The following is a 72,089-nucleotide window of genomic DNA, read 5'->3' as shown; positions in this document are numbered from 1 at the left end:
CAGGCCTTCATCCCCAGCTAGGAGGCAGAGCAGAGACCCAGACCCCTGGGCACCTTCCCCAGCAGAGGAGTGTTAGCCTAGAGGGAGGACTCTGACCCAAGGAATCAGGAGGGGATCTGAGCTCCAGACTTCTGTGCACCTTCCCTGCAAGAGGAGAGCTTTCCTGCATAGAGTGCTCTGACCACTGGGACTCAGGAGAGAGTTGAACTCCCAGGAGTGCTGACAGATGCTAACAGAATCACAGGAGGAACAAGCTCCAGCCAGAGACAGCTAGGACATCTAACATGAGAGATTACGAGATAGAGAAAGGCAAACATAAGAATATTACTAACAGACACCAAGACCACTCGGCATCATCAGAATCCAGTATGCCCACCACAGCTAGTCCTGGATATCCCAATAAACCCGAAAAGTAAGAATCCGGTTTAAAATCATATCTCATGATGCAAGTAGATGATTTTAAGAAGGGCATAAATAACTCACTTAAAGAAATAAAGGAGAACACAGCAAAACAGGTAGAACTTTTTTTTTTTTAAAGTTCAGGAAAACACTGCTAAACAGGTACAAGTCCTTAAAGAGGAAACACAAAAAACCCTTAAAGAATTAGAGGAAAACACAACCAAGCAGGTGGTGGAATTCAACAACATCATCCAAGATCATCCAAGATCTAAAAATAAAGAAATCACAAAGGGAGACAACTCTGGAGATAGAAATCCTAGGAAAGAAAACAGGAGCCATAGATGTGAGCATCAGCAACAGAATACAAGAGATGGAAGAGAGAATCTCAGGTGCAGAAGATTCCATACAAAACATGGACACAACAATCAAAGAAAATACAAAATGCAAAAAGACCCTAACTCAAAACATGCAGGAACTCCAGGACACAATGAGAAGAACAAACCTTTGGATAAAAGGTATAGATAAGAATGAAGATTTTCAACTTAAAGGGCCAGCAAATATCTACAACAAAATTACAGAAGTAAACTTCCATAGCCTAAAGAAAGAGATGCCGATGAACATACAAGAAGCCCACAGAACTCCAAATACACTGGACCAGAAAAGAAGTTATGAAACAAATGGATTTAACAGATATCTACAGAACATGTTATACTAAAAGAAAAGAATATACCTTCTACTCAGTACCTCATGGTACCTTCTCCAAAGTTGATCATATAATTGGTCATAAAATATTACTCAACAGATACAAAAATATTGAAATTGTCCCATGCATCCTATAAGATCAACATGAACTAAGGCTGATCTTCAATAACAACATAAATAATAGAAAGTCAACATTCATGTGGAAACTGAACAACACTCTTCTCAATGATACCTCAGTCAAGGAAGGAATAAAGAAAGAAATTAAGGACTTTTGGGAGTTTAATGAAAATGAAGCCACAACATACCCAAACTTATGGGACACAATGAAAGCAGTCCTAAGAGGAAAACTCATAGCTCTGAGTGTCTCAAAAGAAACTACAGAGAGCATACACTAGCAGCCTGACAGCACACCTAAAAGCTCTAGAACAAAAGTAATCAAATTCTCCCAAGAGGAGTAGACAGCAGGAAATAATCAAACTTGGGCTGAAATCAACCAAGTGGAAACAAAAAGAACTATACAAAGAATCAACCAAATGAGGAGATGGTTCTTTGAGATAATCAGCAAGATAGATAAACCCTTAGACAAACTAACTAGAGGGCACAGGGACAGCATCCTAATTAACAAAATCAGAAATGAAAAGGGGGACATATAAACAGAAACCAAGGAAATCCAAAAATCATCAAATCCTACTACAAAAGGCTAGACACAGCAAAAAAGGAAAACCTGGATGAAATGAACAATTTCCTAGACAAATACCATGTACCAAAGTTAAATCAGGATCAGATTAATGATCTAAGTAGTCATTAATAGTCTCACAACCAAAAAAAAGCCCAGGACCAGATGGGTTCAGTGCAGAGTTCTATCAGACCTTCAAAGAAGACCTAATTCCAATTCTACTCAAACTATTCCACAAAATAGAAACAGAAGGTACTCTACCCAATTCATTCTATGAAGCCACAATTACTCTGACACCTAAACCACACAAAATTCCAACAAAGAAAACTTCAAACCAATTTCCCTTATGAATATTGATGCAAAAATACTTAATAAAATCCTGCAAACCCAATACAAGAACACATCAAAATGATCATCCATCATGATCAAGTAGGCTTCATTCCAGGGATGTAGGGATGGATTAATATATGGAAATCCATCAATGTAATCCACTATATAAACAAACTCAAAGACAAAATCTTTATGATCGTCTCTTTAGATGCTGAGAAAGCATTTGACAAAATCAAACACCCATTCATGATAAAAGTCTTGGAAATATCAGGAATTCATGGCCCATACCTAAACATAATAAAAGCAATATATAGCAAACCAGTAGCCAACATCAAACTAAATGGAGAGAAACTTGAAGCAATCCCACTAAAATCAGGGACTAGACAAGACTGTCCACTTTATCCCTACCTATTCAATATAGTACTAGAAGTTCTAGCCAGAGCAATTTGAAAACAAAAGGAGATCAAGGGGATACCATTTGGAAAGGAAGAAGTCAAAAAGTCAAAATATCACTATTTGCAGATGATATGATAGTATATATAAGTGACCCCCAAAATTCCACCAGAGAACTGCTAAACCTGATAAATAGCTTCAGTGCAGTAGCTGGAGATAAAATTAACTTGAACAAATCAGTGGACTTTCTGTACACAAAGGATAAACAGACTAAGAAAGAAATTATGGAAACTGCATGGTCCTGGTACAACGACAGACAGAGAGTTAGATCAATGGAATAGAATTGAAAACCCAGAAATGAACCCACACACCTATAGTCACTTGATCTTTGACAAAAGAGCTAAAACCATCCCATGGAAAAAAGACAGCATTTTCAACAAATGGTGCTGGTACAACTGGCAGTTATCATGTACAAGAATGCGAATTGATCCATTCTTATCTCCTTGTACAAAGCTCAAGTCTAAGTAGATCAAAGACCTCCAGATAAAACCAGAGACACTGAGATTAATAGAAGAGCAAGTGGGGAAAAGCCTCGAAGATATGGGCACAGAGGAAAGTTTCCTGAGCAGAACACCAATGGCTTGTGCTGTAAAATCTAGAATCAACAATGGGACCTCATAAAATTGCAAAGCTTCTGTAAGGCAAAAGACATTGTCAACAAGTCAAAAAGGCCTCCAAAAGATTGAAAAAGGATTTTTATCAATCTTAAATCCAATAGGCAACTAATATCTAATATATACAAACAACTTAAGAAGCTGTACTCCAGAAACATAAAATAACCCTGTTAAAATATGGGGTGCAGAGCTAAACAAAGAATTCTCAACTGAGGAATACCAAATGGCTGAGAAGCACTTGAAAAAATGTTCAACATTCTTAGTCATCAGGGAAATGCAAATCAAAACAACCCTGATATTCCACCTCACATCAGTCAGAATGGCTAAGTTCAAAAATTCAGGTGACAGCAGATGCTGGGAAGGATATGGAGAAAGAGGAACACTCTTCCATTGTTGCTGGGATTGCAAGCTTGTGCAACCACTCTGGAAATCAGTATGGTGGTTCCTCTGAAAATTGGACATAGTACTACCAGAAGATCCAGTAATACCTCTCCTGTGCATATACCTGGAAGATGTTCCAACGTGTAATAAGGACACATGCTCCACTATGTTCATAGCAGCCTCATTTATAATAGTCAGAAGCTAGAAACAACCCATATGTCCCTCAATAGAGGAAATGATATAGAAAATGTGGTACATTTACACAATGGAGTACTACTCAGCTATTAAAACAATGAATTTATGAAATTCTTGGGCAAATGGATGGATCTGGAGGATATCATCCTGAGTGAGGTAACCCAATCACAAAAGTACTCATATGATATGCACTCACTGATGACTGTATATTAACCCAGAAATTTAGAATACCCAAGAAACAATTTGAAAAACACATGAAACTCAAGAACGACCAAAGTGTGGATACTTTGTTCCTGCTTAGAATGGGGACCAAAATACCCATTGAAGGAGTTACAGAGACAAGATTTGGAGCTGAGATGGAAGGAAGGACCATCCAGAGACTGCCCTACCCAAGGGTCCATCCCATAATCAGCCATCAAATGCAGACACTATTGCATATGCCAACAAGATTTTGCTGAAAGGACCCTGATATAGCTGTCTCTTATGAGGCTAGGCCAGAGCCTGGCAAATACAGAAGTGGATGCTCACAGTCATCTATTGGATGGCACACAGGTCCCCCAATGGAGGAGGTAGACAACATACCAAAGGAGCTGAAAGGTTCTGCAACCCTGTAGGATGAACATCAATATGAACTAACCAGTACCCCCTGTCCCATCCAGCAGGACCTAGTTATTCCGCCGGTCGAGGAGGATCAAGGCCTGCAAGAGAAGTGGGCAGAGAAAGGGGAGCAAGACTAAGCAAAGAGTTGTCAAGGTCTGTTTAATGAAGTCTAGGAGCCTGATTATAAGCACACAGTGAGAGAAAATAGGGAGGGGTTGAGGGGGGCATAATAAAATACAGAGAAAGGGATGGACATATGGGGCAGATGCTGATTATAGGCTTCTTGCAGCTTATCTTGGAATGTGATCCCTAAAACTGTCCCCGGCAGCCTTCAAACATTCTGCAGTTTATCTTGGAGTTCCACTCCTGACTAAACAGTCCCGGGAAGCCATCAAACATCTTGTAGGTATCTTGGAGTGCCATAAACAGTCCCAGGCACCAAACAGAGACATGGAGGAAGAGGTGAAGCTGCCTTAATCTAAGCAGTTCTAGGTGCCAAGTGAAGGAGGGAGTGAAGCTGGCAGTCTCAGGTGCCAGGTGGAGGCAATGAAGGAGGGGGTGACATAATTCCCTTCAAAAGGTCAGCGGATCTTTAGGGTGAGAGTTATTGTGGGACCTAGTTTCCCACAGTTTGGTCTCTCACATCTCCCCCTTTTTTCTTTATTAAAGGTGGGGGGTGGACACAAAAAAGAGGGTCGGTGAAGCACCTGTCTTAGGCCTTTTCCGTGGTCCATGTCCAACTACTGCAATAGCTAGGCCTTTTCAGGTCCTAGGTGGGCAAGGCCCCTATCTTAGGCCATGTGAGTTGCTCCCACTCCCAGTACCACGTCTTATTCCAATGACTTGATCAGGCCACTGGTAGTCGTGGTGGGCACCCAGACAGTGGACTCACAATAATCCTGTCATTGGGTAACCTTGCAGCCAATAGGCAGTGTGCATCTAGCTTGTGGCACCACAAGATCCCCTCATTTGTAACTCCACAGCTTATGGCCCTCAGACACTATAAGACCTGGAGGTCATCCCATCCATCATTGTCGTTTCTACAGCTTATGGAACCAAGAAGGGTCCATTTCTGCAGCAAGGGTGGAGAACTGAAGGACAAAGGCTGCCCTCTCTGCATCGTTGGAAGAGAGGTCTTCACCTGAGTCTCGGATGTCTACTCGATGGTAGTGTAGTTAGTGCAACTGTTTTGTTTAAGGCAGAATCAATCTGTAACTTAACAAAACTGGTGAATCTGTTGAAAGTCCAAGGGCCAAATGCAAAAGCAACAGAATGTCCACGAAGGGTCCCAAAAGGCTGGGAAGCAAGGTTGAAAGCCAGGGTTTGATTACACACTTCAAACAGGGGTGAGGGTGGAAGCATCTGGGGTCCTAAAAGACAGAGACCAATACCAGATATTTGGCCAAGAGTCAGCCCTTCTTTAGACTCCAGATGCCATCTCAGAAAGAAAGTATCATTGGTGGCAATCACCTCTCCAAAAAGGGCTATTCCTTCATAAAAAGGATGCTAGGATAAATAACAAATCCAACAATCCCTAGCAAGGGTAGAATTGGCCTCATGAGTGGCATGTAGTGAGGCATTAACCATAATAGCAATAAGTTCTGCCATACATAACTATAAGAATTCTAAACTTACGTTGTTAAGCTTGCCCTGAGATGTCTAACTCTATGTAGTAGATAGTAAAGCCTGATTTCTTTCACCATCTCTCTTATAATACTAGAGGCAATTCTGAATGTCACCAAATAAGCAACATTCTTCTGATATCTGAAATTTCTGTCTTTGAAGCCTTAATATCTGCTATATCCTGCCTTATTGCTGAGACTACTACTTCTAAGACATTAACCTTTGCCTCCAATTTTTTATCTACAATAAGTTGCTCTGACAAAGCTTTGGAAATATTCTTATGCATATCATTAACAAAATGAGCAGTATGCAGCTGCTGATCTAAAGCTGTGGTGGATATTGAAGTTAAAGTTGCAATTAAAGCAGTAGATCCTAAAATTGCCCATTTGACCTTTTCCAGTTTGCATTCTCGGATTTTTAAACCAAGGATCAGTTCCTAACTCTAACAGACAGCAAAACATAAGGAGGTCTCTTTAACAAAATCATAACAGCAGATTCCTTATCTAAATTAGGATTTACATAATTACTTAACTGACAAGAATTACAAAGAATATGAAAAGATTTGTCAAGATTGGTGATCTTAACTCTTAAAATTATCTAACAATAGAGCATATAGGTAAGGTACACAAGCTTTAACAGCTATAGGAGAGTTGGCCTGAATGGCCAAAAACTGTCTCTGATGAAATCTTGTCAAATACACTGTAGCAGTCTCTACGCAACACAGGTCATCATTTTTAGTTGTCCCCAAGTTGACACCAGGTCGGCTCTCCTTGCTGTAGCCCATGGCAGAGATAGGAAGTTTCTTCATCTTATTTGCAAGTGGCTGCTCTCCCTGATTCCTCTTTCTCTGTGCGCTCAACACAGCTTTCTTATCACCAGTTTCAGGGCACTCAGGAACTCACAGGTCAGTCTTTCACACAAATCTGCAGCATTCTGTGGAAAAAAGAGAAACACTGCCCCCTTTTCCCCATATTAAATATCTGAACAAGTTCATGCCATGTGCCAATAAATGGATCCTTTTCATCTCACCTAGACATGATTATGTCTAGTTTTAAGATACTATAAGGCATTTATTAAGTTCTTTGACATCCAAATTTCAAAATTCTTAAAAATAAAAGTATGGTTTAAATAATGTGCATAGAGGTATAATTTCTCCCCTTCTTTGTTTTTAAGAAGATAGAGTTTTTAAAGTTCCACATCTTAAATACTTGACTGTTGTAGTCAGTTTTAATATAACATGGGCAGTGACTAATTACAATTTCAAATATTTCTCTTGAAGAGTGGTTGTAACTAGAATGCTTGAAAAGTTATTATAGTCACATGTGTATAATTTATTTATTTATTAATCAGAAAAAAAAGAGCATTCATTTGCAGCAATTGATTAAGTATAGGTCCTCAAGAATTAACACCATTATGTGGAAACAGGTAGGAACTGAGGACAGCAAGAACAAATTTTTTACAATTTGACATGCACATTCTCTAAAAATACGAAAATATTATCTTAAACAATTACTATTTTGAATACATAAAAAATTATATTGAATATATAAAGAGATTATATAGCCAATTTTTTAAAGTACAATGAGCACATTCAACTATTCCTTGTCCCATGGGGTTATAAGGAATTCCAATTTCATGTTTGATGTCAAATTCTTTTTTATTTTTTTTAAAATTTTTAATGTTTTTTATTACGTATTTTCCTCAATTACATTTCCAATGCTATCCCAAAAGTCCTCCATACCCCCCCACTTCCCTACCCACCCATTCCACTTCTTTTGGCCCTGGCATTCCCCTGTATTGGGGCATATAAACTTTGCAAGTCCAATGGGCCTCTCTTTCCAGTGATGGCCGACTAGGCCATCTTTTGATACAAATGCAGCTAAAGTCAAGAGCTCTGGGGTACTGGTTAGTTCATAATAATGTTCCACCTATGGGGTTGCAGTTCCCTTTAGCTCCTTGGGTACTTTCTATAGCTCCTCCATTGGGGGCCCTGTGATCCATCCAATAGCTGACTGTGAGCATCCACTTCTGTGTTTGCTAGGCCCCGGCTTTGTCTCACAAGAGACAGCTATATCTGGGTCCTTTCAGCAAAATCTTGTTAGTGTATGCAATGGTGTCAGCGTTTGGAAGCTGATTATGGGATGGATCCATGGATATGGCAGTCTATAGATGGTCCATCCTTTCATCACAGCTCCAAACTTTGTCTCTGTAACTATTTCCATGGGTGTTTTGTTCCCAATTCTAAGAAGGGGCATATTGTCCACACTTTGGTCTTCATTCTTCTTGAGTTTCATGCGTTTAGCAAATTATATCTTATATCTTGGGTATCCTAAGTTTTGGGCTAATATCCACTTATCAGTGAATACATATTGTGTAAGTTCCTTTGGGATTGTGTTACCTCACTCAAGATGATGCCCTCCAGGTCCATCCATTTGGCTAGGAATTTCATAAATTCATTCTTTTTAATAGCTGAGTAGTACTCCATTGTGTAAATGTACCATAATTTCTGTATCCATTCCTCTGTTGAGGGGCATCTGGGTTCTTTCCAGCTACTGGCTATTATAAATAAGGCTGCTATGAACATAGTGGAGCATGAGTCCTTCTTACCGGTTGGGACATTTTCTGGATATATGCCCAGGGAGGTATTGCGGGATCCTTCTGTAGTACTATGTCCAATTTTCTGAGGAACCGCCAGACTGATTTCCAGAGTGGTTGTACAAGCTTGCAATCCCACCAACAATGGAGGAGTGTTCCCCATTCTCCACATCCTCGCCAGCATCTGCTGTCACCTGAATTTTTGATCTTAGCCATTCTGACTGGTGTGAGGTGGAATCTCAGGGTTGTTTTGATTTGCATTTCCCTGATGATTAAGGATGTTGAACATTTTTTCAGGTGCTTCTCTGCCATTCAGTATTCCTCAGGTGAGAATTCTTTGTTCAGTTCTGAGCCCCATTTTTAATGGGGTTATTTGATTTTCTGGAGTCTACCTTCTTGAGTTATATATATATATATATATATATATATATATATATATATATATTTAGGGTTACTTATACATACTATCATGTCATCTGCAAAAAGTGATATTTTGACTTCATCTTTTCCAATTTGTATCCCTTTGATCTCCTTTTGTTTTCGAATTGCTCTGGCTAGGACTTCAAGTGCAATGTTGAATAGGTAGGGAGTAAGTGGACAGCCTTGTCTAGTCCCTGATTTTAGAGGGATTGCTTCAAGCTTCTCACCATTTACTTTGATGTTGGCTACGGGTTTGCTGTTGATTGCTTTTATCATGTTTAGGTATGGGCCTTGAATTCCTGATCTTTCCAAGACTTTTATCATGAATGGGTGTTGGATCTTGTCAAATGCTTTTTCCGCATCTAACGAGATGATCATGTGGCTTTTGTCTTTGAGTTTGTTTATATACTGGATTACGTTGGTGGATTTCCATATATTGAACCATCCCTGCATCACTGGGATGAAACCTACTTGGTCGGGATGGATGATTGTTTTGATGTGTTCTTGGATTCAGTTAGCAAGAACTTTATTGAGGATTTTTGCATCAATATTAATAAGGGATATTGGTCTAAAGTTTTCTATTTTTGTTGGGTCTTTTTGTGGTTTAGGTATCAGAGTAATTGGGGCTTCATAGGATGAGTTGGGTAGAGTATCTTCTATTTCTATTTTGTGGAATAGTTTGTGAAAACTGGGATTAGATCTTCTTTGAAGGTCTGATAGAACTCTGCACTAAACCCATCTGGTCCTAGGCTTTTTTTGGTTGGGAAATTATTAATGACTGCTTCTTATTCTTTGGGGGATATAGGGCTGTTTAGATCATTAACCTGATCTTGATTCAACTTTGGTACCTGGTATCTGTCTAGAAACTTCTCCATTTCATCCAGGTTTTCCAGTTTTGTTGAGTATAGCCTTTTGTAGAAGGATCTGATGGTATTTTGGATGTCTTCAGGATCTGTTGTTATGTCTCCTTTTTCATTTCTGATTTTGTTAATTAGAATGCTTTCCCAGTGCCCTCTAGTGAGTCTGGCTAAGGGTTTATCTATCTTGTTGATTTTCTCAAAGAACCAGCTCCTTGATTGGTTGATTCTTGTTTCCACTTGGTTGATTTCGGCCCTGAGTTTGATTATTTCCTGTCGTCTACTCCTCTTGGGTGAATTTGCCTCCTTTTGTTCTAGTGCTTTTAGGTGTGTTGTCAAGCCTCTAATGTGTGCTCTCTCTAGTTTCTTTTTCGAGGCACTCAGAGCTATGAGTTTTCCTCTTAGAAATGCTTTCATTGTGTCCCATAAGTTTGGGTATGTTGTGGCTTCATTTTCATTGAACTCTAAAAAGTCCTTAATTTCTTTCTTTATTCCTTCTTTAACCAAGGAATCATTGAGAACAGTGTTGTTCAGTTTCCACGTGAATGTTGGTTTTCTATTATTTATTTTGTTATTGAAGATCAGCCTTAGTCCATGGTGATCTGATAGGATACATGGGACAATTTCAATATTTTTGTATCTGTTGAGGCCTATTTTGTGACCAATTATGTGGTCAGTTTTGGAGAAGGTACCATGAGGTGCTGAGAAGAAGGTATATCCTTTTGTTTTAGGATACAATGTTCTGTAGATATCTGCCAGATCCATTTGATTCATAACTGCTGTTGGTTTCACTGTGTCCCTGTTTAATTTCTGTTTCCATGATCTGTCCATTGGTGAAAGTGGTGTATTGAAGTCTCCCACTATTATTGTGTTATATGTGCGTTGAGCTTTACTAAAGTTTCTTTAATGAATGAGGCTGCCTGTGTATTTGGAGCATAGATATTCAGAATTGATAGTTCCTCTTGGAGGATTTTAACTTGGATGAGTATGAGGTGCCCCTCCCTGTCTTTTTTGATGACTTTGGGTTTGAAGTCAATCTTATCAGATATTAGAATGGCTACTCCAGCTTGTTTCTTCATAACATTTGCTTGGAAGATTGTTTTCCAGCCTTTCATTCTGAGGTAGTGTCTATCTTTTTCTCTGAGATGAGTTTCCTGTAAGCAGCAAAATGTTGGGTCTTGTTTGTGTAGCCAGTTTGTTAGTCTATGTCTTTTTATTGGGGAGTTGAATCCATTGATATTAAGAGATATTAAGGAAAAGTAATTGTTGCTTCCTGTTATTTTTGTTGTTAAAGGTGGTATTCTGTTCTTGTGGCTGTCTTCTTTTAGGTTTGTTGAGGGATTAACTTCTTGTTTTTTCTAGGGCATGGTTCCCATCCTTGTATTTTTTTTTCTGTTATTATCCTTTGAAGGGCTGGATTCGTGGAGAGATAATGTGTGAATTTGGTTTTGTCGTGGAATACTTTGGTTTCTCCATCTATGTTAATTGAGAGTTTGGCTGGGTATAGTAGCCTGGGCTGGAATTTGTGATCTTTTAGTGTCTGTATAACATCTGTCCAGGATCTTCTGGCTTTCATATTCTCTAGTGAAAAATCTGGTGTAATTCTGATAGGCTTGCCTTTATATGTTACTTGGCCTTTTTCTCTTACTGCTTTTAGTATTCTATCTTTATTTAGTGCATTTGTTGTTCTGATTATTATGTATCGGGAGGTATTTCTTTTCTGGTCCAGTCTATTTGTAGTTCTGTAGGCTTCTTGTATGTTCATGGGCATCTCTTTCTTTAGATTTGGGAAGTTTTCTTCTATAATTTTGTTGAAGATGTTTGCTGGTCTTTTGAGTTGAAAATCTCCATTCTCATCCACTCCTATTATCCGTTGGTTTGGTCTTCTCATTGTGTCCTGGATATCCTGGATGTTTTGAGTTAGGATGATTTTTGCATTTTCCATTTTCTTTGATTGTTGTGCCGATGTTCTCTATGGAATCTTCTGCACCTGAGATTCTCTCTTCCATCTCTTGTATTCTGTTGCTGATGCTCGTATCTATGGTTCCAGATTTCTTTCCTAGGGTTTCTATCTCCAGCGTTGCCTCACTTTGGGTTTTCTTTATTGTGTCTACTTCCATTTTTAGGTCTTGGATGGTTTTATTCAATACCATCACCTGTTTGGTTGTGTTTTCCTGCAATTCTTTAAGGGATTTTTGTGCTTCCTCTTTAATGTCTTCTAGTTGTTTAGCAGTGTTCTCCTGTATTTCTTTAAGTGAGTTATTAAAGTCCTTCTTGATGTCCTCTACCATCATCATGAGATATGCTTTTAAATCCAGGTCTAGCTTTTCGAGTGTGTTGGGGTGCCCTGGACTGGGCGAAGTGGGAGTGCTGGGTTCTGATGATGGTGAGTGGTCTTTGTAGTGAGTGGTCTTGGTTTCTCTTAGTAAGATTCTTACGTTTACCTTTCACCATCTGGTAATCTCTGGAGTTGTTATAGTTGTCTCTGTTTAGAGATTGTTCTTCTGGTGATTCTGATTACCGTCTATCAGCAGACCTGGGAGAGAGGCTCTCTCTTCTGAGTTTCAGTGGTTAGAGTACTCTCTGCTGACAAGCTCTCCTCTTAAAGGGAAGGTGCACAGATATCTGGTGTTTGGACCTCCTCCTGGCCGAAGAAGAAGGCCCAAAACAGGACCTTTCCCAGATGCTGTGTTGCTTTGGCAGGTCACAGAAGCTGTCAGCTTCTGTGGTGCACACTCTCACCTGTGCAGACTAAGTTCCTAAGTTCGGCGGAGTCCTGGATCCAAGATGGCGCTCCCTGCTCCTGAGGCAGAGGGCTCCCGTGCAGGGCGGACCACTGTCCTCCGGCTGGGAGGGTGCCGGATGTCTGTGGCCCGAAAAGGGTGCTGCCTCAGCGGCTCTGTAGCTCCTGCCTGTCCCAGAAGCTGTCTGCCTCTGTGGTGCACACTCTCACCTGTGCAGACTAAGTTCCTAAGTTCGGCGGAGTCCCTTGATGTCAAATTCTTTACAAAATGAAGTAAAATTTTTGCTAGAATAGGATGCCCCATTATCTGTCTTAATGAGTTTAGGCAATCCATGGCATTAAAGGCTTGTAGGCAATGATCAATTACATTTTTAGAGGCCTCTTCTGTATGTAGAGAAGCAAAAGGAAATCCTGAACAAGTGTCAATACAAACATGTATATACTTTAATTTTCCAGATTCTGCATAATGAATTACATTCATTTGCCAAATATGATTAGCCATAAGACCTCGTGGATTAACTCCTAAATATGGCACTGGAGATAACGTAATACATTTAGAACATTGTTTTACAATATCTGGCTCATTGCCAAAATAAGTTAGTGCCTGCTTCTTTCCAAGGATAGCCATCTGAACTACTGCTTCATAATATGGCAAGATATTATTTTTAGGAGAAATCCTCGAATGTATCTACATTAGAGGAGACTTTTGCCATAATAATCCTGTAGGCATATGAATCGTATTAAAAATTAACAGATATAAAAGCAAAGAGTAATCTATATAAGTGACAAATTGCTCTTCAATAGCTTTTCCTACTTGTTGTAAGGCCAGCAATCCTTCTGAGGTTAAAGATCTAGGGGAAGTTGGATCAGAACTCCCCTTAAGACTATCAAACAAAGGTTTCAACTCCCTTGTAGTATGCTTTAAATAGGGGCAAAGTCAATTAATATCATCTAACAATTTTTGAAAATCATTCAAAGTCCTTAAGTTTTCTCTGTGAATAACTATCTTCTAGGGAAAAACAGCTTGATTGGTAAGTCTAAAACCCAAATAATTATAAGGATCCTGAGTTTGTATCCTTTCAGGAGCTATCGATAATCCTTATCAGTTAAAGCTTTATGTAAACCTCTATAACACAAAAGCAAATCCTGGGGGTCTTTTCCAGGCAACCCAGGACAATTTCTAAACTTTCCAAAAACAGTCTTCTTAAAGGAAGAGTATTTTTTTCTTATAAGTTGCATAAGCAATTGCAAGCTTGATAATTAATAGCATTTGAGGGATGAACAATTTTAAGCAATTGTAAGCTCTGAGATATAATATTGACTATTAATATACAACTTAAAGTTTGATTGTTCAACATTTTAAAACACCATCTACAGCACACAATTTAATTATCTGTGCTGAAGCAGGAGAAAACTCAAAAGAATAAGTGTGTGATACAATTCACATATACTTTTCTCCCATAGAAGGGCTGTTTTTTAAACACAGTAAATGGGATGCATGCATGCATGAATTTATAGAAGGTACAGAAGCATGCATAAAAACAATTTTTAACTATCTTAGGATAATGATTATCAATTTTATTTAAAATGATGGTATGCAATAGATCAAATATCAATATTCTGTAATAACCAAATTAATGGCTGTTTGGAACAGGGAACAGACACTTAGTCAGGTTCTTAAGACACAATTTTTGTTATAGTTTTTCTAAAATATATTAATTTATCTTACAATTCTTTATTAGCACCACAGTGGCCTAATAGGATGCTAAAACTTTACTTTGAGGTGAAGAAGGGTGATTTAGAACAATGTTTTCTCTTGCTAAAGATCTGTTGTGGGCACATAAATAAAATGAACAGGTAATATTTATTTTCCATTGGTTATAATTGATAACAATTGATCACAGAAGTTTCCTCTGCTTTCTGTGAAACCTTTTTGTTTCTCACCAGTAATTTTGAATCTCACTAGATAGCACCTAACAAAGGTTTAAGTTGCTTTAAGGCCTCAAGGTGAGGTCTTAGCCAATTAACATCTGGAAGCTTTTGAAAATAAAATTTTGAAGCAAATCAATTTTCCTTCTTAGATTTTCTGTACCATGATTTTCTAATATAGCTAAAAACCCTAAGTATTAAAAGAGATTGCCTCTGAATCTTATCTGGAGCAACAGCTACTCCCCAGAACTTAAAAGCTCATTGTGTGAGAGCAAGGATTTAAAGTAAAATTCACCTTAAAAGCATTAGTTACTAAAATACTTTTCACTTAGGAAACCATATACATATACATATACATATACATATACATATACATATACATATACATATACATATACATATACATATACATATACATATACATATACATATACATATACATACAAGCAAACTCTGTACACTATAACTTTATATAAAGTAGACAAGTCAAATAGCAAGTCCTGATAAATTCCACAGCCTGATTGATCTTTTAGAAAATTTGAATTTAAACTATATTTAGAACAAATTCTGTCTAGGTTTGCAACAAGGCTCTTTTAGCTAAAAGGGATTTTTCCCTAAAGGCAGGGGGAGGTCCCAGGAACTTCCCTAGTCATGTTTTTTCGAAACAAAAGAAATGCCACACAAGCCTCACTGAGGCTGCTCCTGAGCTAAGCTCCATGTCAACACAAAAGCAAACATTTCTCAATCTGAGCACCCTGACAGAGTCATGGCCCAAAGATTATCCCTATTTTGAAGTATCTTTAAAGACCTGTTTTTCGGTCCCTTCTGGTCGGCGCCAGACCAGGTCACCTTGGGAACAGAGTCGGCGGACACCGCCAAGGTCTTGAGAGGACTCTCCACTCGATCTTAGAACCACCGGTGCGTGGAACACATCTTCTGTTCCATTCCAATCACGCAGGACCAGCATTAGAGAAGTAGAAAACCCGGCATGACCAGGGACACAAGTCCCTTCCAGTTGGCACCAGCACCAGGTCAGCTTGGGCTCAGAGTCGGCCGACACCCCTGAAGTCAAGAAAGGACACTCCACCCGATCTTAGAAACACAAGTGAGTGGAACACATCTTCTGTTCCGTTCCAATCGCAGGGGACCAGCATAAGGGAAGCAGAAAACCCGGACTGACCAGGGTCACAAGTCCCTTCCGGTCAGCGCCAATACCAGGTAACCTTGGGCGCAGAGTCGGCAGACACCCCCAAGGTCCCAAGATCTCCATATGATCTTAGGACTACCAGTGAATGGAACACATCTTCTGTTCCATTCCAATCGTGCAGGACCTGACACAGCATTAGGGAATCACCTTGGGAGTGACACTTCATACTCATAAAAGGTTAAATCCTCCAAGAAGAACTCTCAATTCTAAATACCTATGCTCCAAATGCAAGGGCAGCCACATTCATTAAAGAAACTTTAGTAAACCTCAAAGCACACATTCCACCTCACACAAAAATAGTGGGAGACTTCAACACACCACTTTCATCAATGGACAGATCGTGGAAACAGAAACTAAACAGGGACACAGTGAAACTAACAGAAGTTATGAAGCAAATGGATTTAACAGATATCTACAGAACATTTTATCCTAAAACAAAAGGATATACCTTCTTCTCAGAACCTCATGGTAAGTTCTCCAAAACTGAACATATAATTGGTCACAAAACAGGCCTCCCTTCTTGGAATTGGGAACAAAACACCAATGGAAGGAGTTACAGAGACAAAGTTTGGAGCTGTGACAAAAGGATGGACCATCTATAGACTGCCATATCCGGGGATCCATCAAATAATCAGCTTCCAAACGCTGACACCATGGAATACACTAGCAAGATTTTGCTGAAAGGACCCTGATATAGCTGTCTCTTGTTAGGCTAGGCCAAGGCCTATCAAACACAGAAGTGGATGTTCACAGTCATCTATTGGATGGATCACAGGGTCCCCAATGGAGGAGCTAGAGAAAATACCCAAGGAGCTAAAGGGATCTGCAACCCTATAGGTGGAACAACAATATGAACTAACCAGTAATCTCCTAGAGCTCATTTCTCTAGCTGCATATGAATCAGAAAATGGCCTAGTCGGCCATCAGTGGAAAGAGAGGCCCATTGGTGGTGTAAACTTTATATGTGTCAGTGCAGGGGAACAACGGGGCCAAGAAGTGGGAGTGGGTGGGTGGGGGAGTGGGTGGGGGAGTGTGTGGGGGACTTTTGGGATAACATTGGAAATGTAAATGAAATAAATACCCAATTAAAAAACTAAGGAAAAACAAAAAAAACCAAACAAAACAAAACAGGCCTCAACATATACAAAAATATTGAAATTGCCCCATGCATCCTATCAGATCAAAATGGATTAAGCTGATCTTCAATAACAACATAAATAATAGAAACCCAATATTCACATGGAAACTAAACAACACTCTTCTCAATGATACCTTGGCCAAGGCAGGAATAAAGAAAGTAATTAAAGACTTTTTAGAGTTTAATGAAAATGAAGTCACAATACACCCAAACTTATGGGAAACAATGAAAGCATTTCTAAGAGGAAAACCCATAGCTCTGAGTGCCTCCAAAAGGAAAGTAGAGAGAGCACATACTTGCAGCTTGACAACACACCTAAAAGATCTAGAATAAAAGGAAGTAAATTCACCCAAGAGTAGTAGAGTAGAAATAATCAAACTCAGGGGCAAAATCAACCATGTGGAAACAAGAAGAACTATTCAAAGAATCAACCAAACCAGGAGCTGGTTCTTTGAGAAAATCAACAAGATAAATTAAACCCTTAGCCAGACTCACTAGAGGGTACAGGGAAAGCATCCTAATTAACAAAATCAGAAATGAAAAGGGAGACATAACAACAGATTCTGAAGAAATCCAAAACAACATTAGGTCCTTCTACAAAAGGCTATACTCAGCAAAACTGGAAAACCTGAATGAAATGGACAAATTTCTAGAAAGATAGCAAGTACTAAAGTTAAATCAGTATCAGGTTAATGATCTAAACAGTCCTATATCCCCTAAAGAAATAGAAGCAGTCATTAATAGTCTCCCAACCAAGAAAAACCCAGGACCAGATGGGTTTAATGCAGAGTTCTATCAGACCTTCAAAGAAGATCTAATTCCTGTTCTTTAGAAACTATTCCACAAAATAGAAGTAGAAGGTACTCTACCCAGTTCATTCAATGAAACCACAATTACTCTGATACCTAAACCCAGAAAGACCCAACAAAGATAGAGAACTTCAGACCAATTTCCCTTATAAATATCAATTCAAAAATACTCAAAAGATTCTTGCTAACCGAACACAAGAACAACACATCAAAACAATCATCCATCCTGACCAAGTAGGTTTCATTCCAGGGATGCAGGGATGGTTTAATATACAGAAATCCATCAACATAATCCATTATATAAACAAACTCAAAGACAAAAATCACATTATTCTGAGAATGCATTTGAAAAAATCCAACAACCATTCATGAAAAAAGTCTTGGAAAGATCAGGAATTCAAGGTCCATACCTAAACATGATAAAAGCAATCTACAGCAAACCCGTAGCCAACATCAAAGTAAATGGTGAAAAAGTGGAAGCATTCTCACAAAAATCAGGGACTAGAAAAGGCTGCCCTCTTTCTCCCTACCTATTCAACATTGTACTTGAAGTCCTAGCCAGAGCAATTCGACAACAGAAAAAGATCAAAGGGATACAAAGTGGAAAGGAAGAAGTCAAAATATCACTTTTTGCAAATGATATGATTATATATATATATATATATATATAATATATATATAATATATATATATTATATATATATATATAATATATATATATATATAATATATATATATATAATATATATATAATTTTAGGGTTATATATATATATATATATATATAACCCTAAAATTTCAACCAGAGAACTCCTAAAGCATATAAACAGCTTCAGTGAAGTAACTGGATAAAAAATTCACTCAAACAAGTTAATGGCCTTTCTCTACCCAAAGGATAAAGAGGCTTAGAAAGAAATTAGGGAAACATCACACTTCTCAATAGTCACAAATAATATAAAATACCTTGGCGTGACTCTAACTAAGGAAGGGAAAGATCTGTATGATAAGAACTCCAAGTCTCTGAAGAAAGAAATTAAAGAAGATCTCAGAAGTTGCAAAGATCTTCCATTCTCATGGATTGGCAGGATCAACATTGTAAAAATGGCTATCTTGACTAAAGCAATCTACAGATTCAATGTAATCTCCATCAAAATTCCAACTCAATTCTTCAATGAATTAGAAAGGGCAGTCTGCAAATTCATCTGGAATCACAAAAAAACTAGGGTAGCAAAAAATCTTCTCAAGGATAAAAGAACCCCTGTTGGAATCACCATGCCTAACCTAAAACTGTCCTACAGAGCAATTGTGATAAAAACTGCATGGTACTAGTATAGCGAAAGACAAGTAGACCAATGGAATAGAATTGAAGACCCAGAAATGAACCCACACACCTATAGTCACTTGATCTTATACAAAGGGAGATAAAACCATTTAGTGGAAAAAAGACAGCATTTTCAACAAATGGTGCTGGCACAACTGGCGGTTAACATGTAGAAGAATGTGAATTGATCAATTCCTATCTCCTTGTACTAAGGTCAAATCTAAGTGGATCAAGGAACTCCAAATAAAAGCAGAGACAGTGAAATTTATAGAGGAGAAAGTGGGGACAAGCCTTGAAGATATGGGCAAAGGGGGAAAATTCCTGAATAGAACAGCGATATCTTGTGCTGTAAGATCAATGATCGATAAATGGGACCTCATAAAATTACAAAGCTTCTGTAGGGCAAAAGGCACTGTCAATAAGACAAAAAGGCCACCAACAGATTGGGAAAGGATCTTTACCTATCCTAAATCAGATAGGGGACTAATATCCAATATATATAAGGAACTCAAGATGTCATGAAACAAAAAAGTTTCTATAAGATAAAACATCATCAAAAGAACAAAATGGCAGCCTAAAGAATGGGAAAATATCTTCATTAAAACAATATCCAGGGCTGGTGAGATGACTCAATGGGTAAGAGCACCTGACTGCTCTTCGTAATGTCTGTAGTTCAAATCCCAGCAACCACATGGTGGCTCACAGTCATCCGTAACTAAATCTGACTCCCTCTTCTGGAGTGTCTGAAGACAGTGACAGTGTACTTACATATAATAAGTAAATAAATAAAATAATAAAAAAAAACAATATCCAACAGAGGGCTGATATCCAAAATATATAAGGAACTCTACATATCAAGAAACCAAATAACTCAATTAAAAAATGGGGCACAGATCTGCATTAGTTCTAGTTTTCATTGCTGTGAAGAGATACCATGATCCAGGTAACTCTTATTAGAGACAATATTTACTTGGGACTAGTTTATAGTTTAAGAGGTTTAGTCCATTATCATCATGGCAGGAAGCATAGACGCATCTAGGCAGACATGGTATTGAGAATTCTGCATCTTGATCTAACTGCAGTCAGAAGAGACTCTCTCCTGAAGGCAGCCAGGAGGATGTTATTTTAAAGCCCACCCCCACAGTGATACATTTCCTCCAACAAGGCCACACCAATTCCAAGAAGGCCACATCTCTGAATAATGCCATTTCCCATGGTTCAAGCATATTTAAACCATCATTCACATTCCACTTCCTGGCCCCTTACAGTGCCATGGTTCAGCTGTTCTCATGAACCTTCATGCCTTCAAAACCAGTACCACATGCATAAATCTTACACATTACCAAGACCAGCTGCAGTAGGAGATACAACCTTGGCTATCTCTGGAACACTGCTTGTTTATGCTCTCAGAAAAGTATTTCCCAGATTTCACTTTAGTGATGTCTAATTACTCACCACTAATTTCTTATTTCTAAAATGTTTTTCTTTTAGTAATCATTTTATTTGTTTACATTTCAAATGATACCTCCTCCACAACCCCCCCCCCATCTCTTCCTCACTACTCTTTGACTCTATGAAGGTGCTCCTCCACCCACTAACCCACACCCACCACATCGCTCTAGCATCCCCCTACACTAGGGAATCAAGCTTCCACAGGAACAAGGATCCCCCCTCCCATTGATGCTAGATTAAGCCATCCTTTGCCATATATGTAGTTGGAGCCACGGATCTCTCCATATATACTCTTTGTTTGGTAATTTAATTCCTGGGAGCTCTCGGGGGTAGGGGTGTCCAGTTGGTTGATATTGTTCTTCCTACAGGGTTGCAATCCCCCTCAGCTCCTTCAGTCTTTCCCCTAGCTCTTCAGTTGAGGACCCTGGGCTCATTCTAATGGTTGGCTTTATCTGCACCTGTATTAGTCAGGGGCTGGCAGAGCCTCTCAGGGGACAGCCATACCAGGCTCCTGTTAGCAAGCACTTCTTGGCATCAGCAATAGTGTCAGGGTTTGGTGTCAGCAGATGGGATGGATCCCTAAGTGGTGCAGTCTCTGAAGGCCTTTCCTTCAGTCTCTGCTCCATTTTTTTTTTTGTCCCTGCTTTTCCTTTACACAGGAACAATTCTGAATTAAAAATTTTGAGATGAATGGGTAACCCTATCCCTCAATTGGGGGCTGTGCCTATCTGTTGGAGGTAGTATCTAAAGGTTTTGTCTTCCCTTTGTTGGGTATGTATGCTAATGTCATCCCTGTTAGATCCTGGGAGCCTCTTGTTTTCCTGACATCTGGAACTTTCTAGTAGATACCCCCAGTTCCCCATCCCCTACTGCTACATATTTCTATTCAATTTCCTGATCCTCTATACTTCTTTACTGTCCACTGATTTCTTAGCTCCAGCTAACCAGCAACAGTTGTCCCAGTAATCATTCTGTTCTTGACTCTAAAGCTGGAGTCATATGGCAGTAGCTACTGAGTTCTCCTGCTTGTTGCAGCTGAAAAATTGCCCCTTTGTTCCTTTACATCCTTCCCTGGCTATAGTTTTAAACTTAGAGATCTGCTTGCCTCTGTCTCCTAGGATTAAAGTTATGTACCGCCATGCCTGGACCTAATCTTTTCATAACAACTATGCTTCAAAATCTGGATCATAGGTGTACCCTTCATGTCTAGATTGTAGGTCATGCCAGATTAAAAGTCCAAATAAAAACAATAACCAGAAAATCATAACAGTTAGCATGATAGGACTACCACTTGTACAACTGCAAAAGAACAAAAAATAAGGTGAGCTGTAAGAAATCTTGCCCCAAGGTCACTAGTACCTTAATCTGTTTATCTCCTTGAACATAGGATTCAGTTCTATACTACTTCCTGATGCTCCTCTATTACTTGAACCATGTAATTTGTGTTTTTCCTTTCTCAGATTCATTTGCTTGATCAAAATGCTTTTCTTAAGAGTGAACTGCAGCACAGAATCTAAACTGGGTTATTTTGGGAACTTTTTTATTAATGCAATTAATCTGAATCTTTTCACCTCAGCCTCAGACAGACTCTTCTGACAAGGGCAAAAAGAAGCCACATTCTTTATCAACATATCACAAGGAGAGTTTCTACTTGAAGTGAAGTTCTTCTTCTCTGAAACCTCTAGAGCCAGGCTTCCACAGTTCAAATCACACTTAGTACCACTATTATTCATATTCCTACTAGAATGACAGATTAAGGCCCTCTTAAAGCATTCCACTATTTTGCAAAGTCCTCAAATCCACATTCTCCAAACAAAAGCACTGACAGGCCTATCATAGCAATACCCCAGTCCCTGGTACCAATTTGTGTCTTAGTTCTGGTTTCTATTGTTATGAAGAAAAACTATGACCAAGATAACACTTATAAGGACAACATTTAAGTTGGATCTGGCTTACAGTTTCAAAGGTTCTGTCCATTATCATCATGGGAGGAAACATGGCAACATGCAGGTAGACAAGGTACTGGAGAGTGTTCTGCAGGAGAAGCTTTCTCCTGCAAGCCACCAGAAGGAGATTCTCTTAATGACACACTTCCTCCATCAAGGCCACACCTCCTAATAGTACCACTTCCCATATGCCAAGCATATTCAAACTATTACAAGAGATCTAAACAGAGAATTCTTGACAGAAAAATCTCTAATGGCTAAGAAGAAATAAGTCATTAAGAAAATGAAAATCAAACCAAATCCAGATTCTATCTTAGACCTGACAGAATAACTAAGATGAAAAACTCAAGTGAGAGGTCATTCTGGTAAGAATGTGAAGCAAGGGGAATACTCCTCCATTGTTGATAGAAGTGAAAACTTGTACAACCACTTTGGAAATAAATTTGGAGGTTTCTCAGAACATTGTGTAAGGGTCTGTGAATCAGTGAACAATGACACATTGACTCAAACAGTATGCAAAAGAAGACTATTTATTCTGCAGAAATCTAGCATGCAGGTGTCTATGATTCATCAAAATGTAGATTTAAAGGTGAGCTAGCTGGTTCAATTTAAAGCCAATTAGAGGAATTCCCAGGAGGGATAGGTGACCTTTATCCTGATTAGTTAGATCTATCTCTAGGGGTTCAGGTATCTCTGTGATTGGCCAGGGTTTTAGGAACTGTCAGAAGCATTGCTGGGGTTATGGTAACTTTGCAGAAATGTTACTGATGAACTATTCTTGGGTAAGGCCAGATAGTGGGGAAGCTTCTGATTGGTGGTCCATGGGTTGTGGTTTTTCAAGGAACTATTTACTCAGTTCTGGGAAATAGAGACTTATGTTTGGTCTCCTAGAGTGGCATCTTGCAGCCTCTCATGGAATCAACCTGGCTTGATCCTATCAACTGGAAATAGATATACCTCAAGACATAGATATAACACTCCTCACCCTATATCCAACAGATGTTCTACCATACCACAAGGACACTTGCTCAACTATGTTCATAGCAGATTTATTCATAAAGTCAGAAACTTGAAACAACCTAGGCACTCCTCTACGAAAGAATGGATAAAGAAAATGTGGTACATTCACACAATGATGTATTTCTTAAGTATTGAAAACAAAACATCATGAAATTTGTAGGCAAATGGATGGAACTAGAAAAGATCATCCTGCATGAGGTAATCCAGACCCAGGATGACAAACATGGTATGTACTTACCTATTAGTTAGTGGACATTAGCCTATAAGTAAAGGGTAATCATGCTACAATCCACAGACCCAAAGAAACTCAGAAACAAGGAAGGCTCAAGGGGGGACTTGTGAATCTTCAGAAGGGGAAATAGAATAGATATTGTGGGTGCACAGGGGGAGGGGAATAAGTTGGGGGAGGGAGAGGTATGGAAACAGGAGGTATCAGGTGTAGGTAGGAAAGGGGGAGCAAGTACTAGGAGAGACACCTACAATTGGCAGGGAGGGCATCTCTAGAATGAGCTAGAAACAAACTCCCAGGAAGCTATGAGAGTAATCCTAGCCAAGTCTCCTAGCAATGGGAGATAAAGCCTGAACCAGCCACTACTTAACCAAGCAAGAATTCCATTGGAGGTATTGGTACACCATGCTAGCCACAAAACCTTCAACCTACAATTTGTCCTGCCTCCAAGATGGAGCAAAAATTTGGGGACTGGACAACCAATAACTGGTCCAGCTTACAACCCATGCCATGAGAGGGATCCCACTCCTGACAGTGCTAATGATATTCTCTTATACTTGCAGACAGGAGCCTAGCATAAATATCATCAGAAAGGCTTTACTCAGCAAATGATGGAAAAAGATGTAGAGGTCCATAGTTGAATACTAGTAGCTTCAGGGATTCTTTGAAAGAGAGGGAGGAAGGATTGTGTGCATCAGAGGATTCAAAGACACCACAAGAAACCCTACATAATCAACTAACTTAGGTTGATAGGGCCTCACAGAGAGCAAACCACCAACTAGGAAAGATGTGTGGGACTGACCTATAAGTCCTTTGCTCATATGTTTCAATTGTATTGCTTGGTCTTCCTGTGGGATTCCGAATGTTGAGTGGAGGGGCTCTCTCTGACTCCATTGCTTGCATTTTGGACCCTTTGGCCCTACTGGGCTGCCTCATTTAGCCTCAATAGAAGAATATGTGCCTAGTCTTACTGCAACTTGATATGACAGGTCTGGTTGATAACCATGGGATACCTCCCCTTTTCTAAAGAGAAAGGCAGGGTTAAGTTTGAGGAGGGAAGACATCAGTGGAGGACTAGAGAAGAGGAGAGAGAGAAAACTGTGGTCAAGATTTATAAGTTAATTGATTAAATTTAAATGATTAATCATTAATAAAAATCATTAAAAATCAGAAAAAATGTTGTGGCTACAATATTAACAAGATAAAACAATCATTTCCTTATAAGAGGATATTGTTTAGAAAAAACAAACACAAACACAAACAAAACAAAACAAAAACAACAACAACAGCAGCAACAGAAGACCTCAGACCACAACTATGAAATGTGTGCTCTTCTCTTAAGCAGGAACAGTGTGGATTCATATGCAGAACCTGAGTATAAATACAAACCAGACCTCTAAGGGATTCAGGATAGCTACTACTAGCCAATGTATTTTAAGTATGTTTTTCTCTTCCCCCCCTTCTCCTTATCTATTTGTCTCTCCTTGTCTCTGCTGACAGATATTTTTTTAATGTTGAATAAGTTAAAGACTTCCATAACCAATGGCCATCAACATGCATAGAAGAAACATTACAAACACATGGCTGCAGAAGTGAAGGGTAAACATGGAGAGGTAAAATTGACTGCTTAGCACACATGAAGTCTCATTATATCAATCCCATGTGTTGTGTTTTATCTGTGTTTTATAAAGAGCCAAGTATATGTTTTATAGAGTGCAGTATGATAAAGTGGGAGGGGTTCTTCAGTCGGTCCATGATGAGGGATTCCTTCCCCCCTGAGGAGCCAGTCATATGACAGGTATAGGGTAGATTAGGGTTTATTTTGGGCATGGGAAGGAAAGTTGAGAGAGGGGGAGAGAGGGAGAGAGGGAGGGAGAGAGAGCAAAAAGAGAAGAGAGAGAGAAAAAAGAGAAGAGAAGAGAAGAGAAGAGAAGAGAAGAGAAGAGAAGAGAAGAGAAGAGAAGCCAGCCAGAAATATGTGGAGAGAGAAGGAGGAAGGAAAAGCAGAAGAGGGAGAAAGGGGTCAGGGAGAGAAGAGAATCACAGGGAGAGAAGCAGCAGAGAAAGCAAGGAGGGAAGAAACAGCCACTTTTATAGCAAGCCAGACCTACCTAGCTGTTGCAAGGTAACTGTTGGACTTAGCCTGGAAAAAATTGCAAATATTCCTCCATTTTGGTTGAATCTAAAAAAAAAAAAAATGTTAGTTTCCTATTTCCATCTGTGCCCCAGAGACAACCCTGTCAAACAGCTCTCTGTAGCCAAATCCTGCTGGGAAGAGGTTGTCTCCAAGGAGTGCTGTCAAGCCCAAGATCACAGGTGAAACCACCACTATTGCATCAATGGCTGACCCAAGAGGGACCCACCATGAACCCACAGGACACAGGAACCTCAGAGCAGCCACAGACAGGATCTTTCCAGTTGCCATCTGTGTCCCGGAGATAACCTTGTACCACAACTCTCTGTACCCCATTACCACCCAGAGAGAGCTGGTCTCTCAGGAGTGCTGACACATCTAAAATCACAGCTTTCCTTACCCCATGACCACCTGGAGAGAGCTGGTCTCCCAGGAGGGGTGATACAACTAAGATCACAGGCTCACAAGCAGGATAAACTCCAGTCAGAGACAGCATGACCAGCTAACACCAGATGGCTAGAGGCAAGCCCAAGAACCTAAGCACCAGAAATCAAGGCTACTTGGCATCATCAGAACCTAGTTCTCCCACCAAACCAAGCCCGAATAACACAACACACCAAAAAAGCAAGATTCTGATTTAAATCACATTTTATGAAAATAAAATGTGGACTTTAAGAAGGACAAAAATAACTGCCTTAAAAAAATACTGGAGAAGACAGGAAAACAGAAGCCCTTAAAAGAAAACACAAAAATAAAGAAGTAAAGAAAAACACAAACAAGCAGGTAGAGGAATAGAACAAAGCTATACAGGATCTAAAAAGGGAAGTAGAAACAATAAACAAATCACAAAGGGAGACAATGCTAGAGATTAGAAAAAAATAGGAAAGAGATCAGAAATCATAGATGCAAGCATCACCAACAAAATACAAGAGATAGAAGAGAGAATCTCAGGGGCAGAAGATACCATAGAAAGCATTGACAAAACAGTAAAAGAAATGCAAAATGTAAAAAGCTCCTAACCCTAAATATCCAGGAAATCCAGGACACAATGAGAAGACCAAACCTAAGGGTAATAGATATAGAAGAGAGTGAAGATTCCCAACTTAAAGGGATAGCTAATATCTTCAACAAAATTATAGAAGAAAATTTCCATAACCTAAAGAAAGAGATGCCTATAAACATACAAGAAGCTTATAGAACCCCAAATAGATTGGACCAAAAACAAAATTCTCATCACATTATATCAGAACACCAATTGCATAAAACAAAGGAAGAATAATAAAAGCAGTAAGGGAAAAATATCAAGTAACATTTAAAGGCAGACCTACCAGAATTACACCAAACTGGTGGACAGAGAAACTAAAACCCAGAAGATCCTAGGCAGATGTCATTCAGACCCTAAGAGAACACAAATGCCAGCCCAGGCTACTATACCCAGCAAAAGTCTCAATTATCATAGATGGAGAAACCAAGATATTTAATGGTAAAACTTACATTTACAAAATATATTTTCACAAATCCATCCCTACAAAGAAAACAGATGGAAAACTCCAACACAAGGAAGAAAACTACACCGTAGAAAAGGAGAAACTAATATTCTTTCAACTAACACAAAAGAAGATAGCCACACAAATATGATTACAACTCTAACAACAAAAATAACAGGAAGCACCAATCACTTTTTGTTAATATCTCTTAACATCAATGGACTCAGTTCCTCCAATAAAAAGACACAGACTAACAGACTAGATGGGTTAGCAGAACCCAGCATTTTCCTGAATACAGGAAATGCACCTCTGTGAGAAAGAAAGACACTACCTCGAAGTAAAAGGCTGGAAAACAATTTTCCAATCAAATGGTCCCAAGAAACAAGCTGGAACAGCCATTCCAATATAGAATACAATTGACTTTAAACAGAAAGTTATCAAAAAAGATGAGAAAAGACACTTTATACTCATCAAAGAAAAAAAATCTACCAAGATAAACTCTCAATTCTGTATATCTATGCTTCAAATGCAAGAACCCCCACATTCATACAAGAAACTTTATTAAAACTCAAAATACATAGCACACCTCAAACAATAATAGTGTGAGATGTCAACACCCTACTCTCATCAACGGACAAACCACTGAAAAAGAAACTAAACAGATACACAGTGAAACTAATAGAAGGTATGAACCAGATGGATTTAATAGATATCAATAGAACATTTTATCTTAAAACAAAAGAATATACATTCCTTCTCAGCACCATGTAGTACCTTCTCTAAAAATGGCCATATAACTGATCACAAAACAGGCCTCAACAGATATAAGCTGATATAAATAATCCCATGCATCCAATAAGATCGCCATGGACTAAGGATGGTCTTAAATAACAACAACAACAACAAAACAGAAATCCCACATACACATGGAAACTCAACAACTCTCTGCACAATGATAATTTGGTCAGGGAAGATATAAAGAAAAAAATTAAAGACTGTTGGCATTTAATGAAAATGAAGGCACACATACCCAAATTTATGGGACACTGAAAGCTCTGAGTGCCTCCAAACAGAAACTGGAGAGAGCATACACTAGCAGCTTGACAGCACACCGAAAAGGTCTAGAACAAAAAGAAGCAAATACACACAACAAGAGTAGACTACAGGAAATAATCAAACTCAGGGCTGAAATCAACCGAGTAGAAACAAAAAGAACTATACAAAGAATCAACAAAACCAGCAGCTGGTTCTTTGAGAAAAATCAGCAAGATAGATAAAACCCTTAGACAGACTAACCAGAGGGTACAGAGCCGATAGCCAAATTTACAAAATGAAATGAAAAGGGAGATAGAACAACATGAAGAGTGGAAAAATACTGACTGCTCTGAGAACATGAGCCCTGGCCCCTGCCAGATGGCCTAATCACCCGGATAGTCGTATCTGGTGTCCACCGTCCGTTCGCCCTGGGAGACATCCCAGGACAGGGAGAGGACCAGGGACACCTGGTGGACCCCCTCGGGAATAGTCAGGAGATAAGTCTTCTCCTTGACAATCTGTGTCAGCGACTTGCTTCTAGGCCAGCTGACTCTTTTCGGTATTTCTGGTCAACTCGGAGTAGGCGGCTCATTGGCTCATTTTGTCTCTTTCTGTGATTGTCTTTGTGATTGTCTTCATTGTAAGTGTTATAGAAATGGGACAGACTGCGACAACTCCTTTGACTCTGACTTTAAATCATTGGACGGACTTTAAGAGTAAGGCTCATAGTTTGTCTGTTGAAGTAAAAAAGGGACCGTGGCGAACTTTTTGTTCATCTGAATGGCTGACATTTGGCGTCGGCTGGCCGCAAGACAGATCCTTTCATTTACCTATTATATACTCTGTAAAGCGTCTTATTTTTCAGAAACCAGGGGGCCATCTGGACCAGGTCCCCTACATCGTTGTTTGGCAGGATCTGATCCAGAATCCTCCACCCTGAGTGAGACCCTGGATATCCAGGACTCCTTCGGTGAAGGTCGCTGTCGCTACGTCAAAACTGAAACCAAATCAGCAGCCGACCTGTCCCTCAGCTCCCACACGGATCTATCCCGAGATCGATGATTATCCGTGGAAGGAGCCACAGCCACCCCCTTACCCTTTACCTGTTCCTCAGCCTCTCTCTCCTCAGGTTCCCACGCCGGCAAAACCCATCCCTACCACTGAGGGGGGCGGCCCTCCAGGCCCGCATCGGGGACACTGAGCCGCAGGGGCCATAGTCCCGATGGAGTGGGCCCTCGGCCCGACTCTACCGTTGTCCTGCCACTCAGTGCCTATGTCGGGGGGCCCCCCTTCGGGTCAAAATGAGCTTGTTCCCTTGCAGTATTGGCCTTTCTCCTCAGCCGATCTCTACAACTGGAAGACTAACCATCCTTCCTTTTCAGAGAATCCTACAGGCCTGACCGGGCTCCTAGAGTCCCTTATGTTTTCTCATCAGCCCACCTGGGATGATTTCCAGCAGCTCTTACAGATCCTCTTCGCCACAGAAGAAAGAGAGAGGATCCTGTTGGAGGCCAGAAAGAATGTCCTGGGACCAGACGGGACCCCCACTAATCTCCCCATACTTGTAGACATGGCTTTTCCCTTGGCCCGCCCTGACTGGGATTTCAACACTGCAGAAGGAAGGGAGCATCTCACGGTCTACCGCCGGACTCTAATGGCAGGTATCAAGGGGGTCGCACGGTGATCCACCAATTTGGCCAAGGTAAGAGAGGTTCTTCAGGGTCCAGTGGAGCCGCCCTCCATTTTCTTAGAACGGCTGATGGAGGCTTATAGGAGATATACCCCATTTGATCCCTCCTTGGAGGGACAGCAAGCGGCTGTAGCTATGGCTTTCAATGGTCAGTCTGCCTCTGATATCAAGAAAAAGTTACAGAGATTGGAGGGTCTCCAAGATTATACTTTACAGGACTTAGTAAAGGAAGCTGAGAAAGTGTATCACAAGAGAGAAAGAATCGGCGTGATCGCCACCAGGAAAGAAACTTGACTAAGATTTTGGCCGCAGTAGTAGGTGAAGAAAAGTCAGAGAAAGGACAGTCAGGGTACCTGGGCAACAGGGCAAGAAGACCTCCAGGAGGACAGAGACTTCAACTTGAAAAAGATCAATGTGCTTACTGTAAAGAGAAGGGACATTGGGCCAGAGAATGCCCCAAAAAGAGACAGAGAGGACCTAAAGTGCTGGCACTTGAAGATTAGGGGAGTCGGGGCTCGGTCCCCCTCCCCGGGCCTAGGGTGACGCTCTCAGTGGAGGGGATTCCTGTTAATTTTTTAGTAGACACGGGAGCAGAACATTCAGTCTTGACCAAACCATTAGGACAATGAGGAAAAAAGAAAACAATGGTAATAGGAGCCACTGGTCACAAATTTTACTCTTGGACTACCAAGTGCACTCTAGAGGTTGGAAAAGGACAAGTAACTCACTCCTTCCTTGTTATTCCTGAGTGCCCAACCCCCCTACTCAGAAGGGATCTACTAACCAAATTAAAAGCTCAAGTTCAATTCACTGCCAAGGGACCCAGGTCACCTAGGAGGGCGCCCCAGTAGCTTGCTTGGTTTTGCACCTAGAAGAGGAGTACTGCCTCCATGAGCAGAATCCCAAGCAGTTACCAGCATCTGAATGGATGTCTGCTTTCTCTGGAGTTTGGGCTGAACAGGCAGGAATAGGATTAGCCAAACAGGTGCCACCGGTTTTGGTGGAGCTAAAGGCCAATGCCTCCCCCGTCTCGGTCAAACAGTATCCTATGAGTAGGGAGGCTAAAGAAGGCATCCAGCCGCATATCCAGAGACTGTTACAACAGGGGATTTTAGTGCCTTGCCAATCCCCTTGGAATACCCCTCTCCTGACTGTGCGCAAGCCCGGGACTAATGACTATCAACCTGTGCAAGACTTGAGAGAAGTTAATAAAAGGGTACAAGACATTCACCCTACAGTTCCCAATCCTTACAACCTATTAAGCTCCTTCCCGCCAGAGCAGACTTGGTACACTGTTCTAGACTTGAAAGATGCCCTTTTTCTGCCTTCAATTACACCCCAACAGCCAGCCACTATTCGCCTTTGAGTGGAGAGACCCAGAGGGAGGGCATACGGGCCAGCTGACCTGGACACAGTTGCCACAAGGGTTCAAAAATTCCCGTACCCTTTTTGATGAAGTGCTCCACTGTGACCTTGCGACTTCGCGACCTTGCGCCCTTCAGGGCACAGAACCCTCAGATTTCTCTCTTGCAGTATGTAGATGACTTACTGCTTGCAGCCTCAACCCAGGAACTATGCCTCTACGGGACCAAGAAACTCCTAAATGAACTGGATCAGTTGGGGTACCGGGTATCCCCTAAGAAATCTCAGCTATGCCACACCCAGGTGACCTACCTAGGATACACCCTCCAAAAAGGAAAGCAGTGGCTCAGTAAAGCTCAAAAGAAGACTGAGATGCAGATCCCAACCCCCACCACTCCGCGACAAGTATGTGAGTTTATGGGGATGGTGGGCTTTTGCACACTCTGAATACTGGGGTTTGCAACACTGGCAGCCCCTCTGTACCCACTCACTAAAAAAAAAGTCCCGTTCACCTGGACAGAGGAACACCAAAAAGCCTTTGACGGCATAAAGGCTGCTCTGCTTGCAGCCCCTGCTTTGGCCTTGCCAGATTTGACTAAGCCTTTCACCCTATACATTGATGAGCGGGCTAGAGTAGCCCACAGAGTCCTGACTCAGACTCTGAGGCCCTGGAAGCGGCTGGTGGCCTACCTGTCCAAAAAGCTAGACCCGGTCGCCAGTGGTTGGCCCTCTTGCCTGAAAGCCATTGCTGCAGTAGCCCTACTTGTCAAAGACGCTGACAAGCTTACTCTGGGTCAACATGTGACTGTAATTGCTCCCCATGCTTTGAAAAGTTTTGTGCGGCAGCCCCCTGACCGCTGGATGACAAACGCCCGGATGACACACTACCACAGCTTGTTGTTAAATGACCAGATAACTTTTGGTCCACCTGCTATCCTCAACCCTGCCACCCTGCTCCCCAAGGCAAATGACTCCACCCCAGTGCACCGATGATGCACTGACATCCTGGCCGAAGGGACTGGAACCAGAAAGGACCTGACTGATCAACCTTGGCCAGGTGTACCTAACTGGTACATGGACGGTAGCAGCTTTGTGGTAAAAGGAAAAAAAAAAAGAGCAGGAGCAGTGGTGGTGGACAGAAAGCAGGTAATTTGGGCCAGCAATTTACCAGAAGGAACTTCAGCACAGAAAGCAGAACTCTAGGTGTTGACCCAAGCACTTGAACTGGCAGAAGGTAAGGCCATCAATATCTACACTGATAGCTGATATGCCTTTGCCACAGCCCACATACATGGGGCCATCTACAGGCAGAGGGGGCTGCTCACATCAGCAGGGAAGGAAATTAAAAATAAGGAGGAAATCTTGACTCTCCTAGAGGCTATACATCTGCCCAAAAAGGTCGCTATTGTCCACTGTCCTGGGCACCAAAAGAGCAGTGACCCGGTAGCAAAAGGGAACCAGATGGCTGACTGGGCAGCAAAACAGGTGGCCCAGGGGGCAGTCACTCTGGCCGTTGAGGCCATTGATGAGCCCCACAGCACCCCGGAAGTTAGTTTTGAATATACACCAAAGACTATGACATAATTGAACACATGGGAGATCGAGGACTGGCTCGGGAATTCAGCTATCATGGTGTAGCAAAAACTAAAGGAGGAAAAATCATATTGCCCTACAAAGAAGGGAGAGCATATATAGAATGCATCCATCAGTTGACACATCTGGGAGCAAAGAAGTTATGTGACTTGATTCAATCTTCCAACTACTATGTGATCAAACTGCACTCCATCGCTGAGCAAGTTGCAAAAACTTGTAAGGCTTCTGCTCTGACCAATGTGGCACGCCCTTTCAATGAACCAGGGAAAAGACTGAGAGGTGACCGACCAGGCTTACTGGGAAATAGATTTCACTGAAATTAAGCCAGGGAAGTATGGTAACAAATATCTTCTAGTTTTTATAGACACCTTTTCAGGATGGTTAGAGGCTTTCCCTACTAAATCAGAAACAGCTCAGGTGGTAACTAAGAAAATTCTTGAAGAGATCCTGCCTTGATTTGGGATTCCCAAGGTAATCGGCTCAGACAACGGGCCTGCTTTTGTTGCCCAGGTAAGTCAGGAATTGGCCACACAACTGGGGACTAATTGGAAATTACTTTGTGCTTACAGGCCCCAGAACTCAGAACAGGTAGAAAGAATAAATAGAACCCTAAAAGAGACCCTTACTAAATTAGCTATTGAGACCGGCCATTGGGACTGGGTGACTCTCCTTCCCTTTGCACTTCTCAGGGTCTGAAACACTCCCGGACGTTTCGGCCTCACCCCCTATGAGATTCTGTATGGGGGACCGCTCCCCTTAACTGAGTTAGGTGGGATATTGGATCCCAACACTGACCTTTCCTCACCCTCTGCTCTGTTTACCCACTTAAAGGCCTTAGAAGTTGTCAGAACACAGATCTGGAACCAGATCAAAGAAACCTACACACCGGGGACCACAGCAGTGTCCCACATGTTCCAGGTCAGAGACTCAGTCTTGGTCAGACGACATCGCACTGGCATGCTTGAGCCCTGGTGGAAAGGACCTTATCTGGTACTGTTGACTAACCCCACGGCAGTGAAGGTAGACGGGATTGCTGCCTGTATCCACGCCTCCCATGTAAAGAAAGCACCAAACCAAGATGAGGGTGACTGGATGGTGGCAGCCACTGACAATCCTCTTAAGCTGCGCCTTCACTGCAGCCCCAACCTTGGGTAGTAATCCTCATGCTCCCATGACCCTGACATGGGAAGTCATCTCTCAAGCCAGAGATACCATATGGAGTACTTCAAAGGTAGCCCCCCTTATACATGGTGGCCCCCTCTGTTCCCTGAAATCTGTGCCTTGATTGCTGGATTAGACGCTTGGGATATCCCTGAAGAGTCACATGAAACGGTGCCCCAGGGTGAGGTAATCTACCAGAAGCGGTCATATAACCAGGGGGTAAGTTCCCAGGGGCAGTGCATTACAGATATACCAGGCTGTAGTAGTGAGTCTAAACAAAGAAGGTGCCTTCAGGAGCCCTTTTATGTCTGTCCCAGAGATGGGAAAAGTAAAAAAGAGGCTCGCCGGTGCAGGGGGAGCAGAGGGCTTCTTCAGTAGTCAGTGTGAATGTGAAACCACTGGTGCCACTTATTGGCACCCTTCCTCTAGCTGGGATCTTATTGTAGTGTCCAGACGATATAAGGGCCATGATTCTTTAAACATCACTTTTACTCAGAAAGGAAAAGAGGCAAAAGAAGATTGGATAAAGGGGAGGCAGTGGGGCCTAAGATTTTATGTGACAGGGATGGACCCTGGATTCACTTTTAAGGTTCGGCTGAAGATAGAAGTCCTCCAGCCCAGTCAGTGGGGCCTAACCCCGTCTTAGTTAAAAGGCCTCAGAGACCCCCTCCAAGACCTACCCTCCCTGGGCCTACTTTAGGTGGCTCTACTGATGCTTGCACTCCTTCCCTTGATCTAGCCCCAACCACTCCCTTGCCCCCAGACACCGAGAATCACCTGTTTAGCCTGGTACAGGGGGAATTCCTGGTCCTCAACCGTACTAATCCCAACATTACTCAGTCTTGCTGACTATGCTATGCCTCTAGTCCCCCCTATTATGAGGGAATCACCCAAGTCAGGACCTATAATAAAACTGCAGACCATTCTCAATGCCCTTGGGGGAAAAACAGAAAACTGACTCTGGCAGCTGTTTCAGGGAGCAGACTTTGCTTGGGTCAAGTGCCACATGGCAGACAGCACCTCTGTAATCAGACCCAACATATCCAGTTTTCCGACAGTGGTCAGTACCTAGTGCTGCCATTAGACACAGTGTGGGCTTGCAACACTGGTCTCACTCCCTGTGTATCTTCTTCTATTTTTAATACTTCTAACGATTACTGTATTCTAGTTCAACTTGTCCCTAGGTTCCTGTACCATGATGACAGCTCTTTTGTCGATGAATTCGACAATCGAGTCCGCCATAAGCGAGAACCTATTACCATGACTTTAGCGGTCCTCCTGGGTCTAGGGGTGGCAGCTGGGGTTGGCACAGGTACAACCGCCTTAGTTCAAATTCCTTGATACTTTGATGAATTGCCAACTTCCATGGACACTGATCTGGGGGCCATAGAGCAGTCCATAACTAAACTAGAAGAATCCTTGACCTCCCTGTCAGAGGTAGTACTGCAAAATAGGAAAGGGTTAGACCTCCTTTTCCTCAAAGAAGGAGGACTTTGTGCAGCCCTAAAAGAAGAGTGTTGCTTCTATGAAGACCATTCTGGAGTAATTAAAAATTCTGTCTAAACTCAGGGACCGATTAGACAAGCGCAGAAGTGAAAGAGAAAATAGACAGAGCTGGTTTGAAAATTGGATTAATAAGTCTCCTTGGTTTACCACCCTTGTTTCTACCCTTGCCGGTCCCCTAATCATTCTTTTGCTTTTGCTCACTTTTGGACCTTGCATTCTTAATAAGTTAGTGGCTTTTGTAAAAGACAGGGTTAATGCTGTACAGGTAATGGTGCTCCGACAACAGTACCAGACTTTGCTGAAAAAAGAAGAGGGGTTGCTCTAAGATTAGAGCTACTCACAAGAGTGGGGAAATGAAGAGTAAAAATATAAAACAATGACTGCCCTGAGAACATGGGCCCCGGCCCCCTGCCAGATGGCCTAATCACCCGGAACTTTTGAGAAAAACAACCGCAGAATGTTTCAATGTCCCAGGTGCCTTGAAGCAAATATCCGCCCCCAGACTTCCCCTATTTCCTCCCTGATCCTCCCCCTAGTTTGTGTTTTTTGCCTTTATAAGCCTGCTGAAAAATAGGGTCGAGTTCGAACTCCTCTACCCCTGTGTGGTGTATGAGTCTAGGTCCCAGCATGCTGGTTTGAGCTCTTGTCCCATCTTCTCGCTGTTAATAAACTTCCTCGTGTGATTACAGCAAGATCGGTCTCAGTGTCTCTCTGAGACACTATTTCCAAGACCTGAGTGAGGGTCTCTCTTCGGGGGTCCTTCAAACAGACAATGCGGAAATTTAAAAAAAATCATCAAATCCTACTACAAAAGCCTATACTCAACAAAACTGGAAAACCTGGATGTAATGGATCATTTTCTAGACAAAATACCAAGTACCAGAGTTAAATCAGGATCAGATAAACCAACTAAGCATTCCTATAACCCCCAAGAAAATATAAGCAGTCATTAAAGGTATCCCAAATAATAAAAGCTCACTATCCAGTGTTTTCTGTCATTTCAAATGAATTTGAGAATTGTTTTTTCTATTGATAAGAACAATTGATTTAGAATTTTGATGGGGATTACATTGAATCTGTAGGTTGCTTTTGGAAAGGCAGCCATTTTTACTATACCAAACCATGAGACTTTTTTACCCTGCCAGCATTTTTTACCCTGCAGCATTTTTACCCTGCCAAACCATGAGACTTTTCCATCTTCTGAGATCTTCAATTTCTTTCTTCAGAGACTTGAAATTCTTATCATACAGATATTTCACTCCCTTAGTTAGTGTCACACCAAGGTATTTTATATTATTTGTGACTATTGTGAAGGCTCTTGATTCCCTAATTTCTTTCTCAGCCTGCTTATCCTTTGTGTAGAGAAAGGCCATTGTTTTGTTTGAGTTAATTTTATATCCAGCTACTGCACTAAAGCTGTTTATCAGGTTTAGGAGTTCTCTGGTGGAATTTTTAGGGTCACTTATATATACTATCACATCATCTGCAAACAGTGATATTTTGACTTCTTCCTTTCCCATTGGTCTTCCCTTGATCTCCTTTTGTTGTCTAAATGCTCTGGCAAGGATTTCAAGTACTATATTGAATAGGTAGGGAGAAAGTGGGCAGCCTTGTCTAGTCCCTGATTTTAGTGGGATTGCTTCAAGTTTCTCTCCATTTACTTTGATGTTGGCTACTAGTTTGCTGTATATTGCTTTTATTATGTTTAGGTATGGGTCTTGAATTCGTGATCTTTCCAAGACTTTTATCAGGAAGGGGTGTTGGATTTTGTGAAATGATTCTCAGCATCTAACGAGATGATCACGTGGTTTTTGTCTTTGGGTTTGTTTATATAGTGGATTATTTTGATGGATTTGCGTATATTAAACCATCCCTGCATCCCTGGGATGAAGCCTAATTGATCATGATGGATGATCATTTTGATGTGCTCTTGGATTTGGTTTGCAAGAATTTATTTGAGTATTTTTGCATCAATGTACATAAGGTAAACTGGTCTGAAGTTCACTTTGTTTGTTAGTTCTTTGTGTGGTTTAGGTATCAGAGTAATTATGGCTTCATAGAATGAATTGGGTAGAGTACCTTCTGTTTCTATTTTGTGAAATAGTTTGAGGAGAATTGGAATTAGGTCTTCTTTGAAGGTCTGGTAGAACTCTGTACTAAACCCCGCTGGTCCTAGGCTTTTTTTTTTTTTTTTTTTTTTTTTTTAAGATGGGCGAGGGTGATTATTAATGAGTACTTCTCTTTCTTTAGGGGATATGGGGCTATTTAGATTGAAATCTGATCCTGATTTAACTTTGTTACCTGTCTAGGAAATTGTCCATTACATCCAGGTTTTCTAGTTTTATTGAGTATAGCTTTTTATAGTAGGATGCTTTGGATTTCCTCAGTGTCTCTTGTTCGGTCTCCCTTTTCATTTCTGATTTTCTTAATTAAAATACAGTCCCTCTACCCTCTAGTTAGTCTGGCTAAGGATTTGTCTACCTTGTTGATTTTCTCAAAAAAAAAAAAAAAAAAAAAGCTCCTGGTTAGATTGATTCTTTATATAGTTGTTTTGTTTCTACTTGATTGATTCTATCCCTGAATTTGATTCTTTCCTGAAGTCTACTCCTCTTTGGTGAATGTGCTTCCTTTGTTCTAGTTCTGTCAAACTGCTAGTGTGTGCTCTCTCTAGTTTCTTTTTGGTAGCACTCAGAGCTATGAGTTTCCATCTTAGGACAGATTTCATTGTGTTCCATAAGTTTGGGTATGTTGTGGCTTCATTTTCATTAATTTCTTTAATTTATTTCTTTATTTCTTCCTTGACCAAGTTATCATTGAGTAGAGTGTTGTTCAGCTTCCATGTCAACCTTGGCTTTCTATTATTTATGTTGTTATTGAAGATCAGCCTTAGTCCCTGGTGATCTGATAGGATGCATGGGATAATTTTAATATTTTTGTATCTGTTGAGGCCTGTTTTGTGACCAATTATATGGTCAATTTTAGAGAAGGTACCATGAGGTGCTTAGAAGAAGGTATATCCTTTTGTTTTAGGATAAAATGTTCTGTAGATATCTGTCAAATTCATCTTCTTTCATAACATCTGTTTGCTTCAATGTGTCTCTGTTTCGTTTCTGTTTCTAGGATTTGTCCATTGATGAGAGTGGGGTGTTAAAGTCTCCCACTATTATTATGTGTGGCGCAATGTGTGCTTTGAGCTTTACTAAAGTTTCTTTAATGAATGTGGATACTCTTGCATGTGGAGCATAGATATTCAGAATTGAGAGTTCTTCTTGGAAGATTTTACCTTTGATGAGTATGAAGTGACCCTCCTTGTCTTTTTTGATAATGTTGAGTTGGAAGTCGATTTTATTCAATATTAGAATAGCTACTCCAGCTTGTTTCTTCGGACCGTTTGCTTGGAAAATTGTTTTCCAGCCTTTTACTCTAAGGTAGTGTCTGTCTTTGTCCCTGAGGTGGTTTCCTGTATGCAGCAAAATGTTGGGTCCTGTTTATGTAGCCAGTCTGTTAGCCTATGTCTTTTTATTGGGGAATTGAGTCCATTGATATTAAGGAAAAGTAGTTGTTACTTCCTGTTATTTTTGTTGTTAGAGTTGAGATTCTGTTCTTGCAGCTATCTTCTTTTAGGTTTGTTGAAGAATTACTTTCTTACTTTTTCGAGGGCATCATTTCACTCCTTGTGTTGGAGTTTTCCCTTTATTATTCTTTGAAGTGCTAGATTCATGGAAAGATATTGTGTGAATTTGATTTTGTCATTGAATACTTTGGTTTCTCCATCTATGGTAATTGAGAGTTTTGCTGGGTGTAGTAGCCTGGGCTGGCATTTGTGTTCTCTTAGGGTCTGCATAACATCTGTCCAGGGTCTTCTGGCTCTCATAGTCTCTGGTGAAAAGTTTGGTATAATTCTAATAGGTCCTCCTTTATATGTTACTTGACCTTTTTCCCTTATGGCTTTTAATATTCTATCTTTATTTAGTGCATCTGTTGTTCTTATTATTATATATCAGGAGGAATTTCTTTTCTGGTCCAGTCTATTTGGAATTCTATAGGATTCTTGTATGTTCATGGTCTTCTCTTTCTTTAGTTAGGGAAGTTTTCTATAATTTTGTTGAAGATAGTTTTTGGCCCTTTAAGTTGATAATTTTCATCTCATCTATACCTATTTTCCTTGGGTTTGGTCTTCTCATTGTAGTTCCTGCATGTTTTGAGTTAGGATCTTTTTGCATTCTTCATTTTCATTGATTGTTTTGTCCATGTTTTCTATGGAATCTTCTGTACCTGAGATTCTCTCTCCATCTCTTGTATTCTGTTGCTCATGCTCACATCTATGGTTCCTGATTTCTTTCCTAGGATTTCTATCTCCAGAGTTGCCTCCCTGTGTGATTTCTTTCTTGTTTCTACTTCCATTGTTAGGTCCTGGATGGTTTTGTTCAATTCTTTCACCTGTTTTGTAGTCTTTTCCTGTAACTCTTTAAGGGATTTTTGTGTTTCCTCTTTAAGGGCTTCTAGCTGTTTGCCTATATTCTCCTGTATTTCTTTAAGGGATTTGTTTATTTCCTTCTTAAAATCCTCCATCATCATCATAAGGAGTGACTTTAGCTCCCTATCTTGCTTTTCTGGTGTGATGGTGTATCCAGGACTTACTTTGGTTCTGATGATGCCAAGTAAACTTGGTTTCTGTTGCTTCTGTTCTTATGCTTGCCTCCTGCCTTCTGATTATCTCGAGTGCTTGCTGCCCTCAATATATTTGATTGGAGCCTGTCCTTCCTATAACCCAGGTTGATTCAGGGCTCCTCCGAGTTTAGTTTTCTCTGTGATCCTGTGATTCAGGGATCCTGTAATCCTGAGATTCTGGTTGTGTCAGAGTTCTTGGCAGTCAAGCTTCTCTGAGACCCTGAGGTCCTGGTGTGACCAAGCTCCTAGTATCCTGGTATCCTGAATTCCTAAGATCCTGGGCATGTTACAGCATCTGGAAGTGGTGTCTCCTCTGGGTACTGTGGGGCTGTCTGGTGTGCTTGAAACCAAGGTATACCAACAGCGATCAGAAGGAACCTGAGCCGCTTGTCAGGCAGGGCTCCTGTGTCCTTGCTCCTGTTGTCACGGTTGGTTTGGAACAGATGTTTTGTTCCACTCACCAATGATCCTATGATCCTGAGCGTGCTAGGGCACCTGCAGCATTGAGAGTCCTCTGGGGACCTTGGGACAGTCCGCCAAATTTGTGCCTACCATAACAGCCTTTTTTATAATAGCCAGAAGCTGGAAAATAACTAGAATGTATACAGAAAATGTGATACATATACACAATAGAGTACTACACAGCCATTAAAAAAATAACTTCATGAAATTCACAGGCAAATGGATTGAACTAGATAATATCCTGAGTAAATAACATAGTGACAAATGATTACACATTGTATATACTCACTGATAAGTGGATATTAGGCAAAAAGTTCAGAATACCCATGTTATAATTCACAGACTATATGAAGCTCAAGACTAAGGAAGCCCAAAGTGTGGGTGCTTCAATCCTTCTTAGAAGGGGGAACAAAATACTCACAGGAAGTATAGGATGGGAGGAACTTGGAAGGACGAGAGGATGGGGAGGGGAAAGAGAGGCAGGATCAAGTATGAGAAGAGATAGGGATGCCAGGAAAGCAAGAGGCTCCCAGGACCCAATAGATATGAGATTATCTGAAATTCCCAACAAAGGCGAGGGTGAACCTGTAGAGACAATATCCAGAGGTTAGGCAATACCCCTAGTTGGAGGATGGGGCCACACACTCATCTCCAAATTTTTAACCCAGAATTGTTCCTGCTTAAAGGAAATATGGGGATAAAATGTGGAGTAGAGACTGAAGGAAAGGCAATTCAGAGAGTGCCCCCCTGGGGGGATCCATCCTAAATACAGACACCAAACTGAGACACTATTGCTGACACCAAGTATGTGATGACAGGAGCCTGATATAGCTGTCTCTGGAGCAGTTCTACCAGAGCATGACAAATACAGATTCAAATGCTGGCAGCCAACTATTGGTCTGAGCATGGGGACCCCAATGGGGAAGTTAGGGAATGGACTGATGCGGCTGAAGGAGTTTTCATGGCTCCAGTTGCATATGTAGCAGAGGATGCCCTTATCTGGCATCAATGTCCTGTGAAGGCTTGAAGCCCCAGTTTAGGGGAATACCAAGATGGAGAGGTGGGAGTGTGGGTGGGAGAGCATCCTCATGGAAGCAGGGGAAGGGGGGATAAGATAGGGATTTTGTGGAGGGGTAACCAGGAAAGGGGATAACATTTGATATGTAAATAAATAAAATTTCAAATTTAAGAAAAAGAAAGCTGATGAAGCACAAATAGGGTCATTGTGATCTTTAGCTACTTCCTGCTGAGTTTGGGGCAACATGTCTCTGGGAAATCTACAAAAATAGGGATGGAAATGTCGATCCAGTCTTAAGAGATCTGGCTGTTTTCTTGCTGTCCAGGGTCAGTGGAACCATCTGTGTGTAGGAAGGAGCAGGTCCAAATGAAGCATTTGTGAGAATAGGTTGGAGAATAGGTGGGTTGTTTCTCTTGAATTGTCCTAGATGTAGATTTTGAGCAAATGTCTGAACTTGGCAAGATGCTGAAACACACACACACACACACACACACACACACACATATATATATATATATATGTATATATATATATATATATATATATATATATATATATATATATATATATATAAGAGATAGAGAATAAAACATTTGGGAGAAATATTTTCTTAGGTGTTGTCTTAGTCAGGGTTTCTATTCCTGCACAAACATCATGACCAAGAAGCAGTTGGGTAGGAAAGGGTTTATTCAGCTTACACTTCCATATTGCTGTTCATCACCAAGGAAGTCAGGACTGCTGGAACTCAAGCAGGTCAGGAAGCAGGAGCTGATGCAGAGGCCATGGAGGGATCTTCTTTACTGGCTTGGCTCCCCGTAGCTTGTGGCACTACCCACAAGGGGACCTCCCCACTTGATCACTAGTTGAGAAAATGCCTTGCAGCTGGATCTCATAGAGGAATTTCTCCAACTGAAGATCCTTTCTTTGTGAAAACTCCAGCCTGTGTCAAGTTGACACAAAACTAGTCAGTACAGGTGTACATTTGGAACCCTTCATTCTTGTTATTGGGGTGAGGGGAGTCCCAAGTCCCAGGGAAGAGGAGAGGCTCACCCTCTAGAATAGGAAACAGGTAGAAACTGTGGCTACTGATTGGCAGCTGTACTTATCCAGATGGAATCTGTTTGCTAGATCAGAGGTAGATCTGAGTAGGTATATATTTAGAAGGCAATTAAAGTAAACTCAAAAATTTGATGACCTTGTGAATATGATAGTCAATCATACAAATTCAGTGTGAGAAGCACCTTAAGTCTATTGATAAAAGGCAACCAAAGGAATCTTGTATTTGTAAGTGTGATAGCTGATACCATATATTTAGCATGAGAAACACTTTAAGTCTATAGTTAGAAGATAACCTAAAGAGACAACATTTGAACTTATGATTATAAAATTTGGATTGTACAGTAGAATGTTTTATTAACTCTAGGCTAACTTGTAAGAATTCTATTGATTAATGAATGTTAGGACAGTTATATAAAAAGGGGAGAAAATATGAACCATTTAGTCACTGGAAATTGAGTTTAGATAAGAAAATAAAAAGTTGCATCTGTGAGAGGTTACATCTGAACTTATATATCTTTTATTTTGAAACTTGTGAGCAAGGCAAACCTGTCTTTCTTTTTGATAAGAGATCTGGTAATCTCAGCTAGTTAAAGAATTGACTCATGAGCTAATATGGTAGTATATTAACTTGGGGTAAGAAGCTAGGCCTCTGTTTTCTAGCTGTCAAGCTACAGTTAGCTTAGCTGTCGATGTAATCTGGAAAGAATAAATTATAACCTAGATGTTATATATTAATTAAAATGACTGAGGTTGGTCTATAGTCTACTACCTAAACAGTTTCTAGGTCCCTGTGGTCTCCATCACAACTTGAAAGAGGTAGTCTAGCCATCAGGCCCAAAATATGAGAAGTTTTTCCTGTGGAGTAGGAATGTGGGAGAAATAGCTTACAGTGTCTTAGGCAATGAGACATTAAATTTTCTGTGTTTCCTCTGTTTCTCCACAGTTTAGGCCACACCCTGGCAGTGCAGCAAGGCAATGGAGTAGTATTTCTCAGTGGTTATCATACCACAATCTAGGCAGTCTTGAAACTGTGCCCATATCTTCTCAGAGACCTTGGAGGGGAGGAGGATTTACTGTTAGAATTTGAAACTCTCCACTCATCCAAGTAAGCTTTTTTTTTTTTTTTTTTTTTTTTTTGGTTTTTCGAGACAGGGTTTCTCTGTATAGTCCTGGCTGTCCTGGAACTCACTTTGTAGACCAGTCTGGCCTCGAACTCAGAAATCCACCTGCCTCTGCCTCCCAAGTGCTGGGATTAAAGGCGTGCGCCACCACGCCCGGCTCCAAGTAAGCTTTAATGTTACATTTAGCAGATTTCTAACAAGATTGAGAGCCAGTATCTATTAAGTGTATCTGAGTTAGACAATCTGTGGTTATTTATTTGTTCTAGAATGTATCTAGTAAATAAAGAGAATATATTTTAAGTTAATAGCAGTGATGACACTTGCAAAAACAAGGCTAAACTTACTTTTAAGGCAGTAATCTTTAACCTTTTTGCTGTTGTAAATGTTTAAATCGATATTAAGATTATTATTTAACTAAGGCAGGATACAAATCAAATGAAAACCTTATCTTAATTGACGTGTCTTTGGAGACCTTAAGTCGTGGTGTTCTAATGTGAGGAGGCAGTGAGTTGGGAACTGCCTATAACAAAGATGGCAGATAGTCACGAGACTGTCTTGAACCAAGGTGGTGCTAAAGCTACAGCTAACCATGAGACCACCCTTAGCTAAGATGGCGCTGAAGTGATAGCTCTACCTCTGGAGGAAAGTCACATGTTAAATCTTAGAATGCAAAGGCAGAAGTGTTGTTATGTATCAGCAAAGACAAAGAGACCAGTTTTGTCTGGCAAACAGGAGATCTCTCCCTGTCACAACAGGCAACCTCTGACACTGTGCAGAATGGCAGGTCTGAATTGAGCACAGTTCTAAAGCTGCCTGTTTGGGCAAGCAGCTGGCAATTGTGGTGGTGGCAGCAGTGGCGTTCAGGAGCTGCAGGAGGCTGGAGGTGTGTTTGGTGTCTCGACTCAGTGCCAGGCAGTGGAGAGAGGGCTAACAAGAGGTGGCAGTAGCAAAGTAGCAAAGTAGGGCCGGTGAGAGAGTGAGAGAGAAGGGGGCGGGGTAGAGAGAGGAAGAGGAGGGGCAAAGAGCAGAGGGTGGGGAAATAAGGCAGTTCAGTGCCCGCCATTATGCAGCTATTTAGAGTTATAGCTCATGGGTATTGGGCCCCAATTTAGCCTGTGAATTCGGAAGCCTTTAAGGCTGGGAGGCATCCTGGTAGGGAACCTAGAAGTAGCAGCAAAGCCTTTTCCTTTTAGGTGGGAGTAGAAGTTATAAATATTATTCCTACCTGCATCCTGAGGATAAATTAATTACTAGAAACAGTGGCAACACAGGCCAGATCATCAGGTCTTCATGTGATGAAGTTGGGGCTGAACTTTTGTGGCATTGAGAGAACGGTGCACCTAGACTTAAGATTTCCCAGTAGCAATAAATAAACTGCCTCAAGGAGAGAGAAAAATCTCACCCAGGGGAAAAGATCCTAAAATGAGGAGTCAGCTAGAAGGCCAGTCATAACTGTGAATACCTCCATCCTCAAGGACACCAGAGAGTGGCTGAGAGCCCAAAAGCCCTCCTTGCAACCAGGGGCCCATGCTGAAGCATCAGCCTCTCCCCCTGAGGGACCATCCGTAGGATGGGTATAGTGTAGAATGGGGCATGGGAAGGGGAATAGAGAAAAGAGTAGAGACAGAGAAAGAGAGAGGGGGGAGTGAGAGGGAGGAGGGGGAGGGGGAAGAAAAAGGGAAGGGGAAGGGGAAGGGGAAGGGGAAGGGGAAGGGGAAGGGGAAGGGGAAGGGGAAGGGGAAGGGGGAAGGGGGAAGGGGGAAGGGGAAGGGGAAGGGGAAGGGGAAGGGGAAGGGGAAGGGGAAGGGGAAGGGGAAGGGGAAGGGGAAGGGGAAGGGGAAGGGGAAGGGGAAGGGGAAAGGGGAAGAAGCAGGCAGCCAGGAACATGAGGGGGAAGAGGAGAGAAGGAGAAATGGGTCAGGGAAAGAAGAGAGTCAGAGCGAGAGAAAGGTCACAGAGCAAAAGCAGGGGGCATACAGCCCTTTTTATAGCATGCCAGGCCTACCTAACTCTTTGATGAAGCCTAGAATGAATGCCCGCACTGTGGCTTAGAGGCACCTTTAGAAAATAACAGTTTTCTAAGTTTATTTTATAACAAATATCTAATGAAGTAATCTTTTGTTTTGTTGCCAGTGTGGGTGATTCTCTTTAAAGTCCAATAGAAGTAATTAGAGTATTTAGAAAATATATTGAAAACAAAACATAAAGCTGGAAGTTTAGCTTGATATACCTAGCACATGTGAAGCTCGATGTTCAAATTTCTGCAAAGAAAAGTAGAATTAAATAAAAAATGTACAAATTTATATGACATCAATGTGTCATGATTGGTATAATATTTTCTCCCAGATTTTGAGTTTTTATGATTTTTCTGTAATTTTTGAAAGGTGGATTTCCATTGATCTAATGGTGATAAGCAACGAGCTGCAGTTGTCTAGCAACATGTTTATCTGTTCTGTGTCTTCAACCACTAACTACCATGCAGATTATCAAGATTTGGTGATATTCTTAAAGGCAGCATTTCTAAAGACACTAGAAAATTTATGAAATGTTCTCCTGTTTCCCACTGAGCCTTGTTGAGATCAGCTGCATGAGGTTATGAGGTTGCTAGAAACAGAAGCAGGAAGAAAGAGGCAAGGACTGAGGGGCAGTGGAGGGAGGCACATTTCCACGCTATACCACTGGAGTCAAGATCAGTTACATTTTCATATCATTTTTAATGGTTGCTCAAGCTCCTAGAATGCACCCACACAAAAGGCTTCAGTTAATGTGTATGTATTTTGAGCACTCCCCTCTTTCAATCCTCTAGTTTTATTTCCTTCCTTCAGATAAGATGAATGCAGCATGACTCAGGTCATAGCTCAGTGCTGACGCATGGCTTCCAGATAGAACTGCCAGCCAGGAGAAGCCGCTCCTGTAAAGATCAAATCAGGCAGCTCTGGGTTGATGTGAGGTCAGCCAGAGCCAGCTTTGACATCTGATAGGACCTTGTGATCAATCAGGCCTTTCTTCACTCTTCTTTGCTTTCTGTATGACAGTGGCCCTAACAAACAGTTGGGATACATCATGAGGGACAGATGAATTAGACTGTGAAAGGAGACCAGTGTGAATATTATGAAAGAATCAGTAAAAGAGAAGCCCCTGCCTTTCTAACCTTACTCTGTTCAAATGGTGGGAAATCTAAATCTCAGGCCTGCCAAGACTACTTTAATCTGCTTCTTAACATTTTATACATCCTGTACATTAAACTATAAACTTAGCATATTCTCAGTGTCATAAGAAGACATTTTAGCCAGCCTGTGCTCTGTTTACTTCTGTTTGTAAGTACAGTGTGTGCTCTCTTTGAGTCTTTGTGTGCTTGCCATCTGAGAGACACATACATACTGTGGAAACCTGGCAGCGAGGAATCAGGGCTGTTAATGCAAGCACATACTGACCCCAGGCCCATGCAGGGCTTCAGCAATTCCAAGTCCCATCATCAAAAAAGTCATGAAAACCAAATGGCCCTGAGAATCCTGTGCCAGACTCCATCAGTGAGTGGTATTGAGCCATGCCGAGGACCAAAGGTGGACTGCCAAGCACAATATTATGTATGCCTTTTATGTAAGTAACATAGCAGTCACCTCAGTGATTTCTAGGGATACCATAGCTCTATTCACCCCTCCACTACTCTCTCTATCTTACCTGTTCCCCTCTCAACCTCATTAACAGTTCTCATGCTCCCATAAACACATTCTCTGAGGTTTTCCTGGGGAAGATTGTACAATGGGACTGAGCTGCTTCTGTTTCACCAATTCATATTGAGAGGAGAAAACTGGGATAGAGAGCGACTAGAAGAGGGGCTGTAGTGCCTCTCCAGTCTCCCACTGGGAGCCTTCTCCTCAGATGCTAAGGGCTTTAATTATTGGCTAGTGACCTAGAAAGTGACATGACTTCTGAACTGAGATTTGTCGGCATGGGTTCCATTATCACAGAGAGATGGAATTTCAATCACCTTTGCCTTCTGTTTGTCATGGCCAATCAGAGTAAACCATATACAGATTTTTGTTGTTAGTGGATGACGAGATGTTTTTTTCTTTGAGACCAAGTCTTGCTGTGCAACACTGGTTGGCAGGTAGTTGTATAAGATATCCCAGAATTCATAGTAGTTCTCCAGTCACAGGCTACCAAGTGTTGAAACTGCACAACTTCAACAATATTAATTTATATTAAATAACATCCAATTTTCTTCTAATTGGTGTTTCAGCAGTATGCTTGAACTTCAAAGAAAATAGACACATAAAAAGTAAAACAAAATTTCCACCTGACAATTCCGATTAATTACTAAAATAATCTCAAGGAATTTGTTGATTGAGTCATCTCACTCAATAGGAAGTGTGCAAAGTTTCACTTTGAAAATAATTGAACATTTAAATTATTCAGATGTGCTATCACAATTTGTGTGTGTCTGTCTGTGTATGTGTATACATGTGCATGCTAATGTGTTTTTTAAAGATGAACATGTGTACACGTGTATGTGTATGTCTATGGACATCAGAGGTTGGTTCCCAGTGTCTTCTTCAGTCTCTCTATATATCTTGCTTTTTATAGTAGGGTCTCTCACTGAAAGTAGCTCACTAATTTGGCTAAATTGACTCCTGTCTCGGCCTCCCCAGTGCTAGGATTACAAGTGCTCAACTCTGTTCTCTAGTTTTAACATGACTAGTTTGGATTGAACTCAGGTCGTCATGCTTTTTCAGAAACTATTCTACTTACACCCAAGACGTTTATAGTATATGATTTGGGTCACTTATGGTGTTACATTCACAAATAAAATAAGTCTTGAGGGGCATAGAGCCTACCTGAATGCCAACTGAATTAATTCAGTGGCTGTTCTATCACAGTAACAGAATGCCCATAGCAAATGTGGGCTTTCCATGTACTGTTTTCAGGTCTGTATAACAGGATTTGAGAGAAAATCATGGGGGGTACCCAAAAGAAACTTTCCAGAGAGAATCACAATAGATCTGAGGGTCCCGTGGATGAACAAAATCATTTGTCATGTGTGTTGGTGTGTAATTAATACAAATTTTGTCCTGATTTTTGACCCCAAAATCTCAGAACTTTGTGAGAACATAGAGAATATTTACAGAAAAGCATTTTTCCTGAATAATTTTATATGAAAATGTGGCACAAATCTTCGAAACAATAATTCTTTCTAGGAAGCTTCAAGAAGTTTTTCGCATAATCAAGAGACTCTACACAATACACATATGTTGGTGTCCGTGTAATTCCATCCCGCTTCTGCCCACTCTCAAACAGTTGCAGTTCCCCTGTGTCTCACACACATCAATAATGAATGAAGAGAATTGGCAGTTGAGAGAAATGCAATTGGAAGAGAAACGAAATATGCTTGCTCATATTTTCTTCCCAATTAATTGTTCTTCCTGTGTATGTAAGAGGTGGGTAGGGGTGCACACTTACACTTGCATGTGCAAAGTTTCTGTTTGTGCATGTGCTCAAACATGTTTGTGCAGAACAGAAAAACAAATCTCCTGGGATTGTGTCTGAAAATCTGTTCTCATTCTCTGTCTCTCTGTCTCTGTTTCAGCCTCTGCCTCTGCCTCTTTTTCTGTCTCTCTGTCTCTCTGTCTCTCTGTCTCTCTGTCTCTCTGTCTCCCTGTATCTCTCTCTCTACCTCTGCCTCTGCTTCTCTCATTGGTCTCTCAGTTGCCTGTAGCTTGTCAACTAGGCTAGTTGGCCAGCAAAACCAAAGCTTTTTGTTTGCCTCTATATTGCCAGTGCTGAGATTATAAACATATACTATTATGCTAAAGATCAAAGCCATCCTTACATGGTCTATCTTCTGAGCTATCTTACTAGATATAGTGTTCATTTCAGATGTAAGACTGAAAAATAAGAGGAAGAAAAGAATCTGGAAATTATGTGAAAAAAGCCTTCAGATGCCAACCAGTGAAAGAAGATAAACTTGCTCATCACAGTTTTACTGAATGTATAGCCTGTGTATGAGAAAAATTATTTTAATAATTATGTAATGTGTTTTCCAAAGTTATGATTAAAAACTATGCAGATTTTTAAAAGAAAGAAATATAAAGGATTTATTCTGAAGAAATTAATTGTAAAATTAAGAAAGTGATGAAAAAAATCAATATTGTTAAAATGTTAAACTGAAATCCTACTTCAAAATCATGTTAGTGCCAATTAGCTTTTAAAAAGTTGTTTTTGCCAGGCATGGTGGCAAATCTGTAAACCCAGCACACAGGAGCCAGGAGGATTGCCAGCAATTCATGGCCAGACTAAGCGACATAGTAAGTTATAGTCTATCTTGGGCTTTAGAATAAAAGCCCTGCACCCTTCTCCCACGCCACCCCACCCCCCAAAAAAGAAAAGAGATGGAAGTTAAATGAAGTGGTTTGGGAGAGGACTAGATATCAGTCTGGTGGCACTGAGCTAATTTTACCTCTAATTTCATCAATCAGCAATTAGGATACTGAATCATGAGGCCTGTGAGTTTCAGAACAGACTGTTTCAAACCAATAACAAAAACAAAAGACTATCTTATTGTTAAAATAGAACCAAAACCCTTGTTAAAATCTGAGATTTTGCTGCATTTTAAACTCTTAACGCCTCCTAAAAATAGCTGACTCGGTGACAGGTGTCAGGATGACCCAGGATCTGTGAGGCATTCCCTAAGTGCTCCAAGCACATGATGGATTCTCACATGGCCAGCCTCTGTCCTTGACATGGTTGTCTTGTATACAGGCATCACCCAGGAGTTTCCATTCCATTCAGCCAAATGTCTCAATCAATTCTCTGATTTTTCCTTTGTGATGGCCAGGTGCTCCTGATCCTGACAATCAAAGCAAACAGCTAGTTCAAGCATCGCCTGCCCGAATTTGGAACAGCATTTAAGGTCAGTTCCAGCTGCCACTTTTCAAGGGCATAGGCAGCAGCCCACTGGATTCTCCAGCTCATTCCTGTGGAGCAGATCCTTGACTAGAGGAGAGAAGGCTTAGGTCTTCACTGTCATGACTGTGCTCACATTTCAGACCCATAGTGGAGGTTACTTGGCTAGAGGCACTAGGTTAGATATTCACCCACAATAATAAAATATTCCAGCCTACCACTTACTAAGTGCAACACTAGGAAAGCCCCTTTAAAGTTGGTATTACAGTGGTCTAAGGTAATCACACACAACAGTGATCAGTACTTGGCACAGGGTAAAGCAGGATAGAAAACTACATAAGAACCCACCAATCTAGCATGGGCCTTACGGACATCACTTTGAATCATTCTGAGGTCATACAAGGACAAAAACACACTCCTTTTAGCTACCCTTCCTTCTGCACGCCTCTCTTTTTCCTCTTCCTTCTCTCTCTCTCTCTCTCTCTCTCTCTCTCTCTCTCTCTCTCTCTCTCTCAATTTCTTTCATCATTCTGAGAAAGGGTCATGTGTAACCCAGGTCAACCTCAAACTCACTATGTAGCCAAAGATGACATTGAACTCCTGATCTTAACATCTCTTCCCAAGCTAGAAAGGCAAATGGATACCACTGTGCCTGGTTTGTGCAGTTATGAAGATCAAATATACCACTAGGCAATGGCTCTACCATCTGAGCAATAGCTTCAGCCTTTTCAACAGTGATACATAGTATCATGTTACAACTAAAAGAACAGAAAGGCTAAAGCTCCAGGAAGCAAGTAGAGATGTAAGAGAACAAACTGGAAAATAAAAGCTCTTTGGGGGATGATGAACTCATTGGAAATGTCATCTTACTGAACAGATGAGAAGTGTTTCCTCAGAGAACATTGCATAATAGCAATTGGAATATTATAGTATAGTTTTTCCTCTAAAGCACTACTGTATTTTTTAACCTTTTCTGCATGAATTATTTTCTCATCCTTTAAAGGCTGAAAACAGCGGAAGTTGGCTATATCACCTTAGCTTAGTTGTTTGAGATCTTGTTCCCTCATGAGCTATAATCAAGGTTTGGCTGGGCTGCAGTTATTTTAAGCATTGGATCGGGAAGGACTTGCTCTATTGCTTATTCTCAAAGTTTTTAACAGGCTTCTGAAAACCAGATTTCAAGCTTTCTCCCATGGGCCTGACATTGCCTTATGGTTTGGCAGATGACTTCCCCCAGGGTACATCATTCAAGAGGTACTGAGAAAGAACTTCCCTCACAGACAGAAATCTCATGTAATCAGGCATCAAAATTAGCATCTGTTACTAGATAGATGAAGAATGTCCCCCCAAAACTACCATACTAGAACACTTAGTCCTCAGATAATGGTGATGATTGGTGGAGCTTTGAAATCCTAGAATTGTGGGGATTGCCTAGTGTAAGTAGGACTATAGAGGATAGTCCTTGATGTTCATTGCTTGGCCCCACTTCCTATCGTTCCCCACTACTTGATACATACAGATATGGACAGGCATAGTAGCATAGTTCTTTTTTTTTTTTTTAAGATTTATTTATTTATTATATGTAAGTACACTGTAGCTGTCTTTCAGACACTCCAGAAGAGGGCGCCAGATCTCGTTACAGATGGTTGTGAGCCACCATGTGGTTGCTGGGATTTGAACTCTGGACCTTCGGAAGAGCAGTCGGGTGCTCTTACCCACTGAGCCATCTCACCAGCCCAGTAGCATAGTTCTTAATGTAGCTTTCTATTATTCCAAATTCTCTGCCCTTCCACCATGATGGACTATACTCTCAATCCAAGAGCCAGAATAAAATTTACTTTCCTTTACTTGCTTCTTGTCAGATGTTTAGCCATAGTGAAGAGAAATGTAATAGAATACCCTGTCATCTGCCACATTCTATCTGTTAGATGTGAGGCAATAGACTCAGTTTATACAAAAGAAAGGAATCCTGAAAGGATATGAATTTGAGGAAGAGGGGATCACTGGGGTCCATAGTAGAGGCTGCCCATCATATTCCTCTTCTAGCCACAACAAATTAAATTACTCTCAATTCTAAAATCTACTCGCTGTGCTCAGGACTACTAAACTCTCCCCCATCACATTATCAACTTACAATCCAAAAATCTCTTTAACTGAGATGGATCAAGTATGAATTGTGAGCTTATCTGTTGATGCTGGTTTGTTCAGATTTTATTAAAGTTTCCATCCTGTTTTGGTGTCCTGAGAGATGTTTTTCTACCACTTCAAGAAGAAAAAAATCTCAAAGTCAACTTCCTGGTCCTCTGGTTCTAACAATCTTTCCAGCCCTCTTCTACAATGTTTTACAAACTTTCCTCCAAGAGCAAATGTTTCAGTTTGGAGAAAATCAATATACAACAGCTAACAAAGATGCTGCTCATCAACAATCAGGAATTACTTAAGCACAATCTATTGGCCTTTACAAGGACTATGAAACAAAAGATGGAAAATTACACATTTGTCTGGCAACATAAAGTTGTGAGATGAGGATAAAATAAACACTTTTTAAAGTCTTATTTTTTTTAAAGATAGGAGTGAATATACCAGGGTTATCATTTGTAATTCTGTAATCTAGCCATGCAAAAGTCAAAGGGTCATGCTTAGGTCCAATGGTGGCCTCTGGACTCTTGTTTTCACTATCTTGATAATCTTTGCATTCTTTTCTTTCTTTCTTTCTTTCTTTCTTTCTTTCTTTCTTTCTTTCTTTCTTTCTTTCTTTCTTCCTTTCTTCCTTCCTTCCTTCCTTCCTTCCTTCCTTCCTTCCTTCCTTCCTTCCTTCCTTTCCTTCTGTTCTAAATGCAAGTATTCGAATTCCTAGAAGCTGAAGCTCTAGCCTCATTTTAAACCTCTACCTAAGTGATTAAACCACTGTTGAATGGCTTGCTTTGGAGTGATTTTAGCTAAATCTTTAAGTTCATTAGGCATATTTTTTGTTTTACTTTCTGTGCCACAACAAAAATGTGGCTCAATTTCTGCTGTGACCTTCTGTTTCTTATAAGATTTCTCTCCTGCTGTCTTCCATACCAGCTTCCTCATAGTTCAAAATTCCATGAAAAATGGGTTGAAAGAACTTCAATCATTCACCAGAATGTTTCTCCTTCTACTGTTCCCATCTTCCATATACTGCCCAGTTCCAAAGAAGCGTGTGTATGACCTCAGAGACAAGCTGGCCTTCACTTTCCTGACTAGTCCCATAATAATAACCATATAAATAACCATTATTGCTTCTTAATCTGGTAGGAGAGGTACAACAGGAACTGTTTATAGGTCTCAGGTCAGCCTTAAAGTTTTGTATAGAATATCTATACCACCTGTTGGCCCTCTCTTACCTGCCTGAAGATACAATGGGACCAGCTGATCTCATCCACCATGATGGACTGTATTCTTTCAAACTTTATGACAAAAGCATCAAGGTAATCTAGTCAGGTACAAGTGTCACTTCAACAAGAAGAAGTGACTAATACACATGTAGTTTTATAACCATCCCTTACAAACTTCTTCTCTCTAACTAATAGCAAATGGTAAGTAGCAGGCATTTGTTAGGCAAAAAATGAGCAAGACTGATAAGATAGCTGGGTAGGTAAGGGTGAGCCAATGTGCATCCCTGAACACACATGTTAGAAAGAAAGAATGAATTCCTGAAATTAAATTGTTCCCCTAACCTTACCCCTTGGCACTCTGAAACACACACACACACATACACACACACACACACACACAAAGTGGGGAAGGGAGAGAGTGAGAGTGACAGAGAAATGTAAAATAACATTGTTATGATGAAAATAATCAGATATTTCTTAATTTCCTGAAATGGACTCCTTATTTTCAGAAGATCGACAATAAGCATACTGTATAAATAATTAAACAAATTGGTACAGAGAAAATAAAAAGTATTATGAAAAAGTGCTAAAAAGTGTCTTTGGTGCTCTCAGGTCACCCTTTTTTTTTTTTATTGAGAAAATGACATTTATACAGAGATTCAATGCCTTGGATATATTAATCATGAAAAGGAGATAGAAAAATGATATGTCATTGAATTAATGAATAAATAAAACCAAGACAAATGAAACAGAAAGAAATGGGCTGTAACGAAGCTCCTGGAAGTAAGCACACACTGTTCCTGCACCTGTTGAGACGCTCACTTTCTCACAGACAAGTCAGACCTAGGACATAGTTTTTGTTTGTCACAGTTAGGAAATTTTAGCTGCAAACCCTGACCAACTTGGAAATCAAAAATATTACCATAATGTGAGATTGGGACAAAGGAAAGAAGGCCAAACACGTGAGCTCAGGGCTACTTGCATAGTCAAGATCTTGAGAACTGTGCGGGGCATAGCTGTCAAACAATCTCTGATGTGCTTAGTCTCTGTCATCCTCGCACTGAAAATTCACAAGAAGTCTCATTTTTCAGGTGTCCCTGAAATGTGACAAGAGTGGTTAGTTTTTCTTTCAAAGCAAAAGTATGTATTATTAAGACAGGGAACACACAATGATTGATGTACACTAAGCATGGTGGCAGGCCTGTAATCCATCACTCAGGAGACTTCATGACAGAGGCCAGTCTGAGCTACATAGCCACCCTTGTCCACATACACTGAAAGATCAGTCGATGATGACCATTTCTTTCAAGATACTCTGTGCTGGTTGATAGTCAGCTACATGTAAATGATTGATAAAAGTGCTCTTTGGAATATATGTATGCCAAGAGTAGTGCTGGCTTAAAGACAAAGAAAAGTGTGAGATTTTGGTTCTGTCCCAAAGATGAGAGCCATTTTCTATACCTACCTTGCTTCCAGCTTCATCTAGTAATGAATATGACATTGGAATCACTGAAGTGAAAGGAAAAGAAGCTAAACAAGATGCTTAGAAGTGGCTGACTCTTGTAGACATGAACACAGGCCATCAATTGTCCCTCTCAAATCCTACCAGAAGCCCAAAGCCTCATAAATAGGGTAAATATTCAGACTTTGGCTTGGATGAATGCACACAAGGGTTTGATTTCTCAGTTTATCCACAACAATTTCTTCCTGCTATGGCTCTAACATTTATCCTAATGTATATTTAAAAATATTAATTCACAGGATGAGTCTTTTCTTTCTTACATAAAACGTCTTTGAGTATGTGATATTTTCACATAAAGGAGCTATTTTCAGCATTTAAAAATTGCTTTTCTTTCCTGCTGGAAAAAAAAAGGGGGGGGGGAATTTACTTATTACCTGGTAGTGTCAGACACTTTGACTTAAAAAGAAATTTCCTTCAAGTAGTATAGAGAAAATGAGAAGAAGAAGAAGAAACACATGTCTTCCTCCTCTTTTAATGATTTACAAACAGCACAAGGCAGCCCATTTGTTGCTGAGAAGGCTAATAGTTGTACAGATGACTTCAGGGTCCTCTACTCTTGCAACCTCATCCTTGCTATTCAAATAACAGCCAGCAGCAGAACAATGGTATACTTCAGAACCATGCTTTCATCTGTGTCAGAGCTCAAAGCAGGAGAAAGAGTAGCTATCACAACTGGTTATTTTTGTTGTTGGTGGTGGTGGTGGTTGGTTGGTTGGTTGGTTGGTTGGTTGGTTGGTTTGCAGTTTTTTGTTTTGTTTTGTTTTGTTTTGTTTGGGGGTTTTTGTTTGTTTGTTTGTTTGTTTTAAGATTTATTTCTTTATTTTGTATATGTGAGTACACTGTAGCTGTCCTCAGACACACCGGACAAGGGTATCCAGTTGTAAGCCTCTATGTGGTTGTTGGGAATTGAACTCAAGAGCTCCGGAAGAACAGTCAGTGCTCTTAACTGCTGAACCATCTCTCTAGTCCTTGTTTGTTTGTTGTTTTTGTATCTGTCTGTCTTTCTTCTTTTGGGGGAAATCTTCACAAAAATCTATTTCTCACTGTGGACAAATCCTCCGTGTCCGTATTAGAAACACATAGGAAAATTTCAAGTCAGTAATCAACAGATTAGAATTTCCTTTTATCGAATATCTTACTGAGTACTCTGGGGGCAATATTTTCTCTACAAAAGAAGACAAATAGACATTTAGTAAGTAAAATTTATCTAGTTTGATGTCCAAATGGATACTATAAATGAAGGAGATACAATGTACATGGATATAAAAAGACTATAAAGGCACCCTGTATAATCTCTTTCTTTAAAAATCTACATTGTGTATGAATATTTTAGTAAAAGATATTAAATATTTAGTACAAAAATAGACCTTACAAACTAAATATTTTTTATTGAATATAGTCATAAAATGGCATGTAATTTTGCCATGATTTTTGCTGGGTTTTCGTGGGAATCAAGTTAGAAAATTTCCCAAGTCATTTTAGCTCTTAAAAATTACAAAAACACAATTTATATCACATATACTCTTGGATACTAATTAGTGAGCAATTAGTGTACAAAATTAAAGATGTCTTCCAAAAATTGCAGTCAGAATAAAGTTTATTTAAGTCTTCATATTTGAAATAATTCTACGTAAATAATGAGTTGAAAGGATAAATATTCTTTTTTTAATTTTTAATATTTTTATTATGTATTTTCCTCAATTACATTTCCAATGCTATCCCAAAAGTCCCCCATACCCTCCCCCCACTTCCCTACCCACCCATTCCCATTTTTTTGGCCCTGGCGTTCCCCTTTACTGGGGCATATAAAGTTTGTGTGTCCAATGGTCCTCTCTTTCCAGTGATGGCCGACTAGGCCATCTTTTGATACATATGCAGCTAGAGTCAAGAGCTACAGGGTACTGGTTAGTTCATAATGTTGTTCCACCTATAGGGTTGCAGATCCCTTTAGCTCCTTGGGTACTTTCTCTAGCTCCTCCATTGGGAGCCCTGTGATCCATCTACTAGCTGACTGTGAGCATCCACTTCTGTGTTTGCTAGGCCCCGGCATAGTCTCACAAGAGACAGCTATATCTGGGTCCTTTCAGCAAAATCTTGCTAGTGTATGCAATGGTGTCATCGTTTGGAAGCTGATTATGGGGTGGATCCCTGGATATGGCAGTCTCTGGATGGTCCATCCTTTTGTCACAGCTCCATGAGATTACCATCTGTAATAGACAATAAAAGATAAATAACTAGATGTGGGATCATAATACAACCACACAAAGTACAACAAAATTTTACAAGGCAATAAAATCTACTAACCAGGTAAGGTTTACCTGGTATACTTTAAAGTACTAGACATGCAGAGGGACAGTCTTGAGGAAGTCAAACCTCACTCTTTGTCCATCCAGTGTCTCAATTTTCAATTGCAATGGATACAGAATTTAAAGTACTACGGAAATAAGTAGGGAGGTTCCTTAAATTAAAAATACAAGCAGTTATGCTACTCCTTGAAGAATTCTTTCTTAATTTTATTTCTGTTTCTATGATAAAATAACCTGACAGAAAGCAATTTAGGGAAGAAAGAGCTTATTTTAGTTCCATAAGATCATAGTCAATTATTGTAGGGAAGTCACAGCTGTAAAAACTTGAAGTAGCTAGCCACATTACTTGTTTATTTGTTTTTGCTCATTTCCATTTCTCCAAGATATCTAGCTTAAGGAATGGTGCCACTCACAGTTAGCTAGCTTTAATTAAATTAGTTAAAGCAATCCCACAGGTCAATTCAGTGTAGTCGATCCTCCACTAGGACTCTTCCTTTGTGATTATAGGTTGTATCAAGTTGATAATTAAAACTAACCATCATAGACTTTAAGTCAACGTTCCACAGAAATACTTGCACTGCTCATAATAGCTGAAATATGACACCATCTTAGATGCCCATTAACAGACACATGAATAAAGAAAATTCAGCATATCTTAACTATAAAGTCCTATTCAGCCATGTAAGATAACAAAAATATTTCATGTAGAAAAAAATGATACATATGGAGATGATTACATTATGTGGAGTAAAACACAGAAAGACAAATGCTATGTGTGCTCTTGTTTGTTTATTTTAGATATTATGTGATACATAGATACAAAAATCATAGTCATTTATAGACTTTTAAAATAAAACCAAGACTCAACAAATAAGTGGAACTAACAAGAAGGAAAGAGTAGACAGGATTATGATCAAAGTATGTTATATACTTGTATAATAATATCTTTGTGAAACACCTAACTATATCAAATAAATACAAGCCAAAAAATTAGTTCTTCCCACACATGGGTTCTGGCTTTTGCTAATTGCTCCTCTTTTTGACCACTACACATCATATGCCACCTTTCTTTCTTTTACTTGATGACTACTCATTACTGTTTTTCTCGTCCTTATTGATAACACCATGTAGTTGTTTGAACGAAAATGTCCTCCATAAACTCAAAAGGAGTGACATTATCAGAGGTGTGGCATTGATGAAATAGGTGAGGCCTTGTTGGAGAAAGAGTGTCACAGGGATGGGCAATCAGATTTCAGAGCCTCAAACCCTGGCCCAGTGTCACTTTTCCTTTCTTCTGCTCGCACATCTGGATATAGAACTCTCAGCTCCTTCTCCAGCACCATGTGTGTCTGTATGCTGTCATGCTTCCCATCATGATGATAATGGACTAGATCTCCAAAACTGTAAGCTAATTAAATGGTTCCTTTACAAGAGTTGTCTTGGTCATGGTCTCTCTTCACAGAAATGGAAACCCTAACTAAGGCAAAACTTGTTTAACCTCCTCATTTAACGAACCAATGGTCAGGCTCTTTCAGACCAGGTACCATATCCCTTTCTACTAAGTATTTTCAGAGCTCATATCTAACCTAGTACATAATAAAATTCTTTGTAGTGAATAATTTGTGTTTGATAAATGAATAATTTACATAGAAAGAAGTAGATGAACATTAAAAAGCACCATACAAAGAGCTGGTTCTTGTGGATATATTTACACGTTAAGTGAGACTTTAGAGCCTTGTACAACTAGACTGCATTCTTGTCCCCCCCCCCAAACTGACAAACTCCTCTTAGAAATCTACTTTTCATATTTATTATTTGCCAGGTCTCCAAGGATAAAATGAAAATTAACTTTTATTGTTGCAAGTTAAAAATGAGTTGTAATGTTTTTGGTGACTTTACATGCAAGCAACAGCAAGATAATAGACAGCACAGTCCTCCATTTGCCTAAGCATCTCACATACTCACTGGAAAAGCCTTCCCATTAATCAAAGAGAGGAAACATTTTCTGTCTATGTAAAAGCAAAATCTTGTTCCAAGGGAAGAGTAATGGAGACTAAGATTCCTCTTCTACTTAATGTAAGCAGAGTCTTTCATCGGAGGAATATAATCTAGCTATCTCACCTACCATTACCTTATACAAGAAACATCAATGCTTGGAGTTTATATAAAAGTTTAAGGGATCAATAGGTAAATTATTTGCTATACAAGTATGAGGACCTGTGCTTGCTCCCCTAGAACGCACACAAAAATCTGGGTGTGATGGTAAATATTTGCAATCCCAGAGTTGAGGAAGTAGAAATAAGAAGATCCTTAGGGCTAGTTGCAAGTCAGTCTACCCTACTTGACTAGTTCCAGGCTAGTGAGAAACACAATCTCAGAAAAGCAAAATAGAACGTGCCTGAGGAACAAGTCCTGGGGTTAAAATCTGGTTTCCACATGCACATATACATGCATATGCATACACACACAAAGTTAAAAACAGCTAAGAATCTTAAATGTTAAACCTAAAGAATTCTGAGCCATCCTTAGGCCTCCATCCTAAAGAAGATATGTCTGGTGGTTTACGTTGGAGGGAAATGCAGATGCTTAACTAATGTACCCATGATTCCATCCACCCACATAGTATCCACTCTTCTTTACCCTTGTAAGAAATTCTCCTTGAGCCTTTTCCCTGGAAGCACCTTCCTCACAGTCCCATTGCATTCTTTGCCAAACGTCTTCCTTGTATTCTTTAATTACCTCCCCTTTTACTGCTCACATACTCAGCACCCCAAAGACCATATAGGGTGCTTATATTATACACTCCAACCATCTACTCTCCTGTCATTCTCTGTAAGATAAATCCTTAGAGCTATGTGAAGCAGTGCTCTTTTTGTTTCTGATATTAACTTTTATAATACCTTATGAAGAAGGTAGTAATGGTATCAGCATTCACACTTTACAGAAGAAAGTTCCCAAGGCCAAAGAAGTTTACATACTGACCCCAAGTTTATACAAGACTGTCATCTGACTGTGGACCCTCTGGCTCAAGCTTGATACTCTTTCCAGAACAATTAGAGCAATGTTGTAGTTAGGTTTTACATGGTGGAGCCTGTCTTCCTGGTATTAGAAGTTTCTCTTTCTCTCTATGTATATATGACTCAATTTTAAATGTTCTTTATATAAAAAAAAAACTAATGAGGGGCTCTATAAATGTTTCTAACACCGATCTTTTTTTATGGAGTAGTTTGGGCAGTCATAAACTTGGGATATTATTATTTAAGTTAGTTAAAATACTTTAAGATTACCCAAAGAAGCCAATTTTATCACACTGTTATCACTATTGTGTCATTTTAGCTCAGACAGATTAATTTAAGGAAAGAAAGTAATTTCAAAGGCAGTAAGCTATAATCATATAGGAAAGCCTTTGCCAGCTGAACATAATGCTCTGAAAATTAATGAAACCATTGCTCCTTAAAATTTTCTTCACATTTTAGAGATAGAAATGGCTTTTTCCTAAATTTGGCTCCTAGTAAATGTCATTTTTAAGACAATAAAACTTACCAAGACTTTTCACATATCTGAGAGTATATCTTTTTTACTCCATAAAAGTGTAATCTGAGCAACTTTTATTTTGTGGCAAAAAAAAAAAAAAAGAATCAATTGGAGCTCTATCTCAGAACTAAAGAAGAAACTTCAAAGAATGATCTCCAGATATTTGCTGAGAATAATTCATCCAAGAAAAGAGGAAAGCCAGGGCCTTATTTAATCCCTAGATTCATATATTGCAAGTCAGATATCTAAGTAAGATGGTAATAAATGTTACAGTATTCTAGTAGGCTACATAGATCAGCAACTGGAGGCCAACTTTTGGAGAATAAAATGGTTATGATGACCATAAGTTTTGGAACATAAAATCTGCTAAATTTGCATAAAATTTACATAAGCCTACATAAATGATAATAGCCATCATAGGGGTGAACAAGTATCCTCTTCTATTACGTAAAACTCCATATACATTAGAAGCTAGAGATGTGTTTAGGAGACTTTGCTTACAGAGTTCTTTTCAGTATATTACCTCATAATTCATATCTAAAGCTTTATTAAGTAGAATTAATACAAAATGATGATCTGTTTGAGTAATTTGAATTCAAGGAAATGGTTAATCTTTACTTGAACATGATTGGATTTGGAATCTCCTAGGAGATATATGTCTGGCTTATGTAAGATTAGGCATTCTAGAGAAGTTTAACAGGGGTAGGAGATACCATGAGTGTGGTTGTCACCATTCCATGGGGAGGAGTCATACACTGAATCAAAAAGAGAATATCAGCCTAGCATGAGCATCCATTTATCCCTCTCTCTTGATTATGGACCAGCTATCTCAGCTTCCTGCCATGTCTTTCCTACATGATGAACTGTAGCCTCACAATGTGCCCTGATGTGCCTCTACTACTCAAGTTGCTTTGTCTATTGTATTGCCATTGCAAAAAAAAAAAAAAAAAAAAAAAAACACAACCATTTCATAAAATCCTGAGTGTTGAATCTTGGCCTGTAGCTCACTCATGGTGTGTTTGTTTAGTATATACAAGGCCACAAATTTGATCCTCAACTAACACAAACTAAAGAAACAAAAGCTTCAGAATTGAAAAGTTTTCTAAAATTCTGCTGATATTAGTTATATAGGGGAAGTCAAAGTAATTGTGTTTACATAAGCAAACTCTGAAATTTCACGTAAACTCTGATCCTAGGTTTGAGATCCATTGGCTTTGACATATATGAATGTATTTAAATTTTTAATGTATTGTCTAAGTGATAGGACAAACTATGGGAGAGTCCCCAGTCTGGTTATGTGAAAAAGCATCTGAGAATTATAATAAAGGTTAAAATCCTAATATTTCCATTGAGAGAACCAATTTCGATGAAGGAGAGAAGCATAACACCACTATCCAAGGTTTTAGAAAGAAGATTCCACTACAGTTAGTTGTTCAAGGTACCAGATTAAGAAGTGGTCAAACTGGAAAACAATGAAATATCCCTGTGGACATTAAAAGAGCTTAGATTCACATAGCATCCCTTTTCTGTTGAACAAACATCGTTAAATCCCTAACTTCAGGGGCTGAGATTGTGGGTGACTTGATAGGTTATTTGTTTATAATCCAAGAAGTCCTAAGTTCTCTCTCTAGCACAGGAGAAACCAGGCATAGTGGCACATGCCTTTACCTCCAACTCTATGGTGATGGAAGCAGGAAGATCATAAATTCAATGTCATCCTCAGACCTATATTAAGCTGGAGGCCAGCCTATGGAGGCCTTAGCTTCACAGCCAACAACTACTTAAAGAAGTTATTAAAACTACCCATATTCAAAAGTCAGGAGAAAAACCTGGCTTCAAGTTTTAGTGTCTTGGGTGAGGAGCCTGATCAGTGTAAAACACCAGCCTAGTGTGCACAAAGAACTACGTTTGATCTCAGACATGCCCTAATGCTTTCCACTAGCTCAATATAAATTTAAAACCTACTTTAAGTTCTCCATGTATCTGTTGAGACATACATTTAAATCTTGCAAATAACAAATGAATTTGATAATGATATCAGTTATGAAAGTTGGATACAGTTTGAAATTTCATGAAGAAAATACACATACTTATGAATTAACTTGTAATAAAAGGTATTACAGAAAAATCTGTGTCCATAAACGTAGGCTAAATGGGGTGGAAACACATGTGTAAGTGAAATGAATACAAGGGAAGGCTCAACTCAATTTCTCCAGTTCATCCATTCTAGGAACTTTTGCCTAGAAAACAATACCCTCCCAGTGGATTCCCACATCAGTACACACAATCAAGACTATCTTCCTCAGGCATGTGTCTATCTGTCTCCCAGGTGATTCTACATTCCGCCAATTAGACAATTAACACTTATATCACACTTTGAAGTGTGAGGACCTGAGTTCAGATTCCCAGAGCCCATTATAAAGTCTGACATGGTAACATGCATCTATAGTCCCCATGCTTCTATGGCAAGATGGGAGGCAGAGAAAGGAAATGACCTGGAAACTCCTGGGCCAGCTAACATGATATATACAGCAACAAGCAGGAATCCTGTCTCAAGCAAAATGGATGATGGAAACCAAACCTTGAGGTTATTCTCCACTACAAACAAATATATATCTGCACGCACACACATAAATTGAAACTTACAAAATTACTGGGGAGTGGGTAGGTAACACCACTCACCAGATAAAAGTTCTGTCATCAAGCCTATGACCTGAATTTTACCTGCAAGCACACATGGTGGACGGAAAGAACAGAGCTGACTCCCACAAGTTGTCCTGTGACCTCCAAATACAGGCTGTGGCATGAGTACTAACTTACCATCTTCCTCAACGTGCTCACACACTAATAAACTAGTGTAATGAAAACTACTATCTATTTTTAATATTAAGTAAATATATTTAAGATGAGAAAAGGAAAATTATGTTTCTGGTTTTTAATTCATTTTTGAATTTAATTAATTCTTAATTTCCATAAATATTTTACCTCAATAAACTAATTATTGCACAATCTCTCCACTCAATCACTCCTCTAAAACATGGTGCAGTCTGAAGGAGCCTTCTCTGCTTTGGATTTAAGTGAAAGGTTGTCTCTCTGCAGCAGACACGATGCTTTCATAAACTGGTGGCAGTGGTCAATATTCTAGAAGCAGTGGAAAAATAGGTTTTCTGATACAGAATTAGTTTGGGTATGAACACAATGAGCTATGTCACTTTCAAGTTGAGTCCAGTTTTGAAACCCTAGGCAAAGCCATCACCCTGCTGTCACGGGCATGAGATAATTGGGATTCACTGCACAACCTACATTCTCCAAAAGATGATTGACATCCTTGCAATGTATGCTGGATATGAGTGACCTCATTGTCAACACCTAGCCCACACTATCTCCAAAGACTAATTGAAATTCAGTTGAATACAAAAGTATGAAAGCAATTTTCACATATTTTAATAAGTAGTTTTAAATGCTGTGATTGGAGTATTTTTTCTTGACTTATTTGCTATTATAGTCATGGCTATGTGTGGCTACAGAGCACTTAAGATGTGGATGATCTGAAATAAGCTTTGTTGTAGTTTTAAAATAGGCATCATATTTTGAAGATTTGGGTATTTTTAATGAAATGTATGCAATCTCTTTAGGGTTTCTTAATTGATCACATTTTCCAGCAATGATATTTAGAGTATACTGTGGTAACTAAATGTAACAGTGAAATTCCTTTTATGTTTAAAAGCTTCCAATTTGACCATTAAAAAAGGAAAATGACGTATATAGTGCACATCATATTTACATTGAACAGCTTTGCTGGTAACGAGGATCAGATGCTGGTGCCTTCACAGTTTAACTGGTGTTGTTTAAACCCAATTACATAATCTTAGCACTCAGCAAGCTACGGCAGGAGGAAGGCTACAGAACAGTCTGTGTTCTGAGTGTAGTGTAATTCCCACAAACTCATGCTTTGGAAAAACTGGTTTCCAGATAGTGCTGTTATTTGGGAGATGGGGCCTAGCAGGAGGAAGAGGTTATGCAAGCGAAGGTCCTACTTCCCATTCTATATCTGCATTCTGGTCTGTAAAATATGGTCAGCTAACCTCTTCCTCTTGCCAAAGTGTCAGTCTCTCTGGGCATATGCCTTCCCAACTATGAAGGAGTGTCCCCTCAAACTTGAGACAAAATAAAATTGTCCTCCCTCTAGGTTCCTTTTGTCACATGGAGAATAGAAGCACTGAGCATGGAAGTACAGGACACGAGTGTCACTCCTACCAGGCTTTTCCATATTAGATCCATACTGATGTCTACAAGTTGTAGAATTAAAATTCCCCAATCATTTTGATTTGTTTCTCAAAAGATCCTTTAATAACACACTCCCTTGCAAAGTCTAAGAAATTACAAATATACTTTTAAAAAATTTAATTCAACCCCAGCATTTTATTTTTATTTTTTTAAAGATTTATTTCTTTATTATATGTAAATACGCTATAGCTGTCTTCAGACACTCTAGAAGAGGGAGTCAGATCTCATTACGGATGGTTGTGAGCCACCATGTGGTTGCTGGGATTTGAACTCAGGACCTTCGGAAGAGCAGTCGGGTGCTCTTACCCACTGAGCCATCTCACCAGCCCAACCCCAGCATTTTAGAGAAGGAAAATTAAGAACCAGACATTAACTGATCTCATTACTCTTAAGAAAAAGGTCAGAATTAGACTGCAGGTCTCAAAATCTCAAGACAAAATATTTCAGTCATACCATCAAAATTTAAATTTGACTGTTTTACAAAATGAGGTTAAAATCACTCCTGTTTTTTTTTTTCCCCACAAGGAATCACCTTATTTATGCAAAAACTACTTCATTCTAAGGTTGTTAGTTTTTTTCTTTTAAATACTATAGTGGAGGCCAGTTTATCTAAACAAAAATATGTGATTGAAATAATTAAATAACATATTTCATTGGTCTCTTTATTCTGTGTGGCTTGATCTAAAGGATTTTGTGACACAGCAGTCAAAACATAAAACTCACAAAATTTACCAGCAAGAGACTTCGAAATGGAAGTAAGAATAGGGAGGTGAAATCAACCTTATTAATAAGGCGAGCTCTATACAACGTAGATAACAGGCAGGTTTTCTGCCTTATAGTCACCACATGAAATAAAGCACCAGTTTCCCCAATAAGAAGAATTCACAAGAAAAAGTTAGGAGTGGCCAATTTGAGAGAGACATTTTTAACCATTTATTAATATTTAGAGATTTATTTTATTATTTGCTTATGTATTTGTATGTGTGTGTGTGTGTGTGTGTGTACATTCATGCAGGTACCTGTGAAGGATGAAAGAAAATCTCTTGATCTCCGAGAGCTGGAGACATTGAAGGATGTATACAGCCCAATGTAGGTGCTGGGAACTGAACTCAGACCTATGCAAGAGCAGTGTGCTGGCTGCTTGGCTATAGTCATTTTGAAAGAGGGAAACTGGACTAATAAACTGTCCTAATAGATTAGCCTGTGGGCGTAATATTCATTAATGATTGATGTGAAAGGGCCTAACTTACTGTATACAGTGCCACGCCTGGGCTGATAGTCTTGGGTGCTATACAAAAGCAGATTGAGCAAGGCTCCCCAAGACTTCTGTGTCAGTTTCTGTCTCCAGGGTTTTGCTCTGATTTCCCTGGATGATTGACTGAGATGTAGAAAGGTAAGCAAAATAAACCAAGTTGTTTTGGTCTCAGTGTTTAACACAGCAAAAGAAATCTAAGATGATTAGCCAATACTCTTAAGCACTTAGTCATTTCTCCAACCCCCCAAGGTGAGATTTTATTGAAATACATTAATTTCACATACTTGCCAAAAAGGAAACTTACAATCAGTTTTCATTTGATAAGGACAGAATGCCAAGGTGCTAATGATGTTAACTTAAATTTGGGGGGTCGGGGAGCACCTAACCTCTCCAAAGTCCTAGCATGCCTTGATTCCTCTGAAAAGAACAGACCCAGGCAAGATATTTTGCTGTACATCATGAGAAAATAATAATGCTAGTGATTATTTTGAGAAAGATCTCATCTTATAGAAGTCCCAAGATTAAACAACAGTACTCATCATTCTAAATAATCATTTGTCTAAGCTGCTTACACTTACTTGATCAAGCAAATTTAGTAAGGTACATAATATAAAAGTCCCCACCACAATGCCTGGTCAGCTTGATGCTTGGTGGATGTTCATTGTATCATCATCATTCAGGGATGCCAGTATCAATATGTTAGCTATGATAAATGGTTGGAGAGAATCAAGCACAGAATTCAACTTTTAAACACTCTGATTCCTTTTTGGGTTAATAGATCAGTTACAATGTACTTCCATTGCCTGTGACTGGTGGACTCACTGATGGGCCTTTGACAGTGCTGGAGAGCTTGACTGCTTTACTGACAAACTCGAGGATCCATTAGAAAATCTTTGCCTTCCTGAAAGCAGCTGAGGTGTTCTGACAAATGCTTGTTATTGATACTTCTTTTTAATTATTCTGAAATAACCCTCTCTCTTCATTTAATATTGCATTTCTGGACATATGTAACATAAAATGATAGCTTACTATATTACAATTTTATCCCCACTCGGATTTTTTTCTAAGAAATCCCTGTGTTTAGAATTTGATGTCCTATCACAACTAGTTCTTCAGTTTTACAGGTGGTCCTTGGCATACTTGAGTGGCAGATCTCATCTGTTAAGCGCAGATTTCACCAGATGAACTCAGTAAGGATGGATTCAATTCAGATTTGGTTATTACCTTACTGTTATATTTCATTGCTTGTTTTGTGGTGCTACATTCTCTGATAGCTATATCTCCTGCCCTCTTTTTAGCTTTTATTTTGAGACAGAATCAAACTATGCGACCTGAAATGACCTTGAATTTATAATCTTCCAACGCAGCACCCTAACTAGCTGAGATTACAGGCCTGTGCCTCCAGGCCTGGCTGCAAAGTTTGGATTTGTCTCTGTTTTTGTGCCCTGTAGTAAGTGTGGATGGCTCACTGTGCCCTTGGGAATAAAATTATGAATACACTTCTAAGGAACTTCTAAGTCTCTTTTAAATAATTTAAGAGAAACCTAAGCACATAGTTCTGCAGTAACTTTATCCCAGGATCAGCTGCTTCAGGGCAGGCTCAATTAGCATTTAAAAATCCCACATCTAGACAACTGGATCACTTCCTTTTGAAGGGCAGTTTTGATCCCTTCCCAGTCTTCTAAAGCAAACAGATTTCTAGTCTGTTTTATCCTAGGCCAAGAAAACATCATTAAGTGAGTCCCTGGTAAAGCTTGGTTTCATTAAGTAATGTTTCCATTTGCAGTTACAAACATAAAAACAATGGTCCTATTCCATCTGCCTCCAGCTAAAGATGATGTCCATGTTGATTACTCTCCTTCCCGGATGCCAGGGGGAGGGGTACTCTGACTCACTACAGGAGGACCTGGAATTGCACAACTCTAAGAACAAATTGTGTGTCTTCTAAAACAGGGCCCTACCTGGTATCTTAAAATATTTTATTCTTCCATTAGCTGCAGCTTCTAATGTATAGACAGTGTATTTTATAAATATATGTTTGTCAGAGTCACTTGAGATTATTCGTAAGATCATTATGACACTGAAGTATTCTGTCTTTTTGCCTCCAGCATCCATATTTTCCAAGCATCCAATACAATGGACTGTATGACAATTCTAATAAAGAAAAGATAGAAACAGATATAATCAAAGACAAATTAATATAAAACTATCCTTTCCTCATACTAGCAAAAATAAACAAACCAAAAACATTTTAGAGTATCTTCTTATTTTGTTCAGGAAGGCCAGATCATTTAAGAACCCACTGGAACAAGGCATGAAAACTCAGTTTTCACCAAACCATACACCAGAAATATAGTATCATACAAATCATACACCAGAAATATAGTATCGTACGAGAGGCAGGGCCATAAGAACCATGACAAGGTCAGACAATTGTCTTCCCTTTGAACGTTCTAGTGGTGTGAAGCAGTTATAGGTACTGAGCACATAAGGTAAAAACTATAAATTCTATGCAATCAGTTCAGTAAATTGTAAGATGTGTTATTACTACTAATTTCAAGAAATTATTTAAATACACTAAAGTTTTATTAACATAAAAAAAGAAATAAGAAAAGCTAGAACAATAGGAACACACCCTTTTGGAGCATCCAGCAATGAGTCAGTTGGCCTGTCCTTTACCTCCAATGCAAGTGTCTGTGTTCATTTTCATGGTTTTCCCTTATTATAACAGTTGGAAAACAGGTCTCATGATTGTATCATCATCTTTGATAATTGATAATTAAGATTGTTCCCTGGGAACTATGATCCTTTAACATGACATCAAATCAGTTAAATACTATCTTCCCATTCAACTATCTCAAGCTGTTCTCTCTCTCAGACATATTACCACTCTGTCCCACACACCTGTGGTTCCCCTCAACCAAGTTCTGGAATTTGGACAGAGAATAACAGGAATTATGAAGACTATGTAGATTTACCCCTGCCACAGGGAAGGACAGATTTCAGCTGCTGTGAGGCACAAACCTGTAGCTGCATTACTTCAGTTTAAGGACCTGTCCTCAGAGCATGGCTTCTCCAGGTAAAACTTAGTATATGTAGCCTGAAATACACTTTTCTTATGTTCTCATTTCCATGGCAAACTGTATTGTCCCAAACTCGGCAGTGAATCCTGTTGTCCCCAGTGTAACCTAGTTCTCCATAGCCTGTAACATGGGGTATGGCTGATACGACAAGCTGATTCTTATAGACATCCTGGTACCTGGAAGGTACAGTTTGAAGAAAATACAGCATTTGGAAAAGAGCATCAGAAAACAGCATTAGAAAAGTAATGATACCATCCTACAACAGAATTTAAAGGGGGCCCTGCATCTTTTATCCCTAACAAACTTAACACGGTAAGAAGTGGCATGTCAATTACACAGTGCAGCCAGAAGCTGTGGCTCTTATTTCTCTTGGCACCAGCACCAGCTAAAGAATGCTGTGTTGACAGTCTTAATCTCATAAATTTTCTTCTTACCATTTTTCCTTACAAGAAGAGAGAGAGAGAGAGAGACAGATACAGAGACAGAGACAGAGACAGAGACAGAGACAGAGACAAAGACAAAGACACAAAGACACAAAGACACAAAGACAAAGACAAAGACAAAGACAAAGACAAAGAGACACAGAGAGAGAACAAATAAATAACAAAAGCTATCTTCCCTCAAAGGAGAGGTGCATTTCTTCCAGGTTTCCATAGGCTTTTAATTGCACCAAATGTTCAGGAGCCTAGTAAAGAACACTGCATACTAACGCTTAGTCAGAGGCTTTCCTCTCCAGTTGACAGAACACTCCCTAAATTTTACATCACAGTCTGAGTGTGCTTTTCAGGGAAGATCACAGGTGTTTGGCTCTTGGGAATGGACGGACTAAAGTGACAAGAGCATATAGCATCCACCACAGTCAAGGGTGAGGGGGTTGGGACTGAAGCCTGAAAGAAGCACAGGCCCTAGCCCAGGGATTTTACCGATCTACACGAACACTGTTAGGTTGTCTTCATTTTCTCTCCCTTTGAGTCTCTCTCTGATACTCTTTCAGAGTCTCTGTCTGTTTCTCTCTCTGTCTCTGTCTCTGTTTCTCTCTCTGTCTCTGTCTCTGTCTCTCTCTCTCTGTGTATGTGTGTGTTTGTCTGTGTGTCTGTGTGTCTATGTCTGTGTGTGTGTCTCTCTCTGTGTGTGTGTGTGTGTGTGTATGTGTGTGTTTGTGAGAGAGAGAGAGAGAGAGAAAGAGAGACAGAGAGAGAGATTCTTTAGGACAGCTCTTCCTGGCATGCACAGTTGAAAAGTGCTGTTTCACCGATCACTATTTAAATGGTCTTTTGGTAACCATATTCACTTAATTTCCTGTTTAAAACTATTTTTTCATATTATTTATGTATGTATGTGTATGTTTTGTCTACTTAGATGTTTAAGAGAGCATATTATCTTTTGGACTGACAGGTGTGAGTTCCCAGGGAGATACTAGTATTTGAACCCAGGTCCTCTGAAGCTACAGCCAGTGTTCTTAACTCCTGAACTATTTCTTTAGCCCTAAATAATAAATCCTTGGCCTCTGAGCTTCACATTGCTTTGCTCTTGTAAACAGTATTCAGTTTTCCACATTGAACTGGGGGAGTGGATGCCATGGAACAACAGTCACCTCTCTGTTCTTGGCAATGGGTGATTCCACCAGTTTGCCTTTTATCTCATCTCTGTCAGAAAACCAGATGATCTACTCCAAAGTCAATGGAAAGTGCCATGCTGCTCTAGCAGCTCAACTAATTTGCTAATTATAAGAACCCTCCTGGGGAGGAATATAAGAGTAAGGGACTCTGTGTTCCTCTTACAGTATCAGGGAAAGAGGTGGCTCAACCACTCCAAAGTCAGGCTCCAAAATGTCACCTATGGTGGTGATAAATGTGTTCTGTTTTGTGCCACTCTGTGAAGTCATGACTTGCTCCCTGGATGA

At 39.9% G+C, this 72,089-nt stretch overlaps 2 pseudogenes; both read left to right on the top strand.

The window, feature by feature from the left end:
- Positions 1-29,516: 29,516 nt before the first annotated feature.
- On the top strand, positions 29,517-33,395 carry LOC110291048 (uncharacterized; annotated as a pseudogene).
- A 1,024-nt stretch (positions 33,396-34,419) lies between these two features.
- Positions 34,420-35,931, top strand: LOC147005671 (endogenous murine leukemia virus Env polyprotein from Emv-2 locus pseudogene; annotated as a pseudogene).
- The last annotated feature ends 36,158 nt before the right edge of the window (positions 35,932-72,089 follow it).

Source organism: Mus caroli, unplaced genomic scaffold (assembly GCF_978045245.1).
Source record: "Mus caroli unplaced genomic scaffold, Mus_caroli_1 scaffold_3, whole genome shotgun sequence".
Classification (NCBI taxonomy): Eukaryota; Metazoa; Chordata; class Mammalia; order Rodentia; family Muridae; genus Mus; species Mus caroli.
Note: the sequence above shows the minus strand (reverse complement) of the source record. Positions and strands in the feature narration are given on the sequence as shown.